Source organism: Megalobrama amblycephala, linkage group LG11 (genome assembly GCF_018812025.1).
Source record: "Megalobrama amblycephala isolate DHTTF-2021 linkage group LG11, ASM1881202v1, whole genome shotgun sequence".
Lineage (NCBI taxonomy): Eukaryota > Metazoa > Chordata > Actinopteri > Cypriniformes > Xenocyprididae > Megalobrama > Megalobrama amblycephala.
In genome coordinates, this window is record NC_063054.1 from 2307872 (window position 1) to 2379960 (window position 72089).

General features: G+C 39.1%; 4 protein-coding genes and 1 pseudogene across 4 annotated transcripts in view; 3 read left to right on the forward strand and 2 right to left on the reverse strand.

Moving 5' to 3' along the window:
• The window catches only part of LOC125278897, a 53006-nt pseudogene extending 43111 nt beyond the window's left edge, over window positions 1-9895 (forward strand).
• Window positions 9896-14533: 4638 nt separating this feature from the next.
• Window positions 14534-48508, forward strand: slc16a10 (solute carrier family 16 member 10). The gene is made up of 6 exons (XM_048208309.1): window positions 14534-15112; window positions 32950-33094; window positions 35097-35526; window positions 42061-42204; window positions 42741-42969; window positions 46250-48508. The coding sequence occupies exons 1-6, from the start codon at window positions 14818-14820 to the stop codon at window positions 46474-46476; spliced, it is 1470 nt and encodes a 489-aa protein (XP_048064266.1). The 5' UTR covers window positions 14534-14817; the 3' UTR covers window positions 46477-48508.
• A 1483-nt stretch (window positions 48509-49991) lies between these two features.
• LOC125278904 (serine/threonine-protein phosphatase PP1-beta catalytic subunit-like) lies at window positions 49992-58197 on the reverse strand. The gene is made up of 8 exons (XM_048208310.1): window positions 58008-58197; window positions 56280-56411; window positions 54946-55176; window positions 54055-54159; window positions 53894-53965; window positions 53673-53824; window positions 53375-53509; window positions 49992-51973 (listed from the first exon to the last, which is right to left on the reverse strand). The coding sequence occupies exons 1-8, from the start codon at window positions 58057-58059 to the stop codon at window positions 51869-51871; spliced, it is 984 nt and encodes a 327-aa protein (XP_048064267.1). The 5' UTR covers window positions 58060-58197; the 3' UTR covers window positions 49992-51868.
• Window positions 58198-61788: 3591 nt separating this feature from the next.
• Window positions 61789-65048, forward strand: ypel5 (yippee-like 5). Its single transcript, XM_048208313.1, has 3 exons — window positions 61789-61945; window positions 63864-64020; window positions 64141-65048. The coding sequence occupies exons 2-3, from the start codon at window positions 63880-63882 to the stop codon at window positions 64363-64365; spliced, it is 366 nt and encodes a 121-aa protein (XP_048064270.1). The 5' UTR covers window positions 61789-61945; window positions 63864-63879; the 3' UTR covers window positions 64366-65048.
• Window positions 65049-67263: 2215 nt separating this feature from the next.
• LOC125278905 (BTB/POZ domain-containing protein 9-like) overlaps window positions 67264-72089 on the reverse strand; it is a 10203-nt gene continuing 5377 nt past the window's right edge. Inside the window, 5 exon segments of the mRNA XM_048208311.1 lie at window positions 67264-67972; window positions 68055-68133; window positions 70765-70872; window positions 71132-71321; window positions 71411-71520. Of these exon segments, the coding sequence (XP_048064268.1) occupies window positions 67919-67972; window positions 68055-68133; window positions 70765-70872; window positions 71132-71321; window positions 71411-71520 (541 nt within the window). The 3' untranslated portion in view covers window positions 67264-67918.

A 72089-nucleotide genomic window follows, 5' to 3' on the forward strand; every position in this document is an offset into this window, starting at 1 on the left:
TGCCGCATCACAAACATTTTGTAAGGGGGCACTCCCCGCCAAAGCTCTAGAGGCGACTCCCCTGGTGGAATGAGCCCTGATGCCTGTTGGCGAAGTATGACCACACACCTCATAAGCAAGGGCAATAGCATCTCTCACCCAAAGTGACATGGTCTGTTCCGTGGCGGCTGCACTGTTATGGCCGCCATGACAAACAAACAGTTGCCCTGACTTACGCCACTGGCTGGTGCGGTGGACATAAGCCTGAAGAGCACGGACTGGACACAGTCTGTGAAGTCTCTCCTGATCAGGCGTTGTGAACGGCGGAGGGCAGAAGGCTTCAAGAGTGACCAGATGCAAGTTCGAGAAAGGAACCTTAGGCAGATAGTCAGGATGAGGATGCAAAATAGCTTTCACCATTCCTGGGGCAAAGTCTAAGCAAGATGGCACAATGGACAGAGCCTGTAAATCCCCAATTCTTTTGAGAAAAGTTATAGCCATAAGAAAAAACATTTTCAGAGTTAACAGCTTGTCAGAAACTGACTCTAACGGTTCAAAGGGGGTCTCAACCAGGCCCTCCAGGACTATTGCTAGGTCCCATTAAGGGATCCTGGTTCTAGAAGGAGGCTTAAGCCACCTAGCTCCTCGAATGAAGCGAGAGAGCAGGACATGCTTGCCCAAAAGGCACCCCGACAATCAGAGAAATTTTATCCCCTGCGCCTGAGACAGAAGGTCCCTCCTGCTCGGTATCGACCAAAGGCGAGCCGTCGAGGAGAGATATTATCTCTGAGAACCATATTCCATTCAGCCAATGCGGCGCTATCAGAAAGAGGCAAGAACATTGGCTAAATTTGCCTAGAACTCCTGGGAATACAGAAACCGGAGTAAACGCATACAGGCACATTCTGGGCCACATATGCTCATCACATCCAGACCCAGGGGAAGCTGGGTGATTCCAAAAGAAATAGAGTGGATATTGCGCTGCCTGTTGGGGTGAAGAGGTCCATCTGTTTCATAAAATCTTTACCAGATTTGACTACCTCGGGTGGAGTTTCTACTCCCCCGTCGGTATGCTCTGTCTGGACAGATATCTGGGGATATAAATCGCCATGAGGGACAGGAACTTGTCCTGAGCCCAGAGCAGAATGCGCTGCACTAGCCTGTCTAGACGTTGCAATGCAGGCCACCCTGGCGATTCATATTAGAGGCTACCGCAGTAATGTCCACCCGCACTAGGACATGGTAACCCCTTAACTGGTGGAGGAGGTACTTCAGGGCCAGAAATACAGCCATCAATTCGAGGCAATTGATGTGCCAATCGAGATGATGACCTCACCATATCCCTTTGGACTGGACGGCCACCTAAGGCCACTCCCACTCCGAGGTCTGAGCCACATAGAAAGGGAACGAAGCCGCAGCGCGTAACCCTTACCATAAACATGGATTTTAGAAAGGGCACAAAGCACTCAGCGCGTACCCTTGCCCTTATTTGCCGTAGAGAATTGCCTAGTCAAAACCTCTCGGCTCTGACGGAGCCAGTGCTGCATCCATGCATTTTGTGTATGTGCGGGGCAATAAGGCTAGGCCGAATGGAAGAACCCGATATTGGTAAGCTTTGCCCCCGAAAGCGAACCTCAGGAACCTCCTGTGGCAATATTTCTATGTGAAAATATGCGTCCTTGTGATCGATTGTGAAAAACCAATCATGATGTTGGATTTGCGACACGATCATTTTTACGGTTAACATCTTGAACTCGAGAGCTTTGACTGAACGGTTTAAGCCTCGAAGATCAAAGATTGGACGCAGCCCCCCGTCCTTCTTGGGAACTAAAAAGTATCTGCTGTAGTAACCTGACTCTCTCTCTAGAGGGGGAACATGCTCTATGGCCCCTTTCTCCAGCAGAGATTGCAGTTCTTATGACAGTAAAGTCGCTTGCCCCGGCTTCACGGTAGTGGAGACCACACCGTTGAAACGCGGAGGACAACAAATAAATTGGATTCTGTATCCTAATTCTACTGTCTTTAGAACCCACACAGACACCCCTGGCAGTAGTTTCCACGCTGCCAGGTTCTCTGAAGTGGGCACTAATTTTGATACTTCCCTTGAGGGGATGTTAGATGTTCCATGTCCTGATATGTTACAGAAATCAACGGAACACCTAACATGTCACTGAAAACCGCTGCCCCCCGCTGCTCCAGAGGTGGCGGGAAGGAGGGTTTATGTGAAGATATTGAGAAGGGGCGGGTGTTAGATATTATGAGGCTGCTGAACGTGACGAGCTGGTCCCCAGATTTATGAGGGGAAGCACAACTCGCCACAGCCTTCTTAGCAGGTCAGCCTGGTCCACCTGCAACACTGCCATAGTGTTACCAGTAGAGCAGTACCAGACTGACACACTGATCAAAACACCTTCCCACCAGTATGGATGTTATTATGCATAGCCTGGTGGGGAGTGCTGTCTCTTTAAGTGACTCTGAGCTCCAGAGAAGAGATAGCTCGCAAGCGTCTCTTCAAACTGGAGCATCATTGTATAAATCACACGCCCTTGCACCCACAATAGTTAAATAAGTTGACATTGAAGGCACAAAGGCACAAGAAAAATAAGGTTTTCCCCATGAACGTGTTAACGTCATGGAGAACCTATTTATTTTGCTTATATATGCATATTATATAACGTAATTAAATATATAAATATAAACATATATTATAAGGCCATTTCACTTAATAAATTCCTCAGAATTAAATGCAGCCATTTACCAGACAAGTAAACACGGTCTGAATGAAAGGCTGTGCTTTCATAGATCAGTCGGATATGCCTGTAACACAGCCATTGTGTACAGCGCAGTACCAGCCCGACTCGCTGTGAAACACCTCTGATGATGCGCCCCCAGGGGAGAGATAGCATGCAAGCGTCTCTCCGATCTGAGGCAGCATCATATAAACGCGTGCCTTTGCACCCGCGATAGTCGATCAGGTCGACGTCACGGGTACAAAACACATTTATATTAGAAATGTTTGGGGTCTGCTTGTGTTTCACTGCTTGAATGACCGCACAGAGCAGTTCACTTTCGCTTTATCATCACAGGAGGAACGCTCAGAGACGGACAAACTCATATTCCATTCCAATGGAAAACACTTAATTGTCCTCTGCCCGAGCCGAAGAAGCATCGGAGCACGCTTCGGTCTCGGTAAAGGACATCGCAATCTGGAGTAAGAGTGATAGCAATAAAGTATGAACCCGTCTCTCAGCCAGATCGCCACGCGAGCCCAACGATCACATTGTGGTTGCTGCCCCTTTGAAATAAGCAAAGCGAACGCGAAGCACTTTAACTGTGAACAATCACAATGCTCGCACTCGCCCTGTTACAACGCAAGTGCAGCGTACTCTTCCCCAAACAAACAAAACAATACTGGTGTGTGTCCGATTCGGAGATAGAACATGAACATGGAGACACACACCGTTTGCTTGGTTCAATCCTAACTTTCTCTCAAATATATAATATCATATATGTGTGTTCATTTTTCACTTGTCAGACAGAGTTGAAAAAGGAACAAAGGGAGAGAAAGTTCTGCGCACTGCCTGTCAAATCTAACTCATAACAAAGTAATGAAGGAAGGAAAGAGTTTGAACAGAGCTGCTTCACACACACTTCACAGTACGCTCTCTGAAGACAAAAGACCTGCTGATGCACAGGTGGCACATCTAATTATAGCCTCGCTACGATGCATTCCAATGACGTCACGCAAGGCTATAAATATAGGTCAATTTAATTGACGTTGTTTTACACATAAATTCACAGCTGGTCACGACTAAAAGACGTTCCCATAGCGCTGAATAAAGCGCAGCTTAGAGTGTAGCCTTTGAAAGGGAACTTTCATTTGAAGGCCATGTTACTAGCATCTGTAAAACCGCATTCTTCCATCTTAAAAATATATCTAAACTACGACATATGCTCTCAATGACAAATGCGGAACAGTTAGTTCATGCATTCATGACCTCGAGGCTAGATTACTGTAACGCTCTACTGGGTGGTTGTTCTGCTTGCTTGATAAATAAACTACAGCTCGTACAAAATGCAGCAGCTAGAGTTCTTACTAGAACTAGGAAGTATGACCATATTAGCCCAGTTCTGTCATCACTGCTTTGGCTTCCTGTTAAACATCATATAGATTTTAAAATCTTGCTAATTACTTACAAAGCACTAAATGGTTTAGCTCCCCAGTACCTGAGCGAGCTCTTAAAGCATTATAGTCCTTCACGTCTATTATGATCCCAAAATTATTGACATTTGATAATACCTAGAATATCAAAATCAACTGCAGGTGGTACTGTAGATCCTTTTCCTATTTAGCACCTAAACTTTGGAATAGTCTTCCTATCACTGTTCGGGAAGCAGACACACTCTGTCAGTTTTAATCTAGACTAAAAACACATCTGTTTAAACTTACATACACATAATACATTATCTACTTCTATAATTCAAATCATGTAAATTGTTAGGCTGCATAGATTAGGTCAGCCGGAACCAGGAACACTTCCCATAACACCTGATGTACTTGCTACATCATAAGAAGAATGGCGTCTACGCTAATATTAGTCTCTCTCTGTTTATCCCGAGGTTTGTCGCAGCCTGCCAGATTCAGGCCATATCCAAATAAATGAAGAACCTGCATCTAGACATGATGATAATGCAGCCCTGATGTTTCAGCTAAACTATCCCCTGCGCAGGCCTCCTTCTCTTTCCTTTCCCTATGTATAGATAAAATGTTATCAAAATTATTCCAGTTTGCATAGATCCATAGACACGACAAATTTTTCTGTATTATATGGACCAGACAAGTAATTTGGCAAATATCACTTCTTTAAAAAGGCCAAACTTCTGCGCACATACACACTTAAACAGGCAAACCTATAGATTAAACACGTAAATTCACTCTTTGAATGATATTCGCTCAACTGTTGAGTATTGTGTGTTTTTGTAGATGATGAGGCTGTTTTGATCCATCTGTAGGTTGACTGTATGGTGACAGATGAAGGCTGTGGTTTTGTGTCTTCAGCTCTGAAGTGTTAACTAGTGTTAATTTTGCTAACGAAATCTATGATGAAAAATGTTCTTCAACAAAGTTGTTTCCCCTAAGACAAGACGATGAAGAGATGATAATAAGGCAATTAAACGCTAACTGTGACTATATCAACATGCAATATAGTTGACGAAAAAAGATGAGACTAAAATGTAGTTAAAAGAACAAAATCTTTACCAAAAACTTTTTTGTTTACCAAAAACATTTCAGACTGCTCTACAAGTCTCTGTTATGCAAGCGTACATGTTTGCGGTTGCCAGATATCAAATAGCCAGATATCATAGCTCAAATCCCCTAATCAGAGCTTTTCTGTTAAACAGACGCGTACTGGGCTTTTTGCTTTATGCAATCTGGCAACCATTTGCAACTCTCTGCAGAGGCGCCATGATCTGAAAACACCGATATATAGTACTGTTCAAGTAAGCTGGAGTTCAGTGTTCTCCATTTGAGGTATTCTGCTTAGTGTCATTCAGTCAGTCTGTGTTCTGTCATGGATCTTGACTGTATTGTTTGAGATTGTGGTTGCTGATTGTACTTATACAACCTCTGTGTGGCATTAGGCATGGTCTTTTTTTGCCATTGTTTTAATAGAGAAACATTAAAGGATTAGTTCACTTTTAAATAAACTTTTCCTGGTAATTTACTCACCCCCATGTCATCCAAGATGTCCATGTCTTTCTTTCTTCAGTCGAAAAGAAATTAAAGTTTTTGATGAAAACATTCCAGGATTTTTCTCCTTATAGTAGACTTGAATGGGCACCAAACGGATGAGGGTCAAAATAAATTTCACTGCAGCTTCAAATTGTTCTATATGATCCCAGATGAGAAATAAGGGTCTTATCTAGTGAAACCATCGCTCATTTTCTGAAAATAATTGAAAATTATTTAAGTTTTAACCTTAAATGCTCATCTTGAACTAGCTCTCTTCTTCTTCTCTATTAGAATTCCAGCAGTGTAGACACTGTTAAGTGTATTACTGCCCTCCACAGGTCAAAGTTTGAACTAATTGTTATATACTATTGAACTAGCATATTGCATATAAAAATGAGTTCAAACTTTGGCCTGTGGAGGGCAGTATTACGCTTAGCAGTGTCTACACTTCTGGAATTCAAATAGAGAAGAAGAAGAAGAGAGCTAGTTCAAGATGAACATTTCTAGTTTAAAACTTATATAATTTTCAATTTTTTTCAGAAAATGAGCGATGGTTTCACTAGATAAGACCCTTATTTCTCATCTGGGATTGTTTTGAACAATTCGAAGCTGCAGTGAAACTAATTATGACCTTCAACCGTTTGGTGCCCATTCAAGTCTACTATAAGGAGAATAATCCTGGAATGTTTTCATCAAAAACTTTAATTTCTTTTCGACTGAAGAAAGAAAGACATGGACATCTTGGATGACATGGGGGTGAGTAAATTATCAGGAAAAGTTTATTTAAAAGTGAACTAATCCTTTAATGCAACTTAAAATTATTGGAATTTCTATTAGAAATTTCTCTGTCAAAATATTTGAGAGTAGGTTTTTGTTGTTTAGCGGTGTAATAATGCACACATTGCAAGAGTATATCTAAAGTGTTTAGTGTTTATTTGGCTTATAATTCACCTTTAATAAATCTGTGCACTAGATGAGATAAAATAAACCACGCATATGAATATTCTGTTGATTTGTGCTTATTACAGTTTTTTACAATCACTTTGCTACTATTTTCAGAACCTTGATGTCATTTTTCAAAACTCTAGACACAAAACTCAAAACGGTTATCACTTGTAACACAGACTGTCTAATGTTCAAAACATTGCATTGTGCATTCACATCTTTAAAGCAATCTTGCACTTGCACAATCATTGGTTCAATTTACTGTGAAATACCATTGAAACATAACTATAGATCACCAACACACAAGCAACCAATAGTTTCACTGTGTCATTGTTCGTACAATCATTAAATATTGTAGAACAAAATAGGTGATACAGGTTTCATTATGGAACTACATGTACTCTGTAAAAGTACTGCAGTAGTAGAGAGAATACTACAGACACAGTGAAATAATTGAACAAAGTTTGTAATATACAATCACAACATAGGTTTATTTGAATCAAAGCAAAAATAATTAGCTACGAAATAGAAAAGAAAAGACAGTGCTGTAAAACATCAAATGCAGTGTTCCTCAACTTGCTTGCTTGTACTTTAAGAAACAAAACAGGAGTGCACTGCAAAAAAAAATGCTGTTCTTACTTAGAGTTTTTGTCTTGTTTCTAGTCAAAATATCTTAAAGTTCTTAAATCAAGAAGCATTTTCTTGACAAGTAAAAATTATTTTCAGGAAAAATAAGTCAAAATTAATTAAATTTTTCCTGAAAACAAGAAAATATGTTTTACTTGTCAAGAAAATGCTTCTTGATTTAAGAACTTTAAGATATTTTGACTAGAAACAAGACAAAAACTCTAAGTAAGAACAGTATTTTTTTGCAGTGTGAGAAGGTGGTACAATATTTGGGGCCATAGACAGTGTCTGATGAAGCATTATGATAAAATATTGGGCTACATCCATGGATATTGTAGTCTAATTGGTTCATGCTCCACGCTAATTGGTGACAATGAATCTCATTAACCTGAAACTTTCATGATTTACAGTAAATATGGAAGATTGTTTTTCTGTTTCCATACAACTATGCATTAAGAGTAATGCAACAGTTACTTATCATTTTGAGCAGTTGTATCAATTGATAGTTAGATCATTGTAAGGAAATGAACAGACACTCATTTGAAATGTAATGTGTGAATTGTCTTTTGAAATAGTAGTAATTTGATGTTAAGTTGTGTCATATTGAACAGGTGATTTTTGTTGAATGAACAAATGATCTAAGTTTTATGTGTATTGTATCCAAGCAATTGAGAAAAGGGTTAGAGTTTTGAAAAATGTGCATTTTGATCATTGGTTGTGAGTTTTGTGTCTAGAGTTGTGAAAAATGACAGCAAGGTTCTGAAAATAGTAGCAAAGTGATTGTAAAAAACTGTAGTAAAAGAGCAACTTCTGATGAAATGTAAAAATACATTTCCCAAATGACAACAATCATTGCAATTAAAATTGAGCAAAATAATTTGTATAATTTCATGCAATATGATGAAAATATGATGAAAATGTGTAGGTTTCCATTGATTAAAACTAGACTAAAATGTTCAGACATTTAGTTGACTAAAACTTGACTAAACAAAAACAGGACAAGGTTGATTAAATATGATAAAAACTAAAAGTTACATTTGACACAGGACTAAGACTAAATAAAAAAAATAGCTGACAAAGTTAACACTAGTTCAAACCCCTCACACCTGAGGGAATTGGATCTGAGCTACAATCACCTAGGACATTCAGGAGTCATGCTGCTCTCTGAAAATCTGGACCATACAAACTGCTCACTGCAAATACTCAAGTGTGTCAAACGCTGATACTAACATACTGTGTGTACATGATGCATATCTACATTTATGTGTGTTTGTGTGTTTATAGTGTGGATCATGGAGGAGAGATTAGGATCACAGCAGAACCACGAAAATGTAGGTCTACACACACACTCTCACACACACACACACACACACACACACACACACACACACACACACACACACACACACACTAATCTAGTGACTGTTTTGTTGTTATAGATGTTTTTTCTCTTCTTGTGTTCAGATGCCTGTGATCTCACACTGGATCCAAACACAACAAATACCGAACTCATTCTGTCTGAGGAGGAAAGGAAGGTGACGCGTGTGGAAGAGCATCAGCCGTATCCTGATCATCCAGAGAGATTTAATCAGGTTCCTCAGGTTCTGTGTGGAGAGAGTCTGACTGGACGCTGTTACTGGGAGGCTGAATGGAGCGGAATAGGTCCTGATATATCAGTGACATATAAAGGAATCAGCAGGAAAGAACAGAGTCATGACTGTATGTTTGGATACAATGACAAATCCTGGAGTCTGAACTGTTCTGATAAAAGATTCAGTGTCTGTCACAATAAGAACATCACTGATATACCTGTCGTCCGTTCATCCTCTAATAGAGTAGGAGTGTATGTGGACGTGTCGGCTGGCACTCTGACCTTCTACAGTGTCTCTGACACACACACACTCACACACTTACACACATTCAACACCACATTCACTGAACCCCTCTATGCTGGATTTAGGGTTTATTATAATTCTTCAGTGTCTCTGTGTCAGATTAAATAACACACACACACACACACACACTTGTAAATCCTCTTTTGTGTGTAGTTGTTTAGCTTCATCTAATTGTTTTGATAGTAATTCATTTTTTAGATTCAGAGCTAACCGTTCAACTGCTGGCGGGGCTTAATAATTACACGTCTGATGCTGCGAAAACCCTTCTGGTCAATCGTTCAAGCTTGGTTTTGCAAATATTATCTCATGCCCTTTACTTTTTGGGGTGTTAATTTCATATTGTTTTCTGGCTGCTGTCCTGTGCTTACTTTGCTTTTTACAGTTTTTTACAGACGCTAGGACACATTTCTCAATACTTAGGTCACTTTTGCAAAACTCTTCACACAGCGAGCACAACAGAAGTCTATGTGGGCTAAACTGAGGATCAATTATCATTGCTTTGGCACAAAATGCATTCAATGACTACATCTCTCAAATTTCATTAATTCTTTTCTCACTCAGACACAAACAACTTCCAAAACTCTTTGTACGTACAGGCCAATTTGCACACGCTTACATACTGTTTTCAAAACTGTTAAACTTATGTTCAAAACAATAACATAATACAAAACTGAATAAGACAGCAATTTGCTACATTCCTACAGTAATATTTTAATGAAATATATTTTAAATCTTAAAATTAAATGCTATAAAAACAATTGAATTGTATCTGTATCAGTGGATGGTGTGTATACAAATTCTTGTATTTTGGAATTACTTAGTGCAAAAAAAATAAAAATAAATAAACAACATAAAATACTGATGAATGCTGCATCATGTCTGATTCATTCCAGTAACATATATTGCAGTGAATTATAAACAGAGATGTGTCCTTGTTTTACACAAGAAAACATTGTATAATGCTACATGTTGTTAGTGTTTTTTAGGTCATTGTTTTGTGGGTGACAAAGTGTGTTTGTCGGCTGTCAACCTTTGCTAGTGTTCTGGAAGAATGAGTTGATTTGAGACCTAAATACAGTGTTTTGGTAGTTGTAGTGCATTTTGAATGTGAAATGAACTGCTTTGCCAAGCTGAAAGTTGGTTAGGAGAACTGTGTGAAGAGTTTTGCAAAAGTATTGAGAAATGTGTCCTAGCATCTGTAAAAAAACTGTAAATAAATTCATAATATTTGATATAATGTGTGGAATAATATTAATTTGCGGAACAGGTCAGGAATCAATAGGCATGGGTGGACTGTGGGTCCAACAGCCAAGACTATTTTGACTCAGTTTGGTCCCCGCTGATAATCAGCTGCTTTCAAACATCCTCGAGCTTATTTGTGTTCACACTCTGTCTGATGACTGTCAAAGGTTTCTAATAACTACGTTATTTGCAGCGTTGATCACAGGGTTTGCGAGCAGCATCTTTTTTTCCTGTTATTTATTATCATATTGGATGTGTCTTTTTTCTTAAATGCATTAACCCAGAATGCCTAATGATGGCTTGATTGCTTGTATTACATGAGAAAATAAAGTTTCTGTCTACCTGATGTAGATTAGTAATGCCACATACTGTATAAACAACACTTTTCTAGCACACAAACTGTTTATTTCAAATAAAATACTAAATGCTAAAATTGAATAAATGTAAATGAACAAAAATTTGCGTTTCATTTACAATCCTTTGAAAACCCCTTCTTCCCACTGCCCTGTATAATCCCAAATCTGAGCCCAAATGTCCATCAGTGATGTAACTGTACGAGTCTCAGCATCACTGCAGCATCACAGATTTTGTGGCACCACAAAAAGGCACCACAGACGCAACAGGGGTGGGGCAGTGAAGCAGAGTGCTGGGACCCGACTCGAACGGCATAGCGGCCCGAAGTGAGGTCAGACTCTGCGAAGTGGCAGTGCGAATGGGAGACGGCACACGGGGTGCAGCCTCGACCATCACACTGCAACCTGCTGGCGAAGTGAGAGGGGGCTGCGGGGGGCGAGGCAGGACCTCGGGCCCAGACAGCCGCGCCCTCTTGTGACCTGGAGGATTGGGAAACTGCTCTTTTTGTGTGGAAGTGGGTACCGCTGGACTCCGGAGAGCCAGCGGTGGGACAGACAAATACACAAATTCCCCCTGGCCCTCCTCCAGGGGTGGGACAGATGATGGAATCCTCTCACGAAGAGCTGAATCCTTCCCTTCCAGGTCCCCCGTCTCAGGACCGTGACTTCCTTGATCGCTTGCCACCTGGCTTGGCTTGAGCGGGCTAGGCGCTCCGTCCGCGACCGGCTCCCTGCTGTTTGGTGGGTGGAGCGGGCTGAGGCTGAGCCGCCGGCGGGGTGAAGGCAGCAGCGGACCGCCGAGGCAAGATGTGCTTAATGGCCTCATCCTGCTTCTGGGCGGCAGAGAACTGTTGGGCGAAGCTCTCTACTGCGTCGCCGAAAAGGCCGACCTGAGACACGGGGGAGTCCAGGAACCGATATTTATCGGTTTACCTCATGTCAGCCAGGGTCAGCCAAAGGTGGCGCTGCTGGACTACAAGTGTAGCCATCGCTTGACCAACAGAACGCGCTGTCACCTTAGTCGCCCGGAGGCCGAGGTCAGTGGCAGCGCGCAGCTCCCCAAGCAGCTGCTGGTCAAGACCCCCCTGGGGCATATCCATCAACTTTTTTGCCTGATAGACTTGCAAAAGGGCCATGGCATGCAGGGCGGAGGCAGCTTGCCCACAGGCTCTGTAAGCTTTCTCCGTCAGTCCTGAAGAGAATTTACAGGCCCGGGACGGGAGGCGCAGTTCACCACGCCAGCCGGCAGCCATTGGACACAGCTGCATCGCAACAGACCGCTCGACTGGGGGGATCCCCACGTAACCCTTAGCCTCTCCGCCATCCAGGGTGGTGAAGGCGGATGAGGGGCCAGGTCTCGCACGAACGCTATACGGCGTCCGCCAGGACCTGGTCACCTCATCGTGCACCTCCGAAAAGAAAGCATTCGGAGCAGGGCGCTGAGGACCAGCACAGGCCGCTCCGAGGTACCAATCGTCGAGCCGAGAAGGAACGGGACACGGTGGAGGGTTCCACACGAGCCCGACCTTCTCGGCCCCCTGGGAAAGCACAGCCGTCAACTCAGGATCGGGCTTGACATACGCTGGGACCCCGAAGGGAGGCAACGCAGCTGAGTCTTCATCTCCTGAGGACTCTTGCTCACCTTCCGATGCCGTGATCGACATCTGATCCTCCGCAGGTGCACCAAAGGACAGCACCGGACGCTCCGTAGAGGGAACAGTGAAATCAAATGGTAACACCACTGGCTGCAATGCTGGAGAGGGGGCAGGGGCCCGCGGAGCGGTGCTCAGCAGGGAAGCCCTAACCGTAATTCTCAGATGACCCTGCCTACACGCAGACGAACCATCATTCCGACCGGAGCCGGAAAAAACGGCCGCACGGGGCATAGGGGAGGGGACCCCCGCTCCCTGAGAACCAAGGAACGAGAGTCTCGATCTCAGCACTGCGATAGTCATGTTTCCACAATGCGAACATGAACTATCTACAAAAGCTGCTTCAGCGTGCTGAACGCCCAAACACGTGATGCAGCGATTGTGCCTATCAGCAGGGGCCAGGGAATGACCACATCCAGTAACGCACAGACGAAATGACATCTTGAAAAAGATGCAGGGTTCGTCTGTGAAGCTCTTTTAGAAGGGGAAAATTCAGCTCAACTCTCTTGTGCCGAAGCACGCAGGGAGTGTCACGATGTGTTCGGGTACACCACTCCCCGAACACAACGGAGGAACCGGCCCAAATCACATCAGACAAGTTGGTATATTCGGGACAAAATTTTCTGTGATAATAACAGTTGAGAGCTTAAACTGCTCAGGCTCCTCGGGAAGCTCGCAACCTCACTGCTGTGCCGTAATACCAACACAAGATGCTGAAATCTCTTCAAAGGCTTGTAGTAACACTCAATGAAGTCTGAAAGCTGGAGAACACCAAGCGGTTGGCTCCGAAGCGAAAGACAGAGTGCGAATGCATCTGCTTCCTATTTATATACACCTGTTGGAGGCGGTGCACATTATGCAAATATCGCACTCCAATTCTATTGGCTTGTTTTAGTTCTCTCGAAGCTGATAGGGCTCTCTAGCGATATCCCAATTCATCAGTCACTACTGACGTACGTCGAACGTGACCGACTGAAAGGGAACTATTAAGTCTGATTCATATAAAATATTATTTGTGTGATCAAGTGTTTTAACCAATAAATAAATATGCATATGGCTTCTCTGCTGGGCATTTCACATTTAAATGCATGATATGATCTCTTTGAAATACAACATTACATGTTTAAAATGAACCCACCTATATCTTCTCTACAAACAAAGGAAATCATTTTGTAGTACATTTTATTTAATGTTTAAAATATTTATAATGCTCTGTAGATCGTTAGATCCACAAAGCTGCTAATATCATCATTAAACTGCTGGAGTGTTGTTCCCATAACAGAGATATAGGGCCAGATTTACTAACAGCTTGTGCCAGTGCAAACCCTCTTTTGACATTAAAAGACTTTTGCAAATTTCTTTTTATTTATTTATAAATCTAATACATGTTTGTGAAGCTACATTTATTTGTTGATCTCATTTTATTTCTGAATCTGTTTAATTTTTGTGATTCTCTTTACATTTATTTCTGCATAAAAATCTATTTATCTGGAAATATTAAACAATTCTAACCCCATATTGGATGGTTGTGGTTTGCTATTGGTGGATCTCATGTGAGTGACAGGTTATTTTGATTCAAAATTACTGTCCATTTAAAAAAAAAAAAAAAAAAACTCATAGACTGACAGACTGGTGGAGTGACACAAACTGTGAAAAGTGCTTCTATCAGTACACATGACTCAGCCAATCACATTAGAGAAGTGGAGCCAACTTCATTTTTAATGAGTGTCAATAGAGAAAGATGTTTTTTGCAGCCTGATAGTTTATTTACAGCAGAAGTTACCTTGAGCAGGTTAAGCAGCCAAACTCAGACCTCTTGATCATGACATCTGAGACATTATATGTGCGATTTAATTCTCTAACAGTGTGAATGACAGTACTTTATTTTATGAATTGCTCTCAGAACTCATTTGCATTTGTTGAGTGTCAGTGTGAGTGTGCAGCTTTAACAACACTAGAGCGCGCGCGAGTGACGCAGACTGATGTGCTCCAGCTGCAGGAGTTACTGGAGTCTGTTCAACACATTCAGTCTGTGAGTTCACAAACACACTCCTGTTGTTGTGCTGCAGTTGATCAGCTCGATCTCTGTATTCAACAGTGTGAATAAAGCATGTACAGGAGAGTCACTGCGGCCAGATGCAGATGTTGCATTCCTGCAGGTCCGTCATGCGCGTGTCAGTGCAGGACAGATGTGCTTCATCACAGCTTCTCCAGGAGGAGTCTTCATCTGATCGCTCTCGGGCGGTGGGTCTGTAGCCCCGCCTCCTGCAGCTCATCTATATTTATAGGTTATTGCTACAGTAGTCAGTCAGCCAGTGTAACAGTCATCTGCTTTCACACCGGACTCAAACGCATCTCAGGCTGTCAGTGGAGATCCAGACAGGAGCAGCATGACTGAGACTCACTCCGAGCCGACTCAAGACGCCGCGCCGACGGACGCGCTGAATGCCGCGGACGCGCCGGAGGAGAAGCAGGAGAACGGCGGCTGTAAACTCTCGGAGAGCGAGGAGAAAGCGCCGGCGGAGTTCGAGCCCCCGGAGGGCGGCTGGGGGTGGGTGGTGATGCTGGCCTCCATGTGGTGCAACGGCTCGGTGTTCGGCATCCAGAACGCGTTCGGGATCTTGTTTGTGTCGCTGCTGAAAGAGTTCGGCTCCGAGCACGACGACGACCTCCGCTTCAAAACAGGTAACAAAGCCATTTCCGTGATAGTAGCGCGAGCGCGTGCAGTTGTGCTGGAGATTCAGAAGCTCCACGTGTTGGTGAAGAGGCTCGAGCGCGCGCGGCGGAGCGCGTCACTGTGAAGTTCCCCTGACTCTGCTGAGACTGAGTGAAACATGTTTCTCCATAAACACACAGCTTTGACTGATTCAAAAACAAACACTCAGACCGAAAGTGCAGTGTTTGGACACCGGGGCTAGTTGTCACACTTTTACTGCAGTGAATGTTTCTCACTGCGGGTTTGTTTTTGATAGTTCAGTTTTTGGTTACACTTTATTTGGTAACACTTTATTTTACAGTGTCATTGTTACATATGTTACATGTAGTTACTATTGTAATAACTACAAATTATGCATAATTACATGCAACTAAACCAAATCCTAAACCTATAGTAAGTACATGTAGTTATTTAATATTACTCAATACTTAAATTTATAATTACAGTGCAACAAAGACAACTTTAAGTGTAACCCTTTATTTTAAGGTGACTTTTTTACATTGTAATTAATCAAATAAGTACTGAGTAATATTAATTAACTACATGCATTTAGTATAGGTTTAGGATTACTTGTAATTATGCATAATTTATTGTTATTACCATAGTAAGTATGTGCAGTAACATGTAACTACATCACCTTAAAATAAAGTGTTACCCAGTTTTTATATAAACACACAAACCTGGAAAAATACACTGTTTATTAAACACACACAATGTGACAACATGTCAAACAATAGACCGATATGAGGATCTATTATAGTCTGAACAGTAAAGCATTATGAAGCACAAAACAACACATGAAACTCATAAATGGTAATTTATGTTAAATGATTGTTTTGGCCACATCTGAAAATTTGGTCTGACTTGACAGTATCTCTCGAGACAACAGTCCAACTATTCATTACAAATGTGCCTTCTTGTATTAATGTATGTCAGTTATTGTATTAACTCTGAAAACACTGGAAAGCTGTGTTGATATTGGTGATTCACATTCACAAACACTAGTTTTGACCAACATTTCAAAACCACTGCCAGAGAAACTTTAACAACAACAATTAGAGAACCTGTGTAACTGCTATTGAGAGATCGTTATTGAGGTGAATATAGTGAAATGAATCAAACTGCATCTAAATTGATGTGATTTGTTTGATCAAAGCTCGTTTGACTGATCGTAGCAGAAGACATTGAGGTGGACGTGTCACTTTTCTCGATCACGTCACATCAGTGTTTTTCTGTCAATGATTTATTTCCCCTGTAGATCACTCATTTACTGCCGCTCTTCAGAGCTAAAGCGAACATATTCTCAGTTCTCAGGAAAGTGTTTAAAAGCGTCTGCAGTGTGATAGTTAACAGATGTCATATTATATCCTACAGCTGCACTTATAGGGATGTTGTCATGTGTTTAAAGCAGTTATGTGCCTTCAAAGACTTTCAGATGATCCTGTATGAAAGTCTGTTTATAAGACGCATGAGTGCTGCAGTGATGAAGCTCATCTACATCTGAACACTTATTACGCTCTCGACAGCTCAGCCCAAACAGATGCTGATATGAAGAGCTGATGATGCTCTGAGAGCTCTACGGTCTTTATACGAACACTGAACATTGAGATTATAATGAAGCTTGTTGTGGTCACAGAGCTCTCAGCTGAAGTGTGTGAAAGTCATTAACACAACAATAGGGTAAAGTTAGCTGTGAATCGTTCCTGCCATTGTGATCTTCTTTCACATTAGCAATTGATTTGAACACTTCAGTCAGGAGTTTTGTCAGTCATACGGGTTGTCACAGAACCGTCTCAAGGTGTCATTAAAGGTTTCCTTCGTAATGCCGGGTGCAGATTGCATCATCGGGTCCAGCTGTCCCTCGTCGCTCCACACACTCATGCCAGCGCCGGTCAGAGGTCAGCTTCCACATCTGTTGTCTGACACAACGGCTCCAAACAATCTCACAAACCACAAGAGCAGAACAAAAATACTGTTTGTACAAACTGTAAAATCATCAACTTTAAAGCTACATCCAACAAACCATGATGGAAACTCTCCAAAAACCCACATCATTAACAGAAACTTCTAAATTAACATAACAAAACATTAATCACTACTAAATCTCCCACTTAACATTAATTTAAAACATGTTTTATCATTTACTCTCCCTTTCAAGTGCCATGATCAAAGCATGCTGGGAAATAGAAATCCCAGTCCAGTTTCAGTTAAACTTGTTCGTCTAATCTAAAAGAAATAAGTTCATAAAACTAAAAACAATGAAACAGTTTGGTTTACTTAAAATATATAAATTCTGTGAACTCGAAAGAAAAAGTGCTAAATACTCATAAAAGTTCATTTAACTGAACTAATTTGTTTAATATAAGTTTGTCCTACTTAAACCAATTAATTATTTTGAGCGTTAGGGTTTACAGTGTTGGTAATATGAACGTTAAGGGAACATTCCATTTTATCATTCTTCAAAGATTATGGGAACGTTACATTTGAATGTTCTTTGAACGTTCTAAAACAGCAACATTAAGTAGTAGTGACATTTTAAAAGAACGTTTCAGAAACAAAACATTCCATGAACAATCTATAATGTTTTTGTGCTTACATTATTAAAGGCCAGATAACTGAACAAATGTTCTAATAATGTTACTGCAAGAATGTTTGTTCATAACTGTTTACAGTGTCCTCATTACACATTACATGTAGTTACTATAATAATAACTGCATAATTATTACATGCTGCTAACCCTAAACCAAACCTATATGCAGTTAATTATTATTACTCAGTACTATTACAATGTATAATTACACTGTAACAAGGACACCATAAAATAAAGCGTTACCCTGTTTTTTTAGTATGAACTTAAAGCGAAAGTTCCATTTTATCATTTTGCAAACATTATGGCAGTGTTACTTTTGAATGTTCTCTGAACGTTCTGAAACTAGTTGTAACATTTAAAAAAAGTTTCAGAAATAAAATTTTCCATGAACAATGTATAAATGTGACCCATGCTGGCAAAATGTGTCATGAGTCGCAATGGAAACATTTTCAAAAATGAGTTAATTTTTTTAAAAACCTTCAAAATGATGTATTATTCGTTTGAATTAATAACTGAGCTACACCTGTTTGAAGTCGATAGAGTCAGCAAAAGTCAATTTTGAGAAAAATGGAGTTAAAGTTTTCTGAGCATTCGGGAAACAAAATCACCAAACGGCCATATCTTAAAACCCCTAGTGATAACACCAAATTTGATACACACAAAGTCAAAACCAAATATCTATAGGATACCACAATTGTTTGATTAACATTAATGAAAGAGACAGCCTATATATTAGGCTACCGCATAGATCTAATATGTTATACATCAGATGTTTTTCTCCAACAGTTAACCAAACATCCACTTAAGACATAACAGATAAGCCAATGTTTGCATGAATACATGCCAAGATATTTTGAAATAGTCCAATTCTGTGTATATCAGGACCACACGCTGTCTGAGGCGTCTTTGTGCATGCGCTTCAGATCTGTCAGTCAGCGCAAGTAAGATCGTTTTGTTTACATGAGCATGAGTTTTAAAATCACGTTTCATTGGTTCAGACTCATACCACTGAGAATTCGCTATGAATATTCACAAAGTTAGAATGCTGCGCTTTAAACGATACCAAACTTGTGCCGAGGAAGCGCCAGTCTTCGAGAAGCGAACAGAGAAAAGCACATTTTTCATGGACAAAGGATAATTGCTATTTGGAATATTGGGATTGCTAGACAAGGGTTTCATTAACTAATTTGTTTGTGAAAACCTCAAATTCGACAAAAATCGTCATTTTTCACTTGATCTGCCTGTGTGCTTTCCGACTCATTTTGCCAGCACGGGTCACAAATGGTTTTGTGCTAATGTTTTGAGAACATAAAGATCAGATAACTGCATGAACATTCTTTAAACGTTACTGAAAGAACGTTTGTTCATAACTTGCCAGAACGTTCCCTGTTAGCTGGAATAAAGCAAATCTAAGCTGCGTTCTCCGCTCTAAGTGGGAATTTAAGATATTACAAACATCACAATTTTCTGCAAAGCTGCTTTGAAAAAGCACTGTATGAATAAATTTGACCTTATTAGTCCCACCGATATACCTGAATGTTCAGAGTATGTCAAACTAAAACACTTACAAGACCCACCGGAAACTTACTCTAGCAACCACTCAGAGCACCTATCAATCTCAACATCCATTTAATCGCCTTCAAATCTCTCTTCAAACTACTGAAACTGCACGAGGCCTGTGTAAGCAGTGCAAGCAAGTCTTTGTTGATCCAGCGTTCAGCGTTTGTTTGTCTGGGCGAATGTTTCTTTTCTGAATGATCCTGATTTGACTGTGCATGTCCAGTAGAGCAGCTTTTCCTGCCGACATGTTCAATTATCCTAACGTTCGCAAACCCTGTTATGGGGTTCTCTGGGAAGCGTGTGCTGGGATTTGACCTACAGATGACTCGTGTAATGATGTTAGACATGCGCGACTGTTTCCTCCGTCTACCTGATTTGTGTCTCACAGTTACGCAGGAGCTGCGGGACGTTCATTAGCGGGACAATCAGTGAGTCTAGTTGACCTAAGAGAACGTGACACGCCAGGTAGAGCAAGACAGACTTAGACTAATTAGTGCTGGTCATGTGACAGTGATCATTCTCACTCATCATGATTAGTTCTGGTGTGTGCGTGATTGATTCAGCCGGTTCAGTCTCAGTGCTAGTTTAGTGTGTTTTAAGGGCTGCAGTCTCACCCATTTACAGTCAGTTTACTATTAACTATGACTTTTGCCTCAATAATCTCCTAATTTACTGTTTATTAATAGTTAGTAATGTAGTTGTTATGTTAAGGGTTTTTGGGTAGGATTATGGGATGTAGAATTATGCTGAATAAGGCATTAAAATGTGCTTTATAAGTACTAATTAACAGCCAATATACTAGTTATATGCAAGCAAATAAGCAATTAGTTAAAAGTTAGTATTGTTCCCCATACTAAAGTGTTACCGTACATTCTATAAAAAATCATTTAGAACAAGTATGCATAATAATAATTGTAACATATTCAAGACATTAGCGCAGACCAACTGAGAACGATTGCTTACCTTGAATAAACGATTATAAAGTATATGAAAAAAGAAGTGAAAATGCTTTCTTTTTAGTTAGCTTACAAGTTCAAAGTCCTATTTTAAAGTTTGGAATCATCTTTTAATGCCAAAGTTCAGGTGTCAAATATCAAGTTCAGAAAGCATTCAGAGTTATAGTTTTAAACTTTCAGATTAACTTTAGTCTCATTCTTGTCTGTGAGGATATGGAAATTGGGCATGGCAACTGTGAGTTCACTTATTATAAAGTCCCCCTGTAGTAAATATTTTTATCCCTTAAAACTCATCAGTTACACTTTATTTTAAGGTGTCCATGTTACAGTGTAATTATACATTTAATACTGAGTAATAATAATTAACTACATGTACTTAATATAAGTTTAGGGTTAGGATGAGGGCTTGGTTTAGGGTTAATTGCATGTACTGTAATTATGCATAATTTATAGTTAATACTAGAGTAACTACATGTAACATATGTAACAATGACACTGTAAAATAAAGTGTTACCAACTCATATTTGATCTGCAAAATGGCATATTTAAACGTTCATTTCCTGTGAAAAATAAATCTTTATGCCTCAAAATAGCTTGAATGTAACTCTACACCCTTGCCTCAAATTAATGCAAATTAGCCCCTTCTCAGAGATCCACTCGGTCAACTTATCATCTCAGTATGCCTTTTAAAAATCAATATCCTTAGAAATGCTTTGAACAACTCAGAACGTCAGTGAATAAAGTTCATCATAACATCATAATATACATCAGACACCCACTATATTGCTAAATCTACCAGATTTTTTTTATGTCAACAGAAAAATAAGGAAAAGCTGGCTTCTTGAGATTCGATCTCCTGCTTCAGAGCGGACATAGTTAATGATATGCTAAACCCCGCCCACGCGTTGACGTGATTGGTTACGAGGTAGTTTGTGACATCACAAACACCAGTGATTTCAAACCGCGGTTTCTTTTTTCACTGCAGTTTTAAAGAGAAAATACTCAGCAATGGTGTTGACTGATGAATTTGGACATGGTTTGTCTTAAAGTATATTAAAAACACCACATAGACATATAAAAAACATTAAAAACTTGATTTTCACCACAGGGGGACTTAATTAACTTATTATAAGTAGCTTATTAATATATCATAAATGAACAGTTGCCGTTGTTTTAAGCAGAATACAGTACAGGCGTATTTGGGCTTGTTAGTTCCTGGCACTAATTGCTCAATAACATGAGTGATGAATATCATTAATAGTGAAGATTATGTTGTTCTGTGTGCTAGTGTTTCTAGATCTGTCACTATAATCACACAGATGACATCATCACAGCATTCACCGGTGATCGAGTACTGTATATGAGCGGTTGTGTGAACGGATGGTGTGAAATACAGTTATCAGTGCAGCTGTGTTCACGTCTTGTGGTTTCGTTCTTCAGCCCTGTTGAGCGCAGATAAGAGCCTGTGCTGCTCAGTCACTCTACTTAGTAGTGAAAACTGTCACAGCCTTCGAAGAAAGTGTCAGTAGACTGATATTGCTCAATTCATTCGCAGCCTGTCAAACATGTATGAGTCATTTAATGTTTCCGAAGCACTTTCTCTAGAAAATCATGTATTTGCCATAAAGTACAATGATGTCATTAATGGCAGTGGCCAAATCTTTCTTTTTTTGCATTACATTCAGTTTATTTGTTGAAGTTCAATCCAAATGGATAGTAAATTTATATGCAATTCATAAATTGGTAACACTTTACCGTAAGGTCTTATTTATTATGTATTAACTAACATGAACTAACAATGAGCAATACATTTGTTACAATATTTATTAATCTTTGTTAATGTTACTTAAAGTCCCCCTGTGGTGAAAATCAAGTTTTTAATGTTCTTTATATGTCTATGTGGTGTTTTTAATATGCTTTAAGACAAACCATGTGCAAATTCATCATCAACATCATTGCAGAGTATTTTCTCTTTAAAACTGCAGTGAACTAAAGACAGTTCAAAAATGTGGTTTGATATCGCTGGTGTTTCTGATGTCACAAACTACTTTGTAACCAATCACGTCAATGTGCCGGCGGGTTTTAGCATATCATTAACTATGACTGATCTGAAGCAGGAGCGTCTCAAGAGAAAGTTATCCTGGTATATTTTTCTGTTGATTATGAAAAATCGGGTAGATTTAGCAATATAGCGGGTGTATGATGTATATTATGATGTTACATGGTTTGTGTAACATTAGCAACACATTATCAGCTGTTTGATAATGTAATCAATCAAAACGCTAATCATATTAATTACGTTATGTGTCCGATGTTGTAAAGAGCGATACCATTGTGCAGCATTTACTACAGTAAGTTGACCGAGTGGATCTCTAAGCTGGTGCGAGTGACTGGAGATGGGGCTAATTTGCATATTCATAGATCTCTGTATACTAAATGAGGCAAGGGTGTAGAGTTACATTCAAGCTATTTTAAGGCATGACGATTTTTCTCGGGAAAAAACATTTAAATATGTCATTTTGATGAGCAAAGATGAGTTTTAAGGGATAAAATTATTGACTACAGGGGGACTTTAATAAAAATCCAGCTGTTCATTGTTTGTTCATGTTAGTTCACAGTGCATTAACTAATGTTAACAAACACATTTGATTTTAATAATGTATTAGTAAATGTTGAAAATAACATTAACACATATAAATAAATGCTGTAGAAGTGCAGTTCATTATTAGTTTATGTTAACTAATGTAGTTAACTAATATTAACTTTTTACCCATAAATCTTATATTTAGGCCTAAATATTGTTTTGAATTGTGTGTGATGGATAAGGGTTTTATCTGTTTGTTTAAGAAAACAGTATTAGTGTTTTATCTCCAACAACTGCACAGATAGTTTATTATCTCATTCGCCATTACTGTTTGAGATATTTTACGGTCAGCCCAAGAATTGACCTTCACATCCTACTAAGGGAACTAGGTGTTTCAATCTAATCTCAAAGATGATCATTATTATTGAACTGCAATAGATTAACTTTCAGTAACTCCTGATGTGTGTCAGGAACATCTGCTCTCTGTGCTGTGTGTGTGTGTTGTGCTCCACAGCAGTGACTGTTTGAGATGGATTGTTGTCAAGACTCTGACTGGACGTCTTTCTATTGACATTACCTTGAGAGACGTCTGTCTTTATGACTCTCAGCCTCATTTTATGCCGTGAACTCAATGCTTGCTCAGCGAACAAAATATGTTGTAAGAACACTTGTAACAATGTTATTTCTTAAAGTTATTTCTTAATGTTCCTTGGTTATGCGAACATTAGGGAAACATTATATCATTTTGCAAACATTATTGGAATGTTGCTTTTGAATGTTCTGAAACAAGTAGTAACATTTAAAAACATTGGATAAACTTCCAAAAAAAAAGTTCCATGAACAAAATGTTTTTGTGCTGACATTTTGAGAACATTATTATAGACCAGAACAAATGTTCCAGCAACGGTCCTGGAGCAATGTTTATTCATAAACATTAGCTAAAGTTCTGAGAAGGTTCCCTGTTAGATGGGTGGTCTTCTGAAATGTTTTCTTTTATCGAATTAGACAGCGTTCAGTTCTTCAGCACGTCACATCACACACTATCACCTCCTTCATAAACAGCGGCCTGTCATTCACTGGACTGGCCTTGGCGCTATCGCAGTGAAGCAGGTGGAGTTAGTGATAGACGACACGTGCAGCTCTGCTCGATGCCGCACATGTGAGTTAATAGTCAACAGAGCATTTGATCTGTGTTGACACATGGTTTAGGTGAAGGTTCCTGACTGATAAATGGGTAGGGTAAACACAGAAACCGTCCTGTAGGAGCACCAATCGCTGTGACTCTAGAGAATGGCAACATCACCCTATAACTTCTGCGCTCTGTGGGAAAGTAGATCTGGCCAATGGCCTGCTGGAGCCCCACATCAGCTGCTCAGGGTGCTGATAAGGGCGAGGAAATGAGTTCAGCCAGATGTGTTTGAGGCCTGGATGAGATTCAGTGAGAAGGTTTACTCAAAATTCAGTGTCGGGTAAAGAAGCAGAGAACCTTAATTGTAGCTTGTCAAACACTGAAATATGACATACATGGGAAATTATGAAACTCAAGGCTCAAAGTCTATTCAAAATTGCAGGCTTGTCTTCTGAATCATCCAAGGAGAATTCACTGTTTCGTCATCTAGTTGAGTTTCACAATCAATCAAAATCTGAGAAAGAATGTTTTCGGCTGTTAAAGCACTGAAAATAATTGTGAGAAACACATTTTATCCTCACAAGAGTTTGAGAACCAGACAACAAAAAGCCAGAGGCTATTCACACCAACTACAAATAATGTTACTAAACTCATACATTTGGTTAGTTAGTCACACAAATAGTCACTACAAGTCATGGGGAAAAAATCAGCTAATTTTGAACATAAAAATATGTGGCTTGACCACTAACACAATAGAAATTGATGGAAATTATTACATTTCTCACATATTTTTTATGTTTTAGTCTCTGACAAGCAAGGTTCTCTGTTTCTACTGGAATCTTGAAATTGTTTTCGTGATTTTTGGTGAATTGCAAGGAAACCAATGGTGGTCAATTTGACCCCCAACACAAAAGCGGTGCCCAGATTTTCAACACAACAGGACGGTAAATCACGACCAGAATGTATTACAGCTACAGCCTGAGTATGAGCTCCTCGCTTTAGTGCGCTACAGCCACTGCCAACTTCCTTGGCAACTGTGTAGATGACTGTAGCATGTACTGAAAACAGGGGACATGGAAACATAAGTTGTTTTCTATATTATCTGTAAATCCTATGCCTCTTTGTAAATAAAGAACGGGTAGAGCGAGGATCCTTTCAAACCAGCAGCATTCCTGTCCTCACAATCACTTCCCTCTTTGCTCAACTGAAGCCACAGACTTCTCGTCTGAATGCCTCGAGGACTCAGAGTTTCAGAAGAACTGTACCTTGTGATGGGAATACATCTTCAGAGCCTGATATCATTTTTCATTCTTTTCTTTAGGGTTAAAAAAAGTTGGAAATTCCTTTGCAGGATATACTGTAGGTGAACAGCCTGACAACGTCCACGCTGACGAGAGTGACGCTTATATGAATATGTAAATTTGTGCTCCGGGCTTTCCTCTCAATAACAAAATAAACACACATCAAAAATGCCAGCAGTGAGAAAACAGCGCTTAAGATAGCATCTGATCATAGCGATGTGGATATGTTTGAACAAGCTCTGCAATCCATCACCCCAGTCACTTCAGGTTTATTTATACAATAGACCTTGACAGACTGAACAGAAGAAATGAGCTGGAGAAGAATAACACCTCACAGAAGGCGGAGCCTCAGAGCCACACCCACATATCACCAATGGTAGTTCAAAGGCTTTTTTCTAAGGCATTTTGCTTTGGCCTGATTTTGTTCAAAATGTTCGTTCTTGACTTTGCTTGTATATCTGGGCCTTCCCTCTGCTAGTGGCTCTTCATGTGGCCCATGCTAATCCCTCCAGCACTGAAATTACCCATAATATTTCCCAGCTGTCTGCAGCAGTTTCCCTAAAGAATCCCACATAAATCCTGCCAGTGCCGTCCTGCAGATGTACAGCAAATGTTCTAGTCAATTTTGCTAAGTCATCATGAGGAAAGTATCAGAACTGTCCAGGCAGCGTCCCGGAGCTCCTGAGGAAGAGGTTAGGAAGTGACCTGGAAAAATGGCAGACGGAAGGCTTCAGTAATGAGCATAAACCCCTCTGTGATCTTCAGGAAAAGCCTGAGGGGCAGCGGGATAAAGCCTGAGCCGCTCTGAAGCCCAGATGAGAGGATGAAACGGCCTCATAAACCAGACTGATAGTGAGTCCACACGTCTGGCTTCTGTTAAAGCTTCACGCCGCTCTGTCTGTGTGTGTCGGTGCAATGAAACACCAGCACTGTGGTAAAAGTTGCTTCATGCTCTCCGAGAACCAGGACTTTCAGGAACTTGAGTTATACGGCCTGTAGATGTTTCTGTAAGTACAAACAGATGTGTTTATGCCAGTCTTTACTCATTTCGTCAGGCTCGCTGAAGTTGAAACACTCCTTTGGCTGCAAATCTGCAGATACAGTTTCCACCAGTTCCTACAGGAAGTTGAATTGGAATAACAGGCAGTGGAATAAACTGAGATGGAGTACAATGTAATTTTAAAAACATCTTTGTTAAAGCTTGGTTAAAATTTTGAAGCAAAAAAGTATTTGAAAATCAGACAAAAAGACAAAATTACAAGATTGTATTCTAGAACTTCAATCCCATGAAACATTGCAAATGACATTATCAAATTAAAAATTGATTTATAGATGCTGAGTATATAAAGAGAAACAATATATTTACATATTATGCATTCAAACATTTAATTAGTTTTAGAATAATTTCCACTATGGAGAAAATTAATTGGATTTTTACTCGAATGTTGCACTGTATAATTCAGAGAAATTCAACAGGTTATTCTGAGAATTCTAGGAAATTAAGTTTTCTTCAGCCTTGCTCCAATAATTTGTTCAGTATATAAAGAAATTAAGAAGAAATGTCAATATGTGATATATTTTATACAGATCTTTGGGTCTGTCTGTCTGTAAGAACTATAAAACCTTCAAATGTCAAACTTTAAACGCTTACACAAGGTTTTATCAGTCCATCATTCACCATTTTGTCATGATGAATCTTCCGTTTCTAGTAATTAAGGACACTTGTTCTCATTTCATGTTAATTCTACTTCCTTAATTCAAAATTGAGAGTCAGTTGTGCACCAGTGTTTCTCAGGAGGCTCAGCAGGCAGGGCTCTCAAGATGTGTCTTTAAAAGTTGGACTATTTTTAACTTGAACATGCCATCTTAAAAACAGGATGCTCAAAATATCAAGGCGAGACGCAGCACAATGGCCAGAGTAGTCTGGCTGATAATTTTAGCGGATGAATTTAAAGGAGCCTCAGCGCAGCAACACCGCTACTATATCTAAATATTTATATTTAAGAAAAGCTCACTAATGAAGCTATTTGAAATTATATTCATTTGAGCTTGGTGTAACTGTAGGTCATAAACTATACAAGTACTAGGGCTCTAAGATAGATAAAAATGGAATGTAATGAATAACATGGAACGTCATGGAATTTGGCCAGATTTGGCCAGATTTTAACAAGATGTGATATAAGCCTCTTGCATCCCAAGAATGTGTCTGTGAAGTTTCAGCTCAAAATACCCCACAGATCATTTATTATAGCTTGTCACATTAGCCCATATTTGAGTGTGAGCAAAAACACGCCGTTTTTGTGTGTGTCCCTTTAAATGCAAATGAGCTGCTGCTCCCGCCCCCTTCCCAGAAGAGGGCGGAGCTTTAACAGCTCAACAACAACAAAGCTGGAGAATCTCACGCAGCCAAAACGATGATTTGTCAGTAACGGTGTTCAGCCTTACATTGTTCAAACCGGAGTCGACACTGATGGAGAGAGTCAGGAAGAAGTTACGACTTTTAGAATGAAACTGGACGGTAAATTTATGTAGTTGCTGTGGAGTTGATTCAACTCATCCGCTAGCATGTGCCGTCAAGTTCATCTTTTGTGCAAAACCTGTATGGACGCCATTACACATAGTGTACCTGTTTGCTAAACAGAGCCACACACTTTATGATTGCTATCAAATGCTGTTAATGGTCTAATATTTTTTCCAAAATATTGCTTGGACAGAAACGCTCCTTTTTTAGCAATTGAGCTTGTCAGGGTCAACTTCAGGCTATCCAAGCTAATGAGACTCTAAATAGTGTTCAGTTTTTGTCTGTGCAGCCAAGGGGAGCGAAATCTGAGCGGCTAGTTTTTTCACATGTTTGCAGAGAAAGACTTGCCAAAAGAAAGTTACTGTGTTTTCACGTTTTCTGGGTTGGCAGATGCACCAGGGACTCAATTATAGCACTTAAACATGGAAAAAGTCAGATTTTCATGATATGTCCCCTTTAAACCATTAAAACGAAATACAGGAAAAAAAGGAAAACAGAATTTGTGAACAAATTAAAAGGGATTTGAAGTGCCTTGTTCTATAAACATCACATGTCCGTCAGCAAGAACACTGATTCACACACTCTGGACTTCATGATAACGTTCACAATCTTATCATCAAGTGTGATAATGTTCAACATCATGGTCGTTAATAACAGTGTTTGTGAATCTGACATGGACCGTCACAGGTTCCTTCGGTTTCTTCTCAGTGTTCGTGTGTGAGAATCTGATGCAGCACCTGTGTGTTCAGCGCATCATTTCCTGTCAGAAATCACCGTTACATTTACATTCCTCTCTAATTGGACAGTTTGAATAAGCAAACAGGAGATGGTGGGTTTTAATCTTATAACATTTAGACTCGCTGATCCAGAAAACAGAAGATAAGCCGGTTTATTGGTTGTAAATGCAGCGGCTGCTGAACTCTTGACTCTGAGTCCAGTGAGTGTCACTGATGGATCTCATCAAACAGAGGACGGAAACAGGAAATGGAATGGATATCATTTTGCTCAAGCCTCTTCTACGTCAGGGACTCAAGTGTTTGGTTTGGTGCTTCTTGTTTGCGGGACTCAGGAAGTTGGTTTTCAGGAAGAGGAGAACATAACTCTGTGTGAGGAGACAGGGAAGGCCTCGTGCATCTCCAGTTTTTCTCTCTGCTTCCTCAATTTGATGTTTCCATGATCACGACTAAACACTGAACACAACATGCACCGATGGACACGTTCACACTCAGCTCAGTTATGAAGGAGATGTGCGACTGCAGAACTCAAGTGACTTCCTGTACAGATGAAGTGTGTCATTTAGGTGCCAGAGACTTTCTCATTGTCTCATTTTAATGTTCACTGTCAGTACTGTGGGCACGTGCGAAAGGATTAAAACCATTTAGAATGAAAAGAAATGCATAAAGACAAGATTCACACTTTAAATTTGCTCTGGTTGTCTGTCAGTGTTTGCAGGCGATATTAAAACAGGGTTAGTTCACCCAAAATCATCATTTAGAGTTACGATTTAGTTTTATGATCAACTCTTTGAAGTGTCAAAGTGGTAGTTATTACAATATCAGTAGTTTTTGTAGAACAATTTTCTCCATGTTACCTGCATACAAATATCCCCATATATTTGTAAGCAAATGTCTGCTGGATGATGTAAAAAGCATAGTTTTGCATCATCTAGTGTACTTTTCATGCTAAAGGGCAACAGATCAAAACTGCGTTTTTGTATCAGACATATCGACAGACGTACAAGAGTGCATTATGGATGTTGAAGTTTCTGACAAATGAGAAAACCAAAAGAGAAAGCCTTTTTTTTTCAGTTTTCTCTAGTCATGTATTTATTAATAAACCCATCTTGCCAGCTGTGAACTCCCCATTTAAACCAATGAGGACCCTAGTTTAAAAAAAAAACAAAAAAAAACAAAAAAACATACTAAAATCTGTTTAAAATACATTTATTTCATACTAAGTGTACTTCAAATCCAATTACATATTTATTGACATATCATTACTTAAGACTTACTGATACAAAATCATAATTAAATTCTATTTGGAGTATTTCTTTATTACACATTTCCTAATATTATGCCTAAAAGGTTTTTTAATATCACTATTAATAAGGATCTTTGTATAATATCAGTCTTTAAATGCATGATATTTGAAGTGTATCTAAAGTATACTTGCAATAGTTCCACTTTAACACAATCAAATATACTTCAGTATATCTTTAGTTGGACCTTCTGGACAATTAAAGTACAAAATAAGTTGTTCCAATGTAACAGCCTTTAAGTATATCAGTTTAGTATAGCAAAAGTACAATTGCAGGGTATTTTTATTCAGCATATAAATATGTAAATGTATTTGTAGTATACAAAGCACAAAATAAATGTATTTCAAATACATTTTAGTACTTTTTTTTCACTAGGGAGAAGCGGACTGAATCCAGTTCACACAGTCATGATTAGATCCAGTGTGAACAGGAGTCACTCCTGATCGGTTGTCATTTGTGAGTAATAATTCATTGTAGTTATTGTCATTTCAGAAATGCCATATTAATATTTCATAACATAGAGCTCAATAGAGCTTCAGTTGTATTTCAGCTGGAATATTCCTTCAATATCAGCAGTGTTTATGCAGTAGCATACACTGAACTTAATCATAACGCTCAGTTAGTGTTTAAAAGACAATTCATATTCAGTAATATTATTTTTGTTGCAGATGAGAACAAATCTTGAACTGAATAATGACACTCTTATCTTCTGCTTTATCTGAAACCGATCTTGTTTCATAATTGATTGACTTGTTAGTGAACATTGGCAGTTATTGAACTGAATATTAAAGTGTTGTTGAAAGTAAATAGACTCTCCACCTGAGCTTCAGATGGCAGTGCCGTCCATCCATGAATGAGTCCAAACATGTGTGTGTTTGATCACGTCTGTCATCAGAGCTGATGTGTTTGTTTAAGACGCTGGCACATGGTACGGCCTGTAGTTTGTTGGCAGGACACGAGCATGTTTTGTTTGCTGTGCTAACAGTGCGTTTCTTCCACCTGTTGAGTTTCTCTCTCTGAGACACATCATCAGGAAAGCTGACGGTCACCGGTGTGTACGGAGTCGTCACAGACTCAAACACGACTAGCGCCGCTGTTCACACGATCCTCCTCGCGTGAGGTCAGAGTCACAGATGGTGTAACTGAAACCAGGGTGCTTCAGGTCGAGGGTCACTGCAGTTCAAGTGGCCACGGAAATAAAGACAAACCCTAACCCTCACTCCTTATGTTCTCTTATTCACCTGTTTGTGTGTTTGTTTGTTCTTCTGTTTTTTTTTTTCTTTATATTGTTTGTTCTTTCGTTCATTTTTCTGTTCTTTTTGTTCGCTCATTTTGTTAGTTTGTACTTTCTTTTTTGTTTGTTCTTTCTTTTATTGTTTTACTCTTTCTGTCTTTTATTTCATTTTTGTTTGTTATTTCTTTTGTTTGTTCGTTCGTTATTTTGTTCTTTCTGTTCTTTATTGTTTGTTTGTTTTCTTTCGTTTGTTTTTCTTTTTTGTCTTTTGTTCTTTCATTCATTTTTCATTGTTCTTTTTGTTTGCTCATTCTTTTGTTGGTTTGTACTTTCTTTTTTGTTCATTGTTCTTTGACTTTTCTTTTGTTTGTTTGTTCTTTCTTTCATTGATTTACTATTTCTGTCTTGCTTTTATTTCATTTTTGTTTGTTATTTCTTATTTGTTTGTCGTTATTTTGTTCTTCTGTCTGTTTGTTCTTTATTGTTTGTTCTTTGTTTGTTGTTATTGTTTTCCTTCTTTTTGTTTGTTCATTCTTTTGTTAGTTTGTACTTTCTTTGTTCATTTGTTTGTTCTTCCTTTGTTTGTTTGTCCCTTCTTTTGTTTGTTTGTTCTTGCTTTCTTTTATTGTTTTACTATATCTGTCTTTCTTTTGTTTTTTCATTTTTATTTCTTTGTTTGAATGTTCTTTTTTCTTTTGTTTGTTCTTTTTTTGTTTTTTTTGTTTTTTAATGTTTGTTCATTATTTTCTTTCTTTCTCACTTTTGTTCTTTCCTTCTTCTGTACTCATATGATGTCTTATTGTGCACATCTCCACATGTTAATATCACACAACGGTGATGCCAAACACTGTTTTTTGTCTCATTACAAAATTTTATATATTCCTTATTTTTCTGAAACTGCACAAGCTTTTACATATGCAGACTCAGACTCTATCATGTGGCACAGTTTTGGTGAAATGCAGAAAAAATCGAACATCTGCATGAATGTCATATATGGTATTCTTTAAGGAAGTTGGTGGATGTGTGTGTGTTTCTGTCGGAGAGAAAGACGTGCTCCAGAACTCTGATCATCATGTGATCATTCTTACTTCCCATGTGAAACTGCAGCATGAAGGGCATTAATATATGTCAGAGGGTCACAGATCTGTGTCCACAGGTAGTGCAGATAACAAAACATTTAATCATGTGTAGATTTCTAGTGTATTTAAATAAAGTGCATATTCATGACACCTGGTTCATGCTAAAATGTTTCATAGTTGAATTAAGGACATTTCAGTTATTTTGTACAACAATTTTGCTCTCCATTTGATGTCTAATGTAAAATCCTGAAGTAAACAGTACATTTCATATAATGTATGTCTTTAGTAATGTTGTGGAGTGTTAAAGTTTCTGTGTCACTGTGTCTGTGTGTTCAGAATTGCTTATTGACCCTTAGACTCTTTCTCTTTCTACTGCTTTTTCTCTCTCTGTTTCTGCTTGCATTTGTTTGTGATTAAAAAGTGAGTGTGCCAAAATCCAATAGCACAGTATGCATAATCTTAGCAATAAATCACAGTAGGGTCATAAATCTCTATATAATTATTTTGTGATGGAAATTCTAAAGCTCATTTTGTATAATCAAGTGAATGAAATGCTTTACAAATAAAGAAAACTTCATCCCAACTCATTTATTTTCCTGTTTTATTTGGATCTTAATGGACACTGACACATTCGATTAGATCCGGTCATGTTTTATGTGCCGACTGCATTGCTGGTGTATTGATTTGCATGTAAAGCAACATTTTATAATGAGCCGGTGATTATCACATATGTAAATGCATTTAAAAGTATCTAATAGAAGTTTCATTAACTCAGTCTAATGTCTGATTGATCTGTGTTTTGTGTGTGTGCAGCATGGGTCGGCTCTCTCTCGATGGGCATGATCTTCTTCTGCTCTCCGATCGTCAGTGTGTTCACCGATCTGCTCGGGTGCCGGATCACGGCTGTTGGAGGGGCTGCGGTGGCGGTCGTGGGACTTTTGGCCAGTTCCTTCGTCACGTACGTATATTATATTCCACTTTATTTTTTAAATTTGTTGCTAAGCAGTTACATTGTATTGTACTTGACATGTAACTGCTAGTAGATAGTAAGTCACTATCCTTCATTGCCTAGTGTACTTATTGCTAGTGCTCAGCACTATAAACTGGATGAGGGCAGGGATTGTCTTCAGTTGCATTGACCCATCTGTTTTCCACATTCTACTATCCTTCATGGATGATTTTGTTTTCAGTAGCTACGTTTACATGGACACATTTTGTTTTAATCAAAATGAAAAATTCTAAATGATGAACCCAAACATACCAGTGTTTACACGAACGCTAAATAATGTCACATATGTCAAATGCTTCAAAGCAGATTTGATCTTTTATATTTTGCAAATGCATGAATATACAGAGTTTCCCACTAACCATCATCCTGCCATTGCTTCTTATCTTTGTTTTAAAAAGCAGACATAATATGTATCTATTGAGGCCCTAATTAGATGATTATGAGCAAATGAAGCTTTGTGTCATGCTGCTTCTATTTATCAAGCAGTAAAAACGCAACTTCCAGTGCACAAAAAATGCATCTGTGGATGAGAGTCCGAAACAAGGACTGGTGGGACAAACATTGGTTTAGGTCGAGGGTCACTGCAGTTCAACACGGAAATAAAGACAAACCCTAACTTAGGGTTACTTACTCCTTATGTCCTCTTACTCACTTGTTTGTGTGTTTGTTTGTTATTCTGTTTGTTCTTTATATTGTTTGTTCTTTCGTTCATTTTTCTGTTCTTTTTTTCGCTCCTTTTGTTAGTTTGTACTTTCTTTTTTGTTTGTTTGTTCTTCCTTTGTTTGTGTTCATTCTTTTGTTTGTTTGTTCCTTCTTTCTTTTATTGTTTTACTCTTTCTGTCTTTCATTTAATTTTTGTTTGTTATTTCTTTTGGTTGTTCGTTCATTATTTTGTTCTTTCGGTTCTTTATTGTTTGTTTGTTTTCTTTCATTTGTTTTTCTTTTTTTGTCTTTTGTTCTTTCATTCATTTTTCTGTTCTTTTTGTTTGCTCATTCTTTTGTTAGTTTGTACTTTCTTTTGTTCATTGTTTGTTCTTTGTTTGTCCCTTCTTTTGTTTGTTCTTTCTTTCTTTTATTGTTTTACTATTTCAGTCTTGCTTTTATTTCATTTTTGTTTGTTATTTCTTATTTGTTTGTTTATTATTTTGTTCTTCTGTTTGTTCTTTATTGTTTGTTTGTGTTTTCTTTCATTTGTTTTTCTTTTTTTCTTTTCTTTTCCTCTGTGGATGAGAGTCCGAAACAAGGACTGGTGGGACAAACTTTAGACTGACATGTTAGACAACGGGCACTATATCCACAACAACAAGAACAGCTTGTTCTGTGCGTCATACATCATTACGCCATTTCTATGTCATTGCACATGTGCAGAAATTTCCAGTTTCGGTTTTCAGTCTGATCCACTGTTTACATGTCCTATTGAACAGATTAGAAAAGATTTAAACCATCCCTTATACCAGGGGTGTCCAGACTCGGTCCTGGAGGGCCACTGTCCTGCAGAGTTCAGCTCCAACTAGCTCCAAAACACCTGTAAGTTTCTTGTATGCCTAGTTAGATCTTGATTAGCTGGTTCAGGTGTGTTTAATTAGGGTTGGAGATAAACTCTGCAGGACTGAGTTTGGAGACCCCTGTCTTATACAATCCCAATGAAATTTCAATCAGATTTGGCCAAATCATTCTGACTGACACGGTTACTTGACTTGACTTTAGCCTGACACCTTGGGGTACAACAAGGCTATGTACTAGACCCTACTTCCCTTCCCTTCCCTTCCCTTCCCTTCCCTTCCCTTCCCTTCCCTTCCCTTCCCTTCCCTTCCCTTCCCTTCCCTTCCCTTCCCTTCCCTTCCCTTCCCTTCCCTTCCCTTCATCCCGTTACGTCCCTTGACCCATTCCAAACACTTGACCCAAAGTGCCTTTCTTACAATGCAGTCTTATGGTCATTCTCTGTCTGCAGGTCTCTCGGGCCATTATACTTCACCTATGGCATAGTCTTTGCATGCGGCTGCAGTTTTGCGTATCAGCCGAGTCTGGTGATCCTGGGTCACTACTTCAAGCGGAGACTGGGCCTGGTGAACGGCATCGTGACGGCGGGCAGCAGCGTCTTCACCATCACGCTCCCGTATATGCTGTCAGGCCTGCTGGAACGCATAGGGCTCTACCACACGCTGCGTGTGCTGGCCATCTTCATGTTCATCCTCATGCTGGCGGGACTGACCTACAGACCCCTCCTTCCCAAACCCGTCAGCAGCAGCAAGTCAGGCAGCCGCTGTCCCGCGCCCAACAAGGTGTTTAACGTACACATCTGGAGGTCTCTTGGATACCGCATATGGGCCTTTGGGATCCCTGCGGCCCTGTACGGATACTTTGTGCCTTATGTTCATCTGGTAAGTGTGTTGAATTATTCTGCCTTTGACTTCATAACGTCACTAGCTGCGATTCAGAGTTGAGTTTCAGGAACATCCTCTGTGGAATGTTATGGATAGCTCACACAAATATGAGTGCTTTCATCATATCTCATGCTGTTTCAAATCCATATGCCATTTTTATACCTTGATATATAGTCTGGACAGGTCAACGGTAGTTGTCACAAGAGCCAGTCTGCAGATTTGAGTTGAGTTTTTAGTTTCAGGCTCTGTTTTCACCTTGTATTAAGATGGATTTGGATTTGGATTTTGATCACAAGATGCTAAATACAGGTGTAAACAGAGTGTAAAACGTTTTAAGCTTGTCCACTTTTGACCACTTCCAGAGGTAGTCGAAAATGCATTCGACCGGATTGCTTTTCGTAGTGGAAACACTCATGTGGTCGGATGTGTTCGAACAGCCACTAAAGACCACCTACTGTCCGCCTACTGACCTAATGCTTAAACAATGTGGGAAGCGCGCAAGTCAGATGGGATTTAAACTTTGTCGGCTGAAGACTCAACTTTGGTTTGAAGAGGAAAAATGTACCAAGCACAATGTTCTCTCACCATTCCTGATTTCTAACACAACTCACATCATTCGCTGGTCTTGCAGCTGTCAGAGCAGAAAAGAAAGCTGATGCTCTCCGTATGTTTTTCCGTCATCTCTGGTCGCGTTCATATGTAAATTGCACCAGCTTATTTTGACAATTAGATTGAAAGATCTGAAAAAAAAACTTACATTTACCTGCCCATAGACACTCCCCTAGAATAAATACAGACAAAAGTGGACAAAAAAGTCGGATTAAAATACCAGGTGTAAATGGGATTGTGTCCCCCTCGTCCACTTGTAATCCAATCAACCAATGCATCTTAATACTAGGTGGAAACAGGGCCTCAGACTTTGATTACATCCAGTAGAAGACAAGGAGAGACATGTTTCTGTGGGAGTTTGGTGTTTTCAGAATGACTTTAAAGTCTGGTAGTGTATGACAACGTTATAAATGTTTTTAATCTGTAACCATTTACAAAGTCAGCAATTGAATGAAGTTGGGATGTCCTGAGCCAATCTCAAGTATTGGAATCGGGTCCCATTAAACATTACATTATTGCTATTAGTTATCCTAAAGGCCTATATACACCGGGATGAATATATGCCTCGTGACTAAACAAAGGGTGCCAACGTGAGTGTGCATACCGACGCGAAAAACGGCAGGCGTAAAAGTGTAATTTTTTAAAAAACGCCTCAGGTTCGCTTTTTTGGTTTGACACGCCGCTTTAAAAACTGGCAAACCAATGAGATTGGTGCTTTTGTTCACATGCCTGGAGCTGCTGAAGTTACAGTAAAACACGACTTGGTGGCGCTCAAGCACAAAACGGTCTTGCCTAGCACACACTGATACCAAGACGACGAAGAGGAAGTAAGTAGACGAGGAAGCCCCCTACAAACTATCCCTGCATCTCATTCAGCTCCCTAGCTTCCTAGGTCGTATAAATGAATGTAGCCGACTCCCTGATCAGTGCCCTGACTACTGAACTAGGGAGCTGATTGAGACGCACGCTCTGCCAGTTCTTGGCCACACCAATAGATGTGTATTATTTCTGTATTTTTACTGTTAGTGTATAGTTGAGAATGTCTATTTCATAAATATGTTTATTTGCACTACTGTTACTGTCATTGTGACTTATTTGCACTACCGTTTCTGACTACCATCTCTCATGTCATATATATGCCATTTTATATCTGCAAGCTTCTTCAGAAAGCATCATAGCAGCAGTTCATATGACTTTATTCTCAGTCTAATGAATCTGCATGTGTGGGGAACAGACTGCATAATGTCTTGTCTGATGAAGTTTGAGATGTTGATGGTGAATGAACCAAAGCTTCCTGAGATGTCAGCAGAGTATCAGTGCGGTTCCTTCAGCCATGCGCTGGACTCCTGCGTGGATGGATGTTTGTGCTGTGAGGTTTATTGAAATAAAAGGTCAATTTGATCTGAGGAGCGCGGGGTGTAGCTCTACATAAACATCAGCTCTGTTATTACAGTATCTACAGACGTGTTTTGCGCAGGTTAAGTTGCCCTGCAGATTGTGGATGATGGGCAGCACTGAAAGGGAAAGAGCTTGTTTATCTGCGGAGAGCCGGGAAATGGTCAGTTATGTTCACCTCTTCCAGGGTGGAGGATCCCGCTGGGTTAGCGGCAGACAAACATACATCTCAGCGTGTCATTGTCATCTGACAGAGGCTGAGGAGCACACTTGAACTGTTCACGTCAAAACAAAAACATGATCCTCAGGGTTAGAGGGCACAGCGCCTCGATGGCCCCGGGTGTTGTTTTGAAGGTTCTTCAGTAAGTGCTCACAGCGATCTCCGCTTCAGCACACGTCACTGCAGATCTGGGCTCCATCAACACCTCACTGTGTTTTCTTTATATGTTTTCTGTTGACATTGACTCTTGTAGTCGTGGCAAAGCGGTTAGCATACAAGCTCTGAGGCGCTCATACGTGAGTGATTTGAGTTCAAATCTCTTCCCTTGTGACAAAGTACACTTTAGCATACTCTTAAAAAGAGCTTTGTATTGAATTTTAAATCTTATGCTATTTTAAAGGTCTCTTACAATAAATTTACATGCATCCAAGGCCCCAAAACACTTTAATTTTCTCATAATATCCACTGCAGCATCAGCTCTTTTCTCACAGTGTCTGAAACGGTTTGATCAAGGATTCAGTCTCTCTAAACCCCGCCTTTCTGAGAGCTCCTCTGCTCTGATTGGTCAGATGGCCCAGTCTGCTGTGGAAACCAAAGGCTCATTAGCATACCTGAATCTCAGCTCTTGATTCACAGTGATTCGAACAGTAACGATGGTGTCAGTTTTACCGTATCAATCTCATCAAAGTGGATTTGCTTTGGCAGCAGAAAACAGCATCTTCTCGACACGAACAACACAAACCAAACTCTTCCAGTCTCAGATACTACAGTGACTGAGGGCGGGGCAAAGAGACGCTGTTCAGCCAATGAACACCATAGGCTGTCATTATGCAAATTACTTAAAAACGTTCAGCAGGAAGTAAAACTGGGATTATGAAATACACTTTATTTTTACTTGCGACTCATTTCAGGCAGTTCAGAATCACTTCTTTCTTTTGAGGAGACAAAAACTTGATCTGCAAAACTTTGCAGACCTTTAACATTCACAAACAGCTGTATTACTACATGAAAGATCATATCTGAAAAAGCATCATTTAAATACTTTTTCAAACTCACCTACAGCCTTCCTCTGTCTGTCTAAAATTAACATGTTTGATATACCAAACTCTTCATGTGCAACTTATCAACAAATTAAATGAAGATGCCTTGAGTCTGTGGCAGTCTATAGGGAAGTGAAATTTGGCACACAGATAGAGGACAGTCTGGACATTAACCACAGTGAGTTTGGAGTCACTATAGCGCCACCAACAGCTGAAAGTTAGAAACAAATTGTTCTGATTTTCCTCTGATTCCTTCGCTCATGCCAAGTTGAAAGCATACTATTATGTTTTTTTTTTTATGCCTACTTTTTCAAACTCCTCCTTGGTCATTTGTCCAGTTTTCATTCAGATCCACCCAGTTCATCATCAGTGTAATTGGCACCACAATGGCATGACTTACTTTCATTGGCGATCACACAAAAATAAATCAGCTGCGGTGATTTCACTTGTCCTGCAGACTCCACAGACATTTTGTTGGGACACTTTATCTTTTATCAGCAATTACAGTGGGTGTAGATGAGGGATCCTGAGACCTCTGGTCTTGTGATCTGTTCAAGCACTGACAGATGCTGACTGTGTCACGACGTTGCATTTCTCAACCTGCTGAGGTAAGCAGTCATGTGCAGAAGATATAAGAAATGCAAACGGGCACTTTTAGCAGTCAGAGTCCGTTCTTTATTCTTTTATGATCCTGATCCAGCAGATAATGCCCAGCGGTTCATCTGCGGTCACACATGAGCTATCATCATCATTCAGTGCTGCACATTTCAACAAGCACACTGTGAAATTCCTTGGACTTGTTTCACGTCTGTGACAGACGGACTCGTAACAGAGCTTTCCTGAACCACCGATGTTTTTTTTTCTCCTTTAGAAAGACACCCTGTCAGTTTAATACACTTTTATTAACCCACTCAGCCTATTCATAATGAAAGCATCCAAATTGTAATCTAATAATATGTAAACAATATGATTTACACACTAACTCCATCTTATTTTTAAATGCTCAAGACCTGAATCTCACAGCCACACAGTGTTTTTCGCTTGACATTTGCACAAAATGGAGTGTTTCTGAGCTTTTGGACCCCCTCAGTGCTCTCTCTGACCCGCTGTCAGTCCCACAGGTCGCTCTCACAGCAGATCGCACATACTGTGATGGGGATAACATAGGCCTACTGTTTGGAGGACTTGGTCGCGAAATGAACTCAGAGTCGAACACAGCAGATGATATTCAGACTGCCAGGCTTTATGCTGTTGTTCTTGTTTTTTTTAAATGAGTGAATGAGTGTGTGTGTGTGTGTGTGTGTGTTGCTCTGGCGGGTGGGCCGCTCCTCTCTCAGCCTTCAGATTGGTTCGTTTCTGGAGGAGGACTCAAACGCCCAGGACCCCCACACCACATCTGCCTCATGTGTTTTCATGTCCTCCTCTTCTGTACTAATTGTGCACCTCTGGATCTGATCTACTGTGTGTGTGTGTGTGTGTGTGTGTGTGTGTGTGTGTGTGTGTGTGTGTGTGTGTGTGGACTAGAGGGCGTGCAGCAGTAAATATGAATAATGGGCATTCATGATAAATGACTGGGTGTTGTGTCGCTCCTTCTCCCTCTTTCTCTCTCTCACACACACACACACACACACACACACACCTACACACACACACACACACACACACACACACACACACACACACACACACAAGTTTGTTTTGCTATCTTAGTGAGGACTCTCCATAGGCGTAATGGTTTTTATACTGTACAAACTGTACATTCTCTCCCCCATACACTACCCCTGCCCCTAAACAGAAAACTATTATAATATGCAATGTCTGCATTTTTACATTTTTAATAAAATTTAAGGTTGCACTTTATTTTACAGTATGTGCACTTACATGTACTTACAGGTAACTTAAGGTAAGTACATGGGTTTAGGGGTAAGTTCAGGGTTAGTACCTAGTTATTACCCAGTTATTACAATTACTATCATAAGTACATAGTAAGTACATTGGGAACAGGACTGTAAAATAAAGTGCTACCAAATTTAGTATTTTTAAGCTATTTTAAATATGAGGAAATATGATGAAATGTCCTCATATTTTATATTTACATTGTAATACCAGTGTAATACCCATGTCATTATACAAATTTGTGTCCTCATAAATCACAAAAACAAGCACACACACACATACACACACACACACACACACACACACACATTGAGCTGCGCAGGAAGCGGGTTCAGGTGTCTGTTTGTGCTGTAACAGAACAGTCCCTTAAACAGGCCCCTTTTCCTGCCTGTTCATTCCAAGTGAATTCCTGTATGTCATCACACACACACACACACACACACACACACACACACACACACACACACACACACACACACACACACACACACACACACACACACACACACACAAACACACACACACATATTGAGTTTCCATGTTTTATGGTACATTCCACAGACGTAATGATTTTTACTACTGTATAATGTACTTTATAATATACTGTATAATATACAAACTGCATATTTTGTCCCCCTACACTAACCCTACCTTACTTTCTTTTTCAAAACACTTAATTTAGTATGATTTATAAGCTGTTTTAGGGAATACCAGGTACACACACACACACACACACACACACACACACACACACACACACACACACACACACACACACAGTTATTGCTGTAAGTCTGCTTGAGAAATACAACTTCTCCAGGAATGTTATTTCAAAATGCACCAACGTTTTACAACATTTTTTACACTTACAAACGATACAAGTGTAATTCTTCAAGCAGAGATGCTTCTGAAATCCTGCAAAATCAAACTTCATCTGTTCAATCATTCATCACAGGTCCAGAAATAAAGATCAGATCAAATATCAGACTGTAGAGTGTGATGATGTGCAGTCAGACAGTGACTCAGATGAATTCACTAATAGTGACATGAATGTTCGTTGACAGTTTTCTGCGTCCCTCCACCGCCCCGACTCGCTCTCAGCTGGTTCCTATCACAGACAGGGATACGGGGGAGTACTCTGGGTTCGAGCCACATTCCGAACTTGGAGCCTCCCCTCGGACAGCACGCCACATACTGCGTTACAGATGTGTTACAGTCTCACAGTAACATCAGTCATGTCTGCGCTGTTACTCACTGTCTGTAGGAAACTTAATGGCCAAATGAATATTTGATTTAACGATTAAGCTTTATTCTGTAATTTTAATGCAGATGTGTGTGTGTGTGTGTGTGTGTGTGTGTGTTCACTATCAGATGAAGCATGTAGAGGAGCGCTTTGGAGTGGAGGCTAACAAAGAGGTTCTGCTCATGTGTATCGGCATCACGTCTGGAGTGGGTCGTCTCATCTTCGGCAGAGTGGCGGACTATGTGCCCGGAGTCAACAAAATCTTCCTGCAGGTGAGAGACTGATTCAGCACAACTCTCACTGTCCGGACCTTCCCATTTGCACAAACACTCGCTCGATGCGCTGACGGTTCAGTAAGTCAGTCAGATAATGATTCACTCAGTAGCTCATTCATCAGACTGATTCAAACCCGTATCTGCTGAGATCTTTTGAAATGATTCATTCAGTAGAAACGGCTCAGAAGAGTCATTTTCTTTCTGAATCAGACTCCACAGCTGGGGTTTGTTATTGCATAAACATGCAACCACTGCAGTAAACATGCTTTCAAATATGAAAATACAAGCATCAATGCATTTGCTCAACTTTTTTCATATTTCTGACATAGTATGAACGAACCATCGTACTTTTCTCACACGGACACTGTTATCAAAAGTGAGCTACTGACAGTTATATAACACTTTATCATTAGGTTTCATTAGTTAACCCTGGTTAGTGCATTAACTATCAGTTTTTAAGTTGTCCTTCCCTCTCATGGCGGCTCAAATACAGCACGTCCTGCTCGGCTCTGACCGCTGCTGTGTTCCTCCAGGTGTCTTCGTTCATGGTGATCGGCGTGATGTCCATGATGATTCCTCTGTGTCATGTGTTCGGCGGGCTGATCGCCGTGTGTCTGCTCATGGGCCTGTTCGACGGCTGCTTCATCTGCATCATGGCTCCCATCGCTTTTGAGTTGGTCGGCTCCCAAAACGTGTCGCAGGCCATCGGCTTCCTCCTGGGCATGATGTCCATCCCCATGACTGTCGGGCCGCCCATTGCAGGTAATGTGTGCGTGGAACGTCCTGCCCTGAACTCTGAAGCTGCTGTGAATCGATCTAGATCAGGGGCACCCAATCCTGTTTACAACATGACGTGAACGCACCTCAACACACCTGTCTGTGATTATCACGAGATCTTCATCAGCTGGTTCAGGTGTTTGATCAGAGCTGAACTCTGCAGGAAGTTAGATCTTCAGCAGCAGGATTGGGCACCCCAGATCTAGAGAAATACAGGTGACTTGACTAAACTGAAGTGTGATCACCATCTGCCACCTGTTGGCTGGAGTAGGTACTGCATCACTGTGTCAGCTCATGTGACACAAAACATATTTACATTTATGCATTAATAGAGACTAGTGGTACAATAACTTTACAAATAAAATGCCAGTTAAACACGTTAATTAAGTGAGTTTCTTAACTTTGAAAAGTTACTTGAGGTCATTGGAGGGCAAAAATCTGTGTGTCAAAAAGCTTGGGAGAGCAGACTTAAGTTTGGTCTTATTTTAAAGAAGATTCATGGCAGATAATTGTTGAAGTGAAAAGAGTTAAAAAAGTGAAACAAAAAAGTTATAGAGGTTTAAGTTTATGATTTATGAGCAATTTTTATATAAAATATATATTTTATAAAACATGTTGAAATAAAACATTTATTACACACATACAAACCACACTCTGACATCCACGCCAACACAATTATAGCTGCATAATTTATTCAATGTGCTCAATAAAATGCAGAAGCACAAAACAGGAAAAAAGTGAGTATTTGCTTTATAGGTCAAACCTGAGAAAATGGCGCCATCTGGTAAAAAATATTAAAGCTTTTTTAATTTTGAAGCCTTACCAACAGAATGAAAGCCTGTTATCAAAGACTGCATCATGTAGTTAAAAGGCCCTTGATTAAAAATTGCAGTTTTAATGTGTTTCAAAGAGGACATTTTTGTCCTGAGTCTAACTATTTTGTGTTACTAGTGTGAAATTGATTTATTAAAGGAAACGAGGATGAAATTAAAATTCCAATAAAAATACACACTTCAATTTATGCAGTTAACATAAATTCAAGGACATTTTTGACACGTTTTCAATTTTGTTTTTTATCACTTTCCCTGAGGATGCGCAAGGTTTAAACACACATGCACACACACACACACACATAAAAAAAAATAAATAAATAAATAATATAATAATAATAATAATAATTCTGTGTATGTTTTGGACTTAGACATTTAACTACAACTCTTCCTTTTTATTATACAAGTGTGTCATTATCTACAAATGTATAAAACTGATCTGAGATCAGTTAAAAATCATATATATATATATATATATATATATATATATATATATATATATGGTGATGGATGCTTGAAGCTTCGAATCCTTTACAGATCTTTTGTTTTGAATCAGTGTTTCTACCAAACTGCCAAAGTCACGTGATTTCAGTTAGAGGCTTCTATATGTCATAACTGTTTCAAACTGTTTCGAAATGTCAGTGGTTCACCACTAAGAGGCGATGATCTCTGTGAACACATGAACCAGTGTCTGTGCATGATTTTTACCTGATCTCAGATCAGTTTTATACATTTGTTCACATTTAATGACACACTTGTATAATAAAAAGTAAGAGTTGTAGTTAAAAGTCTCTGGGCTTAATGTTTTTAGATGATTTAATAGATTACATTTTAAATAAATCATTTGCAGTTGGTTTGAAAAAGGAGTTTTTATGCATGTTTTGGGTGAGCTTTCATTGCATTTACACTGTTTTGACCAGCAGGGGTGGAACTTCCGCATTAATATAAGCCAGCTTGAAAACTTCCGGTGAGATGTCATTTGCTGCTGTGTTGAGCATCAGTAGTGCAATACTTAGTTTATAATCAGAATATAGTCACTTAAATAGTCAGGCATAGCATTAATTTAGTTATTCAAACGTAAGACAGCATAAAAAATAAATAAAGACATACCTCAGTGTTTCTCTCAACTAAATTTAATTCGACCATCAGTTTTCACACTTTTATGTGAAAAAAAGCTTCAAAAATTAAATATTTATTGTGCACTTTAGTTAGATTCATTGAATAAAATGTGTTTTTACAAGTGTGCTGAAATCATTGATCTTGCACTGCACTGACTGACAGCTGCTGTGATTATAAAGAGAGATCGGCGCTCGCTTTCTGTAATTCATTCACAAGAAAAGTTATTGTTTTTCATGAGATTTTTTTGAGTATTTCATACTTCAATAAACCTAGTTATTTTATAATGTTTAATATTTAGTCAAAAACGAAGTTAAAAACGAGGAAATGGCTGATATATGCGCAAATAAATGCTACATTGCTGCCACCTGCTGGTTAACGTGGTAATTATTGTCTTTTTTATTTTTTAATAAGTGTTTTCTATCAAATTTTGAATTTTCTACATTTTTAAACATTCGGTTTTACAAATGGGGACAATCTCAGAAGGATGAACAAATAATGTTTGTGATTGTCACATTAAAAATAACATTTGAAGTGCTGGGGGAAAAATGCTTTTGCGTGTCTAATTTCAGACACAGCATTTTTTAAACGGTCCCAATAGCTTTGTCTTTATTGCAATCAATAAAACTGCTTTATTGGCAAATTAGGTAAATGTGATGACTGCATTAAAATATGAATACAACATTAAAAAGTCAACCACTGATGGTTTTGTGTCGATGCACAGCAAGCAGGGTTGGGCAAAAATACATCAAAATGTATTTTAAAATAAAATACCAAATACCTTAATTTTAAGTGTATCAAAATAAACTACAAAATACAGCAGCCACACCATGTATCAAAATAAACTACTGTATTTTTGTATTTTATAAATACTAAAAAGTACTTTTACAAGGGAGCATGACATTTCTTCGCAAACTTTCCATCAATTAGCCTATTTGATCGATCCCTTCACCATTACACTGACTCAGATGATTAAGTAAACAATGTTTGATAGCACCAGCTTTTTTTCTGCCCGAGTCATGCAATAAATCTGACATATAGCCACAGAGATTGGCGAACCATTGAAGTTTCGAAACAGACGTAATGAAGCCTCGTTGACTGAAATCACATGACGAAGCTTGTTTCGAAAGCCCCTATCAGTAGTGGCAACCACAACTGCCAATTTTTAGCCTTAATTTCACTGATTTTAAAACGTGCAACAGAACACAGATGTCTCGAAGCGCCTTTTCAAAAGCTGAACTCCTGGTTTCACTCAGACACTCATGTGTTCAAAAGTTGATCGAGCTGACCTTGTCGTCTGTCTGTGATTCTGTACCCAGGGTTCCTGAGAGACCGTCTGGGCGACTATAACGTGGCGTTTTACCTGGCTGGCATTCCTCCGCTCATCGGCGGGGCCGTGCTGTGTGTGATCCCGTGGGTGGAGGCCCGGAGGAAGAGGAAAGAGGCCGAAGCCGCGGCCGAAACCACAGAGAAGATGCTGGAGCACAAGATCGGCGCACAGGACGACAAGGACGCCAAGACCGAAGACCCTGAATCTGTCATCTGAGGAACCTGCGGGTCAGACATTCACAGCGCAGAGACTGACAGACGTGTGTGTTCAGAGGGTTTATGTGATTTTATATCCCTGCAGGAACTGCCATCAAACAGGGCTTCTACGTGAATGTGATTCTTGAGCTATGCATCTTTCAGAAAGTTTCCTATAATATTTTTGTACTGAACTTTTAGGGTTTAAAAGGGAAATGGTGTAACATGAACAATCATTCATGAAGAAGGGAAGCCCTGAAACCTTCATCCTGAGAGGAGATTCATAGGATCTTATTGTATGTTTCCTTTATTCTTATAATCTAGCATCAGACTATAATATTAATGATATTGTTTTAAATGGGAAAGTCAGCCATATGTATTCATTTCTTCCTGTTCTGGAATGATTTGAAGGATGTTTTTGCAGATGAGCGCTTTATAAGAGATGCCATGAGTAATATGCAATTATCTAAGATATATTTCCAATAACATTGAGGAAACTTTGATGTGAAGTGCGGATAGAAATGATCATACAAGCAAAGTGAGTCTGTTAAAGTGCCTTGTTTTGGTCTGATGAAGGTGTCGAAGCGTCCCAGTGTTCTCCTCGAGCGAAGAGTGTTTTATGGCATCTGTGTTTGATCATTTACATGTGCAGATATCGGCATATTAGTATTGAAATGAACTGGGATTGTTTTCTATGCAGTGAAGTTGAAATGTTTTTATTTTTTTTTTTTTATCAGTGCTATAGAATCTGTAGTGTTCATTGGTTAGATTGAGCCAATTTTTGCCATTTTGATCTCAGAGTTTTCCACTGCCATCGAGGCCTTGCCTGAAAAATGAAGCACGTATGCAGAATCATTTTATTTTATCGCTTTTTAGTATGAATGTCCTCTGATTCCTAGTCACAGACGTGACACATATGGCAGCGTGTTTCCTCAGGACAGTCGTCAGATGATCAGATGATCAGTCCATTGATCCATAGGAGTATTAATCTGGTCATGTGATCTACCTCAGTTGACATTAGTCTTCAAATGTTTCTCTGAGGATCATAAACTCAGCTTCACCAAATGCTTGTGTAACTTTTCACGTATCCCATGTTTCTTTTGTATTTTTATGAGTATTATTACTTGTGTTTCACAAATGAATTGCAACAACCTTTATTAGTGCCTTGACAATATTATTATTGGACAGATGAACAGGTTCCAAACAATGGATTTCATTCGTTTCAGTAGAAAACAAAATTAATATTTCACAGGGCAAAGCTTGATCTTTTCTGACACTCAGTAGTGATAGGCGTATGTTAACTTCAGTGGTTTATTCAATTCTCTTTGGTTTGAAAACATTTCCATGTTTTTGGGCAAAATTATCTCTTTTTTACTTTTTGTACATGGTCTTTTTTGTATATATATTTTTTTATTTATACTGTTCATGTAAATCATTGTTGCACACCAAACCAGAAAAGGCTCTGCTTCATGTAACCTCATATTTTGCAGTATAAATATGGACTGGTTTTGATGAGAGCTGCAGTGATTTACTCAGGGTAATACTACATGTAAAATAACTTGTAAAGTTTCTCCAGGCCTCAGCTAAACACCAAATATACTGACTTCAGTTCTTGAAAACTTAGTGTCCATCTATTTGTGATTGTAATATTTAAAAAAATACATTTACCGAATAAGTACCAAAGGAAATATGGTTGCACTTTATTTTATAGTATGTGCACTTACAGTGTTATTGTAATGACTACACCGAGTTCAAGTATCTACATGACTGAACAGGACTGTAAAATAAAGTGCTACCAAAAATAGTTTAATAAACTTTTAGTCTTATGAAAACATTTCTCTGTGTATAATCTCAATGCAGATGGTTGAATATATATGTTATGATTCTACAGTTTCATTTTAGTCACCTTGATCTGATAACTTGCATGATTATAGCTTGTTATATTTTGTTGTATGTACAGCAACTCGGTATAAATAAATATGACAATAAAGAAAACATTTATTAATTTTATTAATTAAATGTTTGTATTGTTATTAAAGGTTTTCAGAAAATTACTTTTCAGATACTTTTCAGATTTTTTTTTCTTTTATTAAAGAGGTGGTTGTTTATGATTTCACTTTTTTATCTTTAGTTAGTGTGTAATGTTGCTGTTTGATCATAAACAACGTTTGCAAAGTTACGACACTCAAAGTTCAATGCAAAGGGAGACATTTTCTTTTACAGAAATCGCTTTTTAAGGACTACAACAAACGGCTGGTAGGGACTACAATGAGCTTCTTCCATCACTAACCCTAAAATTTACATAAACCCCGCCCCCGAGAACACGCAACAAAGGGGGCGGGGCCACGTTGGGCTGCTTTAGAGAAGTTGTTGTAGTAGAGTGTTGTTGTCATGCTGTCATTTTTACGCCGGACTGCTTCACAAACGAGGGTCAATTCAACACAAAAGATGAACATGACGGCACATGCTAGTGGATGAGTTGAATCAACTCCACAGCAACTACATCAATTTATCCACTAACCATTCAGAAACGTCCAGTTTCATTCTAAAAGTTGTAACTTCTTCCTGAGTCTCTCCATCAGTGTCGACTCCGGTTTGAACAATGTAAGGCTGAACACCGTTACTGACAATCCTCATTTTGGCTGCGTGAGATTCTCCAGCTTTGTTGTTGTTGATCTGTTAAAGTTCCGCCCTCTTCTGGAAAGGGGGCGGGGAGCAGCAGCTCATTTGCATTTAAAGGGACACACACAAAAACAGTGTGTTTTTGCTCACACCCAAATAGGGGCAAATTTGACAAGCTATAATAAATGATCTTTGGGGTATTTTGAGCTGAAACTTCACAGACACATTCTGGGGACGCCAGAGACTTATATTACAGCTTGTGAAAGGAGCATCATAGGTCTACTTTAATGGCATCTCACATTAGCTTAGGAGTCACATTAGGACTCAGAGTAAGGGAATTTCTGTATATAAAAACCTTGTATTGCTTGCAGTATTGATTGTTTCAGATGAACGTTTTCTTGAGTAATGCTGTAGCATTGTGATTATTTCTAGAGATGAGGCATGAGGCAGAGATTGAGTTCAAATGGATTGTTAATTCCCTATAATTTCAAAGGCTATACACTGGATAACAGAATCTAACTCAGTAACTCGTCAAAACCTCCCCATTAACCGCACCGCTTCTTAAAACTACCCATATACTCCTACAGACAGCAACATGATGTCGGCCCAGATCCGGCCCACATCTGGTACGTGTGGAGCGGGGTTTAGAACGATAATAACCCGGGGTTAACAGCCCCTCTGTGTGATCAAATCTTAATGAATAAAGTTGTTGTATTGTGTATCTGATGGCACCAGTGTTTCCTTCTTGATGAATGGTGGCACATATTAACTCCAATTTCTAGTTCTAGTTTCTTGCTGTTCTAGCAATCACATCCACCTTAGTTTACAGGATTGAAAATAATACTATTCCTGTAAAAACTAAGACTAATAAGTGCATTGTGCAGATCCCAAGAAAAAAAAAAAAAAACACTCAAATGTCAAAACACTTCATGGTTTTATTTTTTTTAAGTTTTGTTTTGAGATACCAGGAATGTCACCACAAAATTTTTGGCTTCCCTGCCACTTGCTGTGGCAAATTTGTCACTGAAATAATTGTTAAAAGATGCAATAAAATATTCACAGGTCATTTCTTAAGACCGTTTCCATCTAATTTGCTCAAATTAAAATCTAAGCAAGTACCAGTGAGACGGACGGCTCTCCAGTCCTCTTCACAGAATCAACAGCACAATACCATTTATTACAATTAACTCTTTCCCCGCCATTGACGGAATTTTCCAGCTTTCCGTGTGTTCACTGTTATACAGTAGGGGGTGCTATTACGCATTTTCTGAAAGAGTTCTGAATCTCTGGATCAAAACACAGGTGAAGAAGCAGAAACGAGATAAAAGCATCGCTTATGCACACTGAAAAAAAGTCATTTTCTCAGCTTTTTGTTCAATATGTTGCTTTTTATTAAACAACTACATTGTTGATAAAAAAGAATCCATGATGCTAGAATAAAACGTTTTATTTAAAAGCAGATGCTCTGTTCTTTCTTTTGATATACTACATGTTCATGCGACAAAATATTCTGGGGTGTTGTGAAAATGATCAAAAACGCTGGTGCTAGCTGGCAACTTTTTTAAAACACGCTGGCGGGGAAAGAGTTAAAAGAATTTGAAACAAATCTCAAAACTCATTTTGAAAATGTCAAAAATATTTGCTGTCTTTGAGTTTGCATGAAATTGTAGGTAAATATTACTTCACTATAAAGTCTAATAAAAGCCTTAAAGAAGCTTTAACACAAAATACTTTCAGAAGCATGTCAAGTTAATGTGGATCGCAAACGGTTAGTATCAGTTTGCAGAAAGGGCGTTTATAACTGAGAGCACATCAGACAATGACTCTTAAACCCAAACCGAAGGCAGACTGCAGGAAACACTCCTATAGAATAACAGATATTACTGCTGTCACAGAGTCCAGTTTGACCCTCACACACTCTGAACACACACAGGATTACACAGCAAAACAGATCAAATACACGGTTTATCATGCCAACAATTTCAACTGAATCAGTCTGTAGTGTTTAATGTACACTACTGAGCTTTTGTGCCAAAAGTGAACCAAAAATTCATGAACGTTGTTACATTAGATACAAAATATTAAAGCCAGTGTCACTGACAGGAAATAAAGACACACTGTACAATGTGTGTTGTGTTTGAACTGCTAAATCAATAGATGTGGACAGTGTTGTGAGTGTGTTTGTGGTTAGTTAGTGGATGATGTTGTTGTTATTGTGTTATTGTGATTCTCTACATCTGAGTGAACTTGAGCAGAACTGACTTCATACATCCACTAAAAACACCAAAACACCAGCTGACTCTTCAAACATCATGAAGAAATGTGATGTAAGTGAAGATCCTGCAGATACAGACACTCGATCTGATGAATCACATTCACACAAGTGTAAAGTGTGTAAATTATTTCGCTGCGGTTATATTCATTTTAATTATTAGCAGAAAGTCTGATGAGATCTGCCTGATGGGCGACACAACACTGTTGTTCAAGAATAAAAGTGACTTCAGGTGGGAATGTCCCAGTGTGCCTCCGATGAAAGGATATGTACAGGAAACAGGTAACATTCACACCCCTCACAATCTCCAGACACACACACACGTCATATTTGTCTCTGAAGCACAGTCCAGATTGTGCAATATATGAAAGTACTGGAAAACACACAGCCAGATAATATCAATAATTAACAGAAACGCCTACAAAACAAGCAAATCAAGAGCGACGAGCGGCGACAATGTGTGTGTGAGAGAGAGAACAGCTGGACGTGTGCAGGGGCTTCTGGGAGGACGTCCCACGCCTCACCTCTTCTTAGGGGCCGGAGCTGTGCGCGGCGGGGTGACGGGCCGCCCTGAACTCACCCCTCCATACTGGTACTTCGCCTTCTTCTCAGAGGGCTTCAGGATCTGCATCACACACACACACACGCACAGACACACAGACAGTGAGGGCGTGTCTTCAACGTAGAAGCCGACTATCTCAATTCTGATTTGGGCCATTTCAGTATGTGATCCTACATGAGATACAGGTCTGATGACCTTATATCTCATATCTGAATAGAGCGTTGCAGGGATGACGTGTTTCTGTAGGCCAAAACCCAGAAACCAGTTGCATTTGAGCACTTTTAGTTCAATCGTCCTGAAAACAACGTGTTTTTTTTTATTCATTTTTGGTTAAATGCCTGAAATAAGGTCTGTGGTGAACACAAGCTCAATATATTTTCACGTTTTATTCTACAACATAAATGACATCAGTAACATCAGTACATCGCTTTCACAGCTTGTGTTTATAAACACACTCTTACAAACTCTTCTAACTTGAGCTTTAAGGGAAAATGTTCTTAAAGGGATAGTTCACCCAAAAATTAAAATTATCCCATGATTTACACAGCCTCAAGCCATCCTAGGTGTACATGACTATATATATATGATTCAGACGAACACAATCAGAGTTATATTAAACAATATTCTTGCTCTTTTTTAAGCTTTATAATGGCAGTGAACCAGAAGCAAGTTATTATAGTTAATAAAGTTTTAAATATGGATATTTTTCTTACAAAAACCCATCGCTTCACTTCAGAAGGTCTTTATTAACCCCCTGGAGCTGTATGGATAATATTTATGATGGATGGATGGGGGTTTGGGGGGTATACTTCACTACCATATCAAAGCTTGATAGAGCCAGGATATTTTTAAATATATCTCCGATTGTGTTTGTCTGAAAGAAGATAGTCATATACACCTAGGATGGATTGAGGGTGAGTAAATCATGAGATAATGTTCATTTTTGGGTGAACTATCCCTTTAAATAAAGACTGAAAGAGTTGTTGAAGCTTAATGATGGTGACATTAAAGTCATGTGACCGTAGTGTCGTTTGTTTATAGCAAATATTCAGCGTTTTACTTCTGACGATTGAATACAGGCTTCAAAATTTCATTTGCGAAGATTATCATGATGAACCAAACATGTAAGGATCATAAGCTTTTGTTTGTCACAGAGATTATTTTCTGCATTAATCCAAAAGCCAATGGAAAAATCCTACTGGGGTTTTGTCGAGGGAAAATGAACTTACAATACTCCCTCATCACTGCTGAATATGTGACCTTTATGCCATTCTAGATCGACAGTCATCACGATTCTGTGCTGATGTGAGTCAATCCAATGACGTTACATACGGTGGTCACTTGGTTAATATGGAATATAGTCGCAAAGGTAGTTCGTGGAGAGAAAGTGAGGTGTTATGAAGTATTACAGTGAATGATATGTGAGCACTGAGGCCTGACTGTCATGAAGGGTCTGTGTGTCACCTGGAAAGAGCACATGAGGGACTCATCCACACTCATCATGCCGCCAGCGTTATCAAACTCGCCGCAGTAGTTGGGTGCCGAGAACAGCGTCACTAGCTGCCGCTTAGCAAAGAACTCATATCCGTCTTCAACCACCTGACAGGGCAAAGCATGCAAAAGAACAGATACTGTAAAAACTAGAGGTCTGGAAGGTGGAAAATACTGCCGATCAGCGATCAATCGACCATTAGTAATCTAGATTTTGGTTGACCTCCAGTAAAAACATAGTATCGCCATTAAAAGCAGAATCTTTGGTCACCTGGTGAGCTCTGCAGATGAGGTCCAGGTCATGACGGTTGAGGAACTTGCTGACCACGTCGGCTCCAAACGTGAAGGACACGCCCCTGTCGTTCTCACCCCAGCCCTGGACGTCTTTATCCGGGTCTGACCACAGCAGGTCACACAGCAGGCCTGAAACACACAGACATGAGCCATGCATCACACACACACTTCATGTGACTGTCTGCTGACAAACAGCACCTGTGTCGGGCACGTCAGTCGGCCTCATGATGCGCCGGATCTGCTCCATGGACTGCAGGTCTGGAGAGAGGCCTGAGGGAAGAGCAGAGCACAAACACCTCAAGACATCTGAAGACGATGAGGATCACTCTTCATAGTGAGGTGAAAACATGAAAACACACCTCCATGACAGCAAAAGATCTTCTCGTCGATAATGGCGGCGATGGGCAGACAGTTGAAGCAGTCGGTAAAAGTCTTCCAAAGTTTGATATTAAACCTGCGCTTACCTGAAAGACACAAAGACAGATGACACTTTTTACTGAAATAAAGGTTTCAAGAGGGGATTTTTCACAGCGATGCCATAGAAGAACCATTATTGGTTCCTTTCAGTGTACAGCTCTTAAAAGAACATTTTAATAATCTAAAGAACATTCAATGCTAATAAAGAACATTTTCTTTTATATTTTTAATATAAATGCCCCCAAATTATGCACTTTGTCAAAGTCTTGTGGTTTTTGTTGTTTTCTACTAGAACATGTTTTCCTGTTTGAATGTTGATTATTTTCCTCATATTCTCCATTGTTGCAGCTCCTCTCTTCCCAGTCTGTCAGTAACGCTCTGTTTAGTTCCTGTCTCTATGAAGCCCCTCCTTCTGAAAAGCACAATGTGCTCTGATTGGTCGGCTGGAGCAGTGTGTTGTGATTGATGTTTGGGAAATGCCCCGCCCCTTACCATAACCGCCAGTTTCAACACACTACTAACCAACTCAACCAGGCCCCGCCCCTTTATTCTGCGTATGAATTATTTAAATGAGGAATATTGTGAAGAAAATGGAGGTGTTTCAGGGAGTTCAGAAACACTGACACTGATGTAGAGAAGAACTCCTGCTGGAGGGTCATTGAAAAGCTTTTTCATGCCCAAACAGCAACATTACACACTAAAGACAGATGGACATGGAGAAAAAGCATTTTCCCCCCCTGAAATACATCAAAATCATCTGAATTTCTCTCATGGCACAGGCTGTGTGTGTGTGTGTGTGTGTGTATATGGTGGATGATCTGAGAGGCTCTTACACTCGTCATAAAACCCATAGATGCGGTTGATGGAGGCACATTCGTGGTTTCCGCGGAGCAGGAAGAAGTTCTCGGGGTATTTGATCTTGTACGCAAGCAGGAGGCAGATGGTCTCCAGCGACTGCTTCCCTCGGTCCACATAGTCTCCCAGGAACAGATAGTTGGCTTCCGGAGGGAAACCGCCGTACTCGAAGAGCCGCAGCAGGTCTGTGTACTGACCGTGGATGTCACCTGAGGAACGGGAGGATGAAGAACACAGAGGAAAGGGGCATCAGAGAACATTCGCTGACAAAAAGGTCCATTGTCAATAATGTAGTGATGAATGAAGCACGACTCACACTGAAGTCACTTTCAAACCAAGCAGCTTTCTGTCTGTCAACACAGTGAATTCATATGACTGACACTTTATTCTGACGCTCCCAACAGACATTCTATGGACTATAAGTAACTTTGCAACTTCATGTCAACTTATTCTACTAACCTGAACATTGGACATAGTGGTGTATTAGAGGTAAAAAATGATATAAATACTGTTCGGTTTCTCACACAAACCGATCGTTTCGTGTCTTAGGACATCAATGTGTCGTCACGAACCGCAGGGTTTAATTTGGATTTGTCTGTGCATGTTTTTTTTTACTCTTATAGATGGAGTTCCCGTTGACACGCATTATACGACTGACAGACGGCAATGGTTGGAGTTAAAAATCATCATTTGTGTTCAACTGAAGAAACAAAGTCACCTATATCTCGGATGCCCTGGGGGTAAGCAGATAAACATCAAATTTTCATTTTTGGGTGAACTATCCCTTTAATGATACTAAAATAACACTGGTTAGTGGATGATGCTGCTAGATAATGTGATTCTCTACAGCTAAGAGAAAAGCATTTGTTTGATATTCTATATCTAATGCAACAACATTCATATTTTACATGTTGCTTAAGTGTGCAAAAATGTTTTTAAATATTTTAGGAGCTAATGTCTTGCACTGATATTAGCATCCAGATGTTTAACTCTTTTGTAATTCTTATTGCTGAATAAACTGTTTTTACTGTAATAAATATCTTTATTATGTAACAACACCGAGTGAGACTGTCAGATTAAAGCAATGAGAACTGAAGAAATCTCTGTCACTAAAAATAGGCTTCATTTTCTGTCAGCAGCATTTGGTTTGTCCTAATCACTCATTTCTTGAAGTGTAACAGTGATCATGACCGGTTTAGTGAGACTCATCGCATGTGTGTCCTGTGCTGTGATAAGACCGCTGCGACTCCATCCTGTTATTTCACATGTAACTTTAAGACGTTTGACATGTTTCCGCATGCAGCAGACTGACCGCAGATCTTGAGCGGCGCCTCCAGCTCCAGCAGGATGGGCTGACTGAGGAAGATCTCACGGGATTTGATGCACAGCCCTCGCACCTCCGCCTCCGTCATCTGCACCACCTTCCCAGGACGACATCCTCGCACTGCACACACACACACACACACGTTTATTATGAGGATACAAAGCTACCGATCACAGATCAACTTTCTGCATTTTTACATTTTTAATAGAAAATAGCTCAGTATGTTTAGCAATTTGAATTATAAGGATACTGGCATATCCTAATAATGTAGGAGGCGTGGCCTGATGGCGTGTTTACTGTCACGAGGGCGGGGCAACCTGTCACTCACATGAGATCCACCAATAGCAAACCACAACCATTAAATGGACAAAATCCAGCCACACCCTACATTTGTTTCTTGTTCCGGGAGCCGTTTCACTTGGATATACGGTACAATCAGTGATGCCGGTTTTCCCGCAGACTTGGGGTACTTTAAAGGATTAGTAGAGTTTCAAATAAATTTTTCCTGATAATTTACTCAGCCCCATGTCATCCAAGATGTTCATGTCTTTCTTTCTTCAGTGGAAAAGAAATTAAGGTTTTTGAGGAAAACATTCCAGGATTTTTCTCCTTATAGTGGACTTCAATGGCAATCAAACGGTTGAAGGTCAAAATTACAGTTTCAGTGCAGCTTCAAAGAGCTTTAAAAGAGCTCCCTATTCTACTTACAGAATGAACACGGCACCAGTTTCGTTTTTTATGCAAGTAGAATAGGGAAGGCGTGTAATTTTGACCTTCAACCGTTTGGACGCCATTGAAGTCCATTATAAGGAGAATAATCCTGGAATGTTTTCATCAAAAACCTTCATTTCTTTTCGAATGAAGAAAGAAAGACATGAGCATCTTGGATGACATGGAGGTGAGTAAAATATCAGGAAAATTTTATTTGAAAGTTAACTAATCCTTTAACACTGTTGCCGCGGGTTGTTTTTCATGTCTGCAGGTTGAAGCGAGCCAAAATAACATGATATTTAGCCCCTGGAATGCAAATTTTACTAGAAGAACCCCGTCAAAAAGCGGATTTTAACCCCCTGAACCCGATATTTACCAGGGGACCGGGACCCCCATGAAAACCCTGGGCACAATAGGGAAGAAAGTCTAGTGCAACTTCCCTTTCATGCACACTTTAACCAGAAATGATGCAACAAGTTTCCAGCAACAAGTAATGTGTGTGTCCACACAGAAAGAGAAAATGTTGCACAGCCAATGACAACACACATGATGCTCAACATCAGTCACGTGGATAAGAATATTAACTGATTGATATGTGAGCACAAAACGATGAAAAACATCACAGAATTTCATGTCATGCGTGTAGAATATGTATACTGCAAATATAAATGATAAACACAACATTAAATAAAACAACTGGAAAATTAATTTTCATACAACTATTTACTGATGGTTTCAGATTAATATCAACAAACTAAAAGCAGAAAGGCATCAGCACGCATTAATCTAAAACCTCTAACAAAAATCATTTTGATGAATCATAAAAGCAGAAAAACTCAAAGTGACGGAGACAGAAGAGCATATAAACACAGGCAGCTGTCGGTCGACTGACAGAGAATAACACGCCTGACTGAAACCAGAGTTCCTCCGCGGCGCGAGCGACACACGAGCCTCGAACACTGCCGGCTCAGAGCCGCCTGATGCGCGCTCCTGGAGCTGCTTTACCTTCCAGCAGTCTGGAGATGATGCTGTCCACGTTCAGATCCCCCTCCGCCATTTTCCTGCAGTCATTCCCGCGAATGAGGTGTTCGATCAGCTGTTTCAGAGTCGACTCCGACTCCTGCCGTAGGAGTTGATGGAATCGACTCCTCGACTCAATTAGGTCTATCACAATATTGCAGTCGTGAAATTATTTCCCCCCCGACATGAAGCCTTAGATTCCCCTTTTAGCATATTTGTCCAAATTAGAGATGATATTACCTTGAAATGAGTAGCCAATACTTAATTTTACAGAAACGTGGTCGAAAATGTCAGAACTGTTCTTTAATTAATTAATCTCATAATGGTCGAGTGATGACGCTAAACGAGACGCTTGGACGGGATTAGAGCCTACTAAAAATTCAAAAATATATATTTTTTATGTTTATCCTTGACATGAGTTTATGATTTATAATTAGTTTGATGATTAAGTACATATTGTGTTAACCATGGGAAACCACATATTTATCATCATGAAACGTCAAAGCTGGCACAAGTTACTATGGCTGCTATTTTATTTCTCAGGTAAGTTGTAGAATAAAAGTATTTTCTGAATCCATATTACTTCATGTTCTTCATTCTTTCTTGCTGATCTGGTGAATGAAAGCGAGCGATTTCGGACACAGCAACAGTATGGCGGCATTTTAATGCCATTAATGACCGAGCGCACAATTGATGCTTGCGCGCGCAGTAAATCACTTCCGCGAGAGGATAACAGATCTGCACGCGAGGAAACGGGAGCCCGCGAGCTCATTTTAAACCCGCGCGCGCGCATGACATCTCTTCTGCGCGCAGATCAAGCCCTCGCGTGCTCGGACAAGACTCGCAGCACGCGCGTCATCATTCCCCACACTCGCGCTCAATCTTCTATTTTGCTCGCGCGAACACTTTTGATTTTTGTCAGTCGTGGGGCGGGACTTTACTTATTTCAGTGTAACCTCAAATGTCATTGGTCAATTCAGTTTTTCCAGAAGTCTGTTTTGATTGGACGCCTGTTGTAAAACGATTCATGGCTTCATCAATGGACCAGATGCAAGTGAGTTAAACTTTATTTAATAACTGATTGATTGCATTGTTATTATAATATGGCCTTACTAGATACATTAACTTGATTTATTATTATTTTTATGGAGGTGTAGCTGCTGGGGAAATAAGAGAACACATTATATTTGCTGTAGTTCACTGCTACATTACCACTATACTTCCACTAAACAGTATCTGTTTACCCAGCCAAAATTATATCAGTTCTGAGAACTACAGAAATGTCAAAAGTGTCCATTAAATAGTTGTAACTATGATTCTAAATCCAGAATTGCTTCATGTGGCTTTGGATGAAAGAGAAATCACTTGTTCATATCAGCAAGAGTTGTTGTGTAAGCTTTTTGTTATCATTCTTTGTCAGTTTAATATATTATCAGGTTAATATATTTTCCATTAAATACAGTATAAAATGGTTTCAGCATTTCACTCTGTTGAAAGGTTGCAGCTAAAGTTAAGATACAGTACACAGTATGAATGATCATACCCCCGAAACCCAATTTAGAAATCTTTATATCTAAGACATATTTAGTTTTTTTGTTGTTGTTTTTTTATACTATTATGGGTAAACAGATACTGTTTAGTGGAAGTATAATGATAATGTAGCGGTGAACTACTATGTGTTCTCATTTTACCCCAGCAGCTACAGCTCCATAAAAATAATAAATCAAGTTAATATAGTATCTAATAAGGACATATAATAATAACGCAATCAATCAGTCAATAAATAAAGTTTAACTCACTTGCATAATAATAGTAAATACTATAGTGTTTTGGACCATACTATAGTAAAGTGTAGTATACTGTATACATTATATAATTTACAACACTTTGTTAATGAATGCTTCAGTATACAGTGTATTAACTATGATGAACTGATAAACTGTAATAAATACTGTATCCTACTTTAGTTTTTACTACAGTAAACCCTAGTGTATATTGTGGTAATATACCCTATAGTTGTAGAAAACTACAGTATTTGGGTAAATTAAATTTGTTTATATTACCCTCAACAACTACAGAATTACCACAGCAAATTAAAGTACTTTACTTTAGTATGGTTCAAAAACACTATAGTATTTACTATAAATTACTATAGTATTTTTTCATCTGGTCCAAGCCATGTCTAATCGTTTTACAACAGGCGTCCAATCACAACAGACTTCCGAAAAACTGAATTGACCAATGACATTTGAGGTTACACTGAAATAAGTAAAGTCCCGCCCCACGACTGACAAAAATCAAAAGTGTTCGCGCGAGCAAAATAGAAGATTGAGCGCGAGTGTAGGGAATGATGACGCGCGTGCTGCGAGTCTTGTCCGAGCACGCGAGGGCTTCATCTGCGCGCAGAAGAGATGTCATGCGCGCGCGCGGGTTTAAAATGAGCTCGCGGGCTCCCGTTTCCTCGCGTGCAGATCTGTTATCCTCTCGCGGAAGTGATTTACTGCGCGCGCAAGCATCAGTTGTGCGCTCGATCATTAATGGCATTAAAATGCCGCCATACAACAGATTCAACAACAAAGGTCGAGTTCAGAATCGAAGAATCGACTCTTTCGGAGTCGACTCCCCATCAGTATAGAGATAGTGATCACTTTTCGGTCTTTTCCTCGCAAAAAAAAAAATAATAATATTTTGGCTTTTGAACACTTGGAATAAGTTTGTTTGCGTGTTTTTAATTGAGTTGTGCACATGTCTAAATAGTGTAAGTAAATAAATAAATAAATAAAACAAATGTAAATAAAATTACTCTTGCTGATTCAATTGAAAATCATACTCCAACTTGTCATGGCAAAATAGGCTTTATGCCAGAACAAATTCACTTCCACAATCGGAATATATCATATAATTTATGATATAGTTAACAAGTTTGTGAATATTTTGAATAAAAAAAGAAAAACTAAATAAATGCAATACATATCTATCACAGGCTGACGCATCGCCAAGGAATTATTACGTTCTAAAATAATGTTCTAAAATAACAGTCACCTTAAAAACTAACACGGGGACTCAGCTAGAATATAGAGCCCCTAGATCAGGGCTCTTCAAGTAGTTTCATTCGAGGGCCGGATTATCAAATCAAAAAGTTGAGTTGGGCCAGAGGGTCTTATTGGTAAAAATGATTTTATTAATTATTAGGCTTAATTGAAAATATTCTCACAGTGAGACTTGGTAACCACAGGTAAAACCATGCATGGCTACTCACTACCACTGTCAAATGATATTATATTATATGTTATGTTATATAGGCCTATAAAAACGCCCAAACATATAATACACCTTAACAAAGTCATGAATTATATATTCCCCTACCCACCTAATAAATATTGCAATATAAATGGCTATAACATAGTTTTCAATATAAATAATTCCACATTTGACGAGCCCGGCCCTAGAATATAAAAGTGGTGCGGAGTCGGACATGTCCTACAACTCCCATCCGTCCCACCCACAAATTACGTCTATGGTCTTAACACAATTAAAAATATATATTTTATTACAATAATTATTATAATATTTCATTATTTTTTATACATATCAAGAATTTGATTTCTGTGAGCGGTGGTCATTTTTGATTCAAATAATATTATAAATAATATTGTTGCTGGTAAAAATTAATTCCTGATATTATCATTTTAACTAGTAAAAATGGAATTGTCGATATCCACAATTCATGTTTTACAAATGAATACATGTTAAAACGGCTTGCCATACATCATCAGTGCCCGTGATATGCGCATGCGCAGGACAAAACCGGATGTTGACATTCTTCTCGCATGACACTGACAAAGAAGACAGAAAGAGAGATACATTACAAAGCCAAGACAAGTTATCTTTCTAAAACTTCGTGTTTCAACTGGCAGGAAGCGGTGAGATTACGCGCAGACACCGGCTGATTCTGTGTGTTTTCTGTGTGAAGTGATGTTTAGCGCTGCGTTTCTCAAAATAATCATAGAGACTGCTGTCCCCAGTGCTGACGATGATTTTGGGAAACGTGTTACATCAGACTGACGACGTAGTACATTTTGTAATGTCTGTCCATTTAACACACTTAAATCAATGATCATCAGCTCGGTAGCAGAGAAAATGAACTGAATGTGACTGACAGGAGAGACTGTCAAGTCTAGAATCAGACTAGCAATATTACACTAATTATTACAGTTCGTTGTTAATGCTTATAACAGAGATGGACAACTCCGGTCCTGGAGGGCCAGTGTCCAGCAGAGTTTAGCTCCAACCCTAATCAAACACACCTGAACCAGCTAATCAAGGTCTTTAGGATTAGTAGAAAGTTATAGGCAAGTGAGTTTTTATCAGGGATGGAGATAAACTCTGCAGGACACTGGCCCTCCAGGACCGGAGTTGTCCATCCCTGGCTTATAACAATTAAAAGTAAATAGCTCATTAAAACATTATCATATAGCTTTACATAGTTTTCAGTTGAAGTTGGCATGAACCAGAAATTTCTTCAGTATTGTGATAGGCTATGTATCCGAGAACGAAAAAAGTCTCAAAATGGACTATTCTGTTTTTATAGAGCGACATCCTTCTCTGAAGACGAGGGCGGGGAAACCTGTCACTCACATGAGATCCACCAATAGCAAACCACAACCATCCAATCAATTCCTAGCGGGTAAACTCAAGCTCCGCCCTACATTTGTTCTTGTTTGCGAAGCGCTTCACTCTGATATATGGCACAATAGAGGAGAAAAGACTAGCACAACTTTAACAGGAGACAGACAGGTTGCTGGGAGACAGGGATTATTGCCCCGCCCTCAGGCCACTGCACACATCATCAGAGAAGAGATGTTGCCGGGGGGAGGGATTTAATGTTTTTGATTAAAGATTACAAGGGCACATGCTTGTTTAAAGTAATGATGTGAACGATTACTTAAAGGATTAGTCCATTTTTAAATAAAATTTTATAATAATTTACTCACCCCCATGTCATCCAAGATGTTAATGTCTTTCTTTCTTCAGTCGAAAAGAAATGAAGATTTTTGAGGAAAACATTCCAGGATTATTCTCCTTATAGTGGACTTCAATGGACTCCAAACGGTTGAAGGTCAAAATGACAGTTTCAGTGCAGCTTCAAAGAGCTTTAAACGATACCAGACGAGGAATAAGAGTCTTATCTAGAGAAACCATCGGCCATTTTCGAAAAAAATACAACTGTATATGCTTTATAAACACAAAATATCTCCTTGCACGTGCTTCCGCTTTCCGTATTCTTCAAAAAGCTTGCGCTGTATGTCCTACGCCTTCCCTATTCTACTTATGGAATAAACGCCAGTTTCATTTTTTTCCATAAGTAGAATAGGGAAGGTGTAGGACATACAACGTAAGCTTTTTGGAGAATACGGAAAGCGTAAGCATGTGCAAGGAGATATTTTGTGTTTATAAAGCATATACAGTTGTATTTTTTTGAAAATGGCCAATCGTGTCTCTAGATTAGACTCTTCTTCCTCGTCTGGTATCGTTTAAAGCTCTTTGAAGCTGCACTGAAACTGTAATTTTGACCTTCAACCGTCTGGAGTCCACTGAAGTCCACTATAAGGAGAAAAATCCTGGAATGTTTTCCTCAAAAACCTTCATTTCTTTTCGACTGACGAAAGAAAGACATGAACATCTTGGATGACATGGAGGTGAGTAAATTATCAGGAACATTTTATTTAAAAGTGAACTAATCCTTTAATTTAAAATAAACACTGCCATATTACATACAAAAAGAAGAATTTTTAACATCACTTTAAGTAAACATTGTATTTTTTTGTATTTGTTTCTCAGTGTTTGGAGTGCTGCGATGGGTCGAATCTTCCTGGATCACATTGGAGGGACGCGTCTGTTCTCCTGCGCCAACTGCGACACGATTCTGACCAACCGCTCCGAGCTCATCTCCACACGCTTCACTGGAGCCACCGGACGCGCCTTCCTCTTCAACAAGGTCACGTTCAGACAAACACATGTCTAAACCTGTATCTCCACAGCTAAACCTCAGCTGTTCATCAGGTCTGTCAGAGGTGATCTTTCAGCATGACTGAATGAGCTTGTCTTCGTCTCTCAGGTGGTGAACCTGCAGTACAGCGAGGTGCAGGACCGCGTGATGTTGACCGGCAGACACATGGTGAGAGACGTCAGCTGTAAGAACTGCAACAGTAAGCTGGGCTGGATCTACGAGTTCGCTACCGAGGACAGTCAGCGCTACAAGGAGGGCCGCGTGATCCTGGAGCGGGCGCTGGTGCGGGAGATCGAGGGCTTCGAGGAGCACGTGCCGTCAGACGCCTCCTGATCCACGGACACGCGTCACAGTTACTCTCCCAGCAGGCCTTACGAGCTCCAGCCCTGAACACTGGGGTCAGAAACGCTGAGGAGACATTTCACAGCAGCTCCTCAATGCCTGCGCCGCAGAGACCCGTGACACGCTGGAGTGTTTCCACACGTCATACTGCAGCCTTTCCACAAGATGGAGCCATTGAGTGTCACATACAGACCCGCTGCAGGGTTATTATATACAGCGCTCCTCATGTCATGTGCACGGCTCCACAATTATAAACTAAAACCAAAAAAAAATATTTTTGTTAATTAAAAAAAAATTAAAATACACTGAAAAAAGTATGTAAAAAACATATTTTACTTCAAATTGCCAAAGAAAGCTTTTCTCATTTTTATTTAGTTAAATAAAATTAGTTACTTTATTTAACAGAAAAAAGAACTTTAGACATGTTTAAGAAAGACAGAAATGCACAACAAAATTAATAAAACTTAAACTAAAATGAAAACAAAAAATATATACAATTTCAAAATATTTATAAAAACTATGTTATATTTTTACCATATAACTGAGCCAGACGCCTGCGACCCGTGACTGAGGTTTTGCACATTTCACTTCATAGTTCAGAAGATTTTCTTTTCTTCTTTAGTAAATATATTCTCTTTATTGATTTGATCTCAATAAACTTGTTTTAATGCTGATTTAGTGTTAGTGACTCTTCATTTAATCAAGTAATGTGCAGATCACACCTGAATTATTTATAGATCTGCCAATCCTGTTTTGATCTAAAAAACTTATTTTTGTGAGAAAATACAAAATATGCATTAAAGAAAAAACTCTTCATTTGTAAGTAACTTATAAGTGATTATTTTGCAGAAATTAATGGTTTAAAAAATAAATTCAGGAATAAATGATGGAGAATATTAGATGTGAACCCTCTGGGTCATTTGTGTTTGTTTGTTTTCTCCTCAGGTTCAGTCCTCCATATGAAACAGTGAGACACAAACCTTCAACTTATTTAGTATTCAAAGTTTTACTGTGTTTTAATAAGACCAGAAATCACTTCGTCACATATTCAATACAACCAGAAAAACTGTCCAATCCTGTTTATTCAACTTTAACATACAATAAAAAATGCAAATAAATTCATTCCTACAACCAGGTTTAATATGATTGCAAGTTTGCAACAAAATCATCTCCAAAATGCTTATAGCACCTTAATATTATACATATCCTAATTATACAGAATACATATATGTCAGTCGCCAGACGTGATTCAATATGTTGCTGTTAAAATGAGAAACGACAATATGATTTTCCTAAAGAGACGCAAAACACATCGCAAGGTACATAACACTTTGGATTATACCTACTTTGAAACTGGTTTATGGCATAATGTAGAGGGCATTTGTGCTATTTATAATTTTGTGTCTGTTTATCATGTCGTAGATATACTTATATTAGTATGAAAGTTATGAAACAGAAGTTACGCTCGTATTTTCTTCTCTATTGTGCCGTATATCCGAGTGAAAATGCTTCTCAAACAAGAACAAATGTAGGGCGGGGCTTTATTTTGTCTGCAGGGAATTGATTGGATGGTTGTGGTTTGCTATTGGTGGATCTCATGTGAGTGACAGGTTGCTCTGCTCTCATCATCAGAGAAGAGATGCTGCTGGAAGAGATATTCTGATTGCAATAATGATGTGCACCGGTAAATATATTAGAATAAATTGCAATATTCCATAAAAAAAAGGAATTGTCCATTCTGATTTCATGGTGACTTTATAGGTTTATAGCATATATTGACTAAATACAGAACATCTCTTCATGATCACAGTGCTGGTTATCTCGTGCACACCCTGTGGTTGTAGGGGAACTGAACACTTTAGATAAGATTTTGGAGGGTTTATCATTAAGGGCACCCAGGGGACTTCATGAAGCTGGAAGTAGGGCGGACCATTAGATTGGAACCACAATTCTTTTATTACTGTTTCCAAAGATAGAACTCTCTTACATTCCTCACACTTTACAGTATAGGTGTCACAAAACCTACAACAAAGCACCAAAAAGTACCATGGTGTTTTGGACATGAACCAGATTAGCATGAAAATATCATGGTACATGAATTCCAGAATCATTTAACAGCTCTTTAATCACTGTTTATTTAAAATAGTATAATGAAAACTCATGATACAGACATATGCAGAACTACCATGCAGTTCACCAGAATAGTTCATTTCCGCACAGTGAGTTTTCGTATTCAATACATGATCCGTTTGACAATGAATTCCCCAATAGAACTTTCTGCCTTTTTCAGTCAGATGATGCAACAGCCGAGCAATTTCAGCAAAACCCTTTATAAAGTGATGGTAATAGGAGTCCAGTCCTAGAAAATGCCTGTTTTGAAAATAAATTTCATGTAGAAAGTTTCAATCTTCACATTGGCATCATACAACTTCCTAGAGACTTGTTCCAGGCACCCAAGATGTTCTTGAAATGTTTTTACCAAAGACAATGATGTAATTAAGGTATAGCCTACCAAACACGAAGTCCACAGATGTGGTTTCAACAACCAGATGCATTTACACTTGACCTTGACGCCCACATATCGTATCCAATGAGGTTTTTATCTGCTCGTTTTGATCAGTGGCCGATTGTTTGGAGCACTGATGGAGATCATCTATTGAAAAGTTTTTTTTGTGCATCCACATTTGACCTCGAAGAATTGCATCCCCCTTTTGATCTCTGATACTCCCATGGACTCCAGGTTGGGAAGCACTGCTCTGTCCGATCAGAGAAAACACATGACCAGGTGTAAATGGTTCCTCATTCTTAGTGAATTTGCTCTAAAGTCTTACAGTCGATTCATGACTACAGTTTAAGTTACTAGCTAAATTCAAAACATAACTCAGTGTGTGTTTTTTGGAAATCAACACTTTATTGATGAGTGAGTTCAGCAGATACAAACCGAGAGAAATATGCACCGCTTCAGTCTATTTACAGCCTTACAAAATGTGCACCTGTAGTGTCTGTAGAGTCACGACCAGCATCAGATCAAACACAGACACGCTGGAAGACTACTGGAAGATCCCAAGACCAACTATCAAACTATCTATTTCTAGGGCCATTATCACCGCACGTAAAAAAGTTGAGGAAAAGTCTAGAAATACAACACAGAGCAGAATAGAATATCAATTATACTTTGATTCAAATAGGATCAAATACAATGTGTATTTAATACGTTAGGATGAATCATATTAAAACTCAATGGAATAAGTGTTTCGGTACGCTACCATTCCTACAGCGCAACAGAATATATTATAGGAGAAAACATTTTCTTGAATAAATACGTTTTATGATGCTTCAGATCAACTGACATTTACAATATCAAGAAAATTATCTACTAATAAATAACACTTAAAATGAACAAATCAACCAATAAAATCTGGGCAATACAAATGAAACATTAGCCGATAGCTTATTGAGAAGTCGAAGCTGTGCTGACGGTCAGGATTAGACGGTCCTGAGCCGGTGTGCAGTTCAGCACCGCTGACGGGTACGAGGTCTGATGTCACGGGCTGCCCTCCAGCTGTGATGGACACTCGAAGTGCACACAGTGAAACACCTGAGGAATCATGGGAAGAGGTCAGGTCAGGGAGAAACCAGCGCTTTGATTCGCAGGGCTGTTATTCAGCTCTCGCTCTCACCTCATTGGCCGTGTTGTGAGTTCCCACGATCCGAATGAACGCCGCCGCGTGTTTGTCGAACATGAGCGTCTGCCAGGATCTGATGATCACACAGATGATGTCACATTAAACATCCTCTACACACATTAATGCAGAATTACAGAAAATTGTCTTTAGTGATGCACCAAAATGAAAATTTAACCATTTATATAAAACATAAAAAAGTTTTAAATAAATAGTTTTTATATCATCTTTTTAATGATATAATTGTTTCTAATCCAATTCATTGTTGAAACAAACATTTAAATGGTTTAAATTTAATTTAAATTTTCTTAACGGATTCATTCAAACACACATTAATGAAGACAGCATTTAATATAGTGCATATTTTTATCAAAATGCTCCTCTCTAGGGTTATTGTTCTAGCTAACTATCAAGTTTAAGGTCATTAAATGGCTTTTCTGACCTTTCCAACATGATTACGTCATGCGTGGCGCATCGCAGAGCAGTGCAAGATGAGCATTTGTGGTTAAAAAGTGTCTAATTTTTTTTTTTTTTTGGGAAAATGACCGATGGTTTCTCTGGATAAGACTCTTATTCCTCGTCTGGGATCATGAAGCTGCACTGAAACTGACATTTGGACCTTCAACCCGTTGAACCCCAGTGAAGTCCACTATATGGAGAAAAATCCTGGAATGTTTTCCTCAGAAACCTTCATTTCTTTTCGACTGAAGAAAGAAAGACATGAACATCTTGGATGACATGGGGGTGAACTAATTATTTAAGAATCCACAGATTATCCGTGAAAAGCGAGAGATCGATATGGTTGACCCAGTCTTTTATGGCCCATTCACACCAAGAACGATAAAGATTTAGTTCTAAAAATTGTTCTAAATATCAAAGAATAGCCCTGTCCACACCACACCTATAACGATAACAACATAGAGGAACGATATCATTGGGATCACTTTCAGAACTATTTTTTCCCAGCTGTTGAACAATAAAACCCTGACAGCCAATCAGAATCCATTCTAATTTAAAGGCTCACGCATTTTGATCATTTAAAAATTGCAGAGGTCCAGAAAAATCAACCACAGTTTGACAAGTCAAACCCCTTTTCAAGGATACTTTAAAGAAAATGGATATGGAAAACAATCAGTCATACCCTTGGAATAAATGGTGAGAAGTGATTATGTGAGGCTAGCAAACAGTGTAAAATAAAATGACCTCAGTTATTCAGCGCTAGTTGTCTTACGTCCTTTAAAGTTGCAGTGAAAAAGACTGGGTGCTGTTTTGAATCCACTATATTGACTTTGGCAGCTAAATTCACTCTTAGATTAGATTGATTACACTAGCTATTAACTCGAAACATGGACATCTGCTGGATAAAGCCGTATAAATGCAACAAGAACAGCAAAAACATGTTGTACACACTTTAAAGGTGTCGTAGAATGTCTTTTTAAAAGATGTAATATAAGTCTAAGGTGTCCCCTGAATGTGTCTGTGAAGTTTCAGCTCAAAATACCCCATAGATTTTTTTTATTCATTTTTTTAATTGCCTATTTTGGGGCATCATTAAATATGCGGCGATTTAGGCTGCGGCCCCTTTAAATTCTCGCGCTTGCTTTAAACAGCATGAACAAAGTTCACACAGCTAATATAACCCTCAAAATGGATCTTTACAAAGTGTTCATCATGCAACATGTCTAATCGCGCAAGTATGGTATTTTTATGGATGTTTACATTTGATTCTGAATGAGTTTGATAGTGCTCCGTGGCTAAAGCTAACATTACACACTGTTGGAGAGATTTATAAAGAATGAAGTTGTGTTTATGAATTATACAGACCGCAAGTGTTTAAAAAATAAAAATAACTACAGTCTTGTCTCCGTGAATACAGTAATAACCGATGGTAACTTTAACCACATTTAACAGTACATTAGCAACATGTTAACGAAACATTTATAAAAACAATTCACAAATATCACTAAAAATATCATGTTATCATGGATCATGTCAGTTATTATTGCTCCATCTGCCATTTTTCACTATTGTTCTTCCTTGCTTACCTAGTCTGATGATTCAGCTGTGCACAGATCCAGACGTTAATACTGGCTGCCCTTGTCTAATGCCTTGAACATGGGCTGGCATATGCAAATATTGGGGGCGTACATATTAATGATCCCGACTGTTACGTAACAGTCGGTGTTATGTTGAGATTCGCCTGTTTTTCGGAGGTCTTTTGCACAAATCAAATTTACATAAGAAGGAGGAAACAATGGTGTTTGAGACTCACTGTATGTCATTTCCATGTACTGAACTCTTGTTATTCAACTATGCCGAGGTAAATTCAATTTTTAATTCTAGGGCACCTTTAAAAAAACACAGCGTGTGAGCTTAGAATAAACAGACTGTTATCATTCATTGGTGTGGACACAAATATAGTTATCTTTATAGTTTTTCGTTCTTGGTGTGAACGGGTCTTTAGCATCCACACAGCTGACATGAAACAGTAGTAGGAAACAGACGGTGACACAGTCAAAACACAGTATTGAAGAAACACTAATTAAACATCACCGGTCAATGGTTTCTGTCCTTTTTGGTGCATCACTACTTATTTACATTTTCTGTCTTATCTTTATTATGTAAGCGATCTGAGAGCGAGTCCAAATGAATCTGCAGTATGAGTGTGTGTTCTTGAGCAGAGGATGACAGAAGAGATGCTGCTCACCGACAGGACAGTTTTGTGCGGTCCACCACTTTAGTCCACTGCTGCTGGTTAGTAGACACCTCGATGTAGTAACTGTACGAGCGTTCGTCACAGTCCCACAGCAACAGCCTGAAACAAGCCAAGAAACACTGACTCATTGGTCATTTTTTCCATTTATTTATACCTTGTGCATTTTAATACATTTTACATTTTTAATAAAACATTGTTTAGTATGTTTTTAAAGCTATTTTAAATATGATGATTCATGAAATGTCCTCATATTTCAACCTTACGTTGTAATACCAGTGTAATACCCATGTCATTATACAAAATGTGTCCTCATAAATCATAACAACACACTCTCACTCTCAGACACACACAGTCGTACCGCAGTGAGCTGATGATGTAGGGCTGGGCCAGCTGAATGACGATGGCTCCGGAGCCCAGCTGATGACACGTGTAGCCCGAGTCCCAGTCGTAGTTGCGCGTGTCTCCGTTCAGGAGGGCGTTTCTGCAGCGACTCACGCCCTCGATCACGCTCGCACACGCCGAGATGGTGGCCACGTTTTCACTGGGCACTACAGACACGAGCAGGACAATCCATTCATTCAAATATCACAAACTCAACGGCTACAGATTAAATCTCAGCACTGACACCAAGACTTACCCAGCAGGCCTTTCTCCAGAGTGAACGGATGGTTGGTGAACATGCACTCGAAGGCCACCAGATGGAAGACTTTATTGACGGTGTTGTGTGTTCCTACGATCCGCACGTACCTGAGACATGAAGACCACCGTTAAATACAGCTGCTGCAGGAAACACAACGCTCTCATCGTGATGCTGACGGTAGAGTCCGTGACTGACAGCATGTGCAGCTGTGAATTTGTTGATAGCTTTTTAAATCAGCAATATGAATCAAAACTTAATCAAAATTAGTGCTGGACTGTATTACAAAATTAACAATAATGACTTAGTCATGAGAATGTTTAGTAATTATGAAAAATCAAAGGAATAATAGCTGTGCTTCATCACACGCACCAATGTTATTTTACTATTTTGAATTAGATTTTTATTTTTATATTTTCTGTTTTCACTTTAATTTTAAGTTTTAGTAATTTTTTTTGTGTATTTTGGTCATTATTTAAAATATGTCCATGTAGTTTTTATTCATTTTTATTTAGTTTTGGTTTATTTAGTTTTAGTTATTTTAGTACATCAAGTTAAACTAAACAGAAATGTGAAATGTTGCACTGACAGCTAGCTGAAATATACATATATTTTATTAAAGTTTACCTTTTTTAATATACATTTAATTTTTTTCAGCAAAGGGTTATTTTGTTTCAGG

Coding starts and splice junctions, on each gene's coding strand:
- slc16a10 (XM_048208309.1), top strand. CDS start 14,818: ATGACTGAGACTCACTCCGAGCCGACTCAAGACGCCGCGCCGACGGAC. Junction 33,095..35,096: donor TTGGCCAGTTCCTTCGTCAC/GTACGTATATTA, acceptor CTCTGTCTGCAG/GTCTCTCGGGCCATTATACT. Junction 42,205..42,740: donor TCAACAAAATCTTCCTGCAG/GTGAGAGACTGA, acceptor GTGTTCCTCCAG/GTGTCTTCGTTCATGGTGAT.
- LOC125278904 (XM_048208310.1), bottom strand. CDS start 58,059: ATGGCGGAGGGGGATCTGAACGTGGACAGCATCATCTCCAGACTGCTG. Junction 56,412..58,007: donor CATCTCCAGACTGCTGGAAG/GTAAAGCAGCTC, acceptor GTGTGTGTGCAG/TGCGAGGATGTCGTCCTGGG. Junction 55,177..56,279: donor GGCGCCGCTCAAGATCTGCG/GTCAGTCTGCTG, acceptor CCCGTTCCTCAG/GTGACATCCACGGTCAGTAC.
- ypel5 (XM_048208313.1), top strand. CDS start 63,880: ATGGGTCGAATCTTCCTGGATCACATTGGAGGGACGCGTCTGTTCTCC. Junction 64,021..64,140: donor GCGCCTTCCTCTTCAACAAG/GTCACGTTCAGA, acceptor TTCGTCTCTCAG/GTGGTGAACCTGCAGTACAG.